Source organism: Aquarana catesbeiana, linkage group LG03, assembly GCF_042186555.1.
Source record: "Aquarana catesbeiana isolate 2022-GZ linkage group LG03, ASM4218655v1, whole genome shotgun sequence".
Classification (NCBI taxonomy): Eukaryota; Metazoa; Chordata; class Amphibia; order Anura; family Ranidae; genus Aquarana; species Aquarana catesbeiana.
In genome coordinates this window covers 639,270,531-639,342,619 of record NC_133326.1, presented here as the reverse complement: position 1 = coordinate 639,342,619, position 72,089 = coordinate 639,270,531, and the positions used below count along the sequence as shown (strand labels likewise).

General features: G+C 44.6%; 1 protein-coding gene and 1 non-coding gene across 2 annotated transcripts; one reads left to right on the top strand and one right to left on the bottom strand.

Moving 5' to 3' along the window:
- Nucleotides 1-27,078: 27,078 nt before the first annotated feature.
- On the bottom strand, nucleotides 27,079-27,150 carry TRNAE-CUC (transfer RNA glutamic acid (anticodon CUC)). Its single transcript has one exon. It is a non-coding gene; the product is annotated as a tRNA-Glu (tRNA).
- Nucleotides 27,151-27,327: 177 nt separating this feature from the next.
- PIN1 (peptidylprolyl cis/trans isomerase, NIMA-interacting 1) lies at nucleotides 27,328-66,553 on the top strand. Its single transcript, XM_073622531.1, has 4 exons — nucleotides 27,328-27,487; nucleotides 36,853-37,053; nucleotides 49,425-49,535; nucleotides 56,469-66,553. The coding sequence occupies exons 1-4, from the start codon at nucleotides 27,370-27,372 to the stop codon at nucleotides 56,576-56,578; spliced, it is 540 nt and encodes a 179-aa protein (XP_073478632.1). The 5' UTR covers nucleotides 27,328-27,369; the 3' UTR covers nucleotides 56,579-66,553.
- The last annotated feature ends 5,536 nt before the right edge of the window (nucleotides 66,554-72,089 follow it).

Genomic DNA, 72,089 nt, shown 5'->3' with positions numbered 1-72,089 from the left:
GGGAAATATACAGAGCTGATAACTTTCTGGTCTCGTTGCCTCTGGACTGTTTTCAGTCCCAGTTCTCTACGTGGACTACAAAACATCACCTCACTATGTTATAGACAAGGGGAAGTATTCTGTAGTCCAAACACACTTTCTGTTCTACGGTGACAACACGTCTTCATCGATTCAGTACAGTGAGTGTTGTCACCCTCGGACAGGAAGTGAGTTACTGGCAGGATCGCCAGGTGAAAACAAAGGAAAGAGAAAAACGAATGCAGCCACCATATGCAAGGACTGGTCAGCTGCAGTATAACACATTTTTGTATTTTAGATTCCCCCACAAATCACTTGACCCATCAGAGTACCCCCACCAGTGGCGGCGCGTCCATAAGGGTGCACGGGCACCGCCCCCTCTCTTCTGCCAACCCCTTCTATCACCAATAGATAGATTCATGCATTGCATGAATCTATCTATGGCCGCTGCTGCCACCCCCTATTCAGGCGCCCGGCCCCTTTATGGGCGCCGGGTGCCTGAATTACAGCGGTGTGGAGGTGTTTTTGAAGCACCCGATTAAAGCCATAGGCTCTAATAGGCATCAAAAAAGGTGACCTGCGAGCGCCATCCTGGGCGCTCGCAGGTCACTCAGCTGTGTGCCTCTACGCCAATCAGGTGCTCGGATCTGTTACCCATCACCTGATTGGCTGAAACAACAGGCGCTGTGATAGGACACCTATCATTGATGGGCACAGTGGCGGCAATTGATGGCACAGTGGCTGTGTTTGATGGTACAGTGGTGGCAATTGATGGGCACAGTGGCTGCGTTTGATGGCACAGTGGCTGCGTTTGATGGTACAGTGGTGGCAATTGATGGGCACAGTGACTGCATTTGATGGCACAGTGGCTGCGTTTGATGGTACAGTGGCTGCGTTTGATGGCACAGTGGCAGCAATTGATGGGCACAGTGGCTGCGTTTGATGGCACAGTGGCAGCAATTGATGGGCACAGTGGCTGCATTTGATTGCACAGTGGCTGCAATTGATGATACAGTGAGGCTGCAATTGAGGGGGTTTTTTTCAGTATTTTTCAGTTTGTTTGCGCCCCCCCAAAAATTTTGAGCACCAGCCACCACTGACCCCCACAAATCACTTGCCCCATCAGAGTGCCCCCATAGATCAGTTACCCCATCAGAATGTCCCCTTAGATTAGTTGCCCCCATAGATTACCTGAACCCATCAGAGTACATACATAGATTAGCTGCCCCATCAGAGTGCCCCATAGATTAGTTGTCCTCATCACAGTACCCCAATAAGTGAGGTTGTCTCCACAACTCAGTTGCCCCATCACAGTACCCCCATTTTTTTCAGAGTTCAGTACTGTGAAAATTTGACTGACTATTACTCCGTCATGTAACACTGTACCCCAACACATTTTATACAATTGTTTTTAGAAAAATAGAGTTTTGTCTTGTATTTAAAGGGTTTTTAAACCCTCGCATTTTTTCACCTCAATGCATTCTATGCATTGAGGTGAAAAACCTCTTGTAGTGTACCAGCCCCCCAGAGTCCCCCTTTTACTTACCTGAGCCCGAACGTTCCTGCGCCGGAGAGGGGCACACCCACTCCAGCCAGTGTCTCGGGTGTTGATTGGATAGATTGATAGCATTGGCTCCCGCTGCTGTCAAACAAATTCAATGACATGGGACCCAGGGGTGGGGCTGAGTCCTGTTGTCTGTGTCAATGGACGCAGTGCCCTGAGGGAGAGCGCTTCTCGAACGGGGCACTCGAGAAGAGGAGGAGCCAGGAAGGAGGGACCCCAGAAGAGGAGGATCCAGGCCCCCCTGTGCAAAACCAACTGCACATCGGAGGTAAGTATGACATGTTTGTTTTTTTGCTTTTTGGTTTTTTAAACTGAACCTTTAGTTATCTTTTAATAACCAGTGGGTTTTCCTTAATTTCTGTTATAAAACACGTCAAATAAAAATACCAGGACACACCCCCCCAAAATGACCCCCAACGTGATCTCAATATTTGCCACAATTTTTTGGAAACAAAGAAACATGCTGGCATTGAGAGGGTTAAAACTCCTTCAACACACTTTCCTCTTCTCTCTCCATAGGGACTGGACGCACTGGGTGTAAAAGGAGTGTTGGTTTATAGGGGCACTCAAAAGCTCAGTGGGGGGGAATTTATAAATGTAATTGCGACTGATTAGAGAATGTTCCATCTCTGATCACTCGTGATGCTCCAATTCCCCCTGTAATGCATCCTTTTACATTTTGTGAAGGTTTGCGATGGAATTGTGAATGGAGCACATAAGCGGGCGGGAGGTGGTTAATGCTGTACGCATCTAAAGCTACTAAGCGCAAGTACTTTAGGCGTGTATTTTATGCAGGATCTTCTGCTACATCTGCTAGCAAGGACCTGCATTCCATGCAGAAAATATGCCTATGCCCAAATAAATTTCGCCTTTTCACTCCATAGGGAGGAAGCAACTATCATCAACCACTGTACAGCCTGCCCCAATGTGTGTTTTCTCCTCTGCATGGCGAGAATGATACGGTGCATCCAGGAAAGTATTCACAGCGCTTCACTTTTTCCACATATTGTTATGTTACAGTCTTATTCCAAAATGGATTAAATTCATTATTTTCCTCAAAATTCTACAAACAATACCCCATAATGACAACGTGAAAGAAGTTTGTTTGAAATCTTTGCAAATTTATTAAAAATAAAAACCGAAAAAATCACATGTACATAAGTATTTACGGCCTTTGCCATGACAAGCTCAGGTGCATCCTGTTTCCACTGATCATCCTTGAGATGTTTCTACAACTTGATTGGAGTTCACCTGTGGTAAATTCAGTTGATTGGACATGATTTGGAGAGGCACTCACCTGTCTATATAAGGTCCCACAGTTAACTGTGCATTTCAGAGCACAAACCAAGCCATGAAGTCCAAGGAATTGTCTGTAGACCTCCAAGACAGGATTGTATCTCAGCACAGATCTGGGGAAGGGTGTGGAAACATTTCTGCAGCATTGAAGGCCCCAATGAGCACAGTGCCCTCCATCATCCGTAAATGGAAGAAGTTTGGAACCTTCAGGACTCTTCCTAGAGCGGGCCGCCCAGCCAAACTGAGCGATTGGGAGAGAAGGGTCTTAGTCAGGGAGGTGACCAAGAACCCGATGGTCACTGACAGAGCTCCAGTGTTTCTCTGTGGAGAGAGGAGAACCTTTCAGAACAACCATCTCTGCAGTACTCCACCAATCAGGCCTGTATGATAGAGTGGCCAGACGGAAGCCACTCCTGAGTAAAAGGCACTTGACAGCCAACCTGGAGTTTGCCAAAAGTCACCCGAAGGACGCTCAGACCTTGAGAAACAAAACTCTTGTATCTGATGAAACAAGGATTGAACTCTTTGGCCTGAATGGCAAGCCTCATGTCTGGAGGAAACCAGGTACTGCTCATCACCTGGCCAATACCACCCCTACAGTTAAGCATGGTGGCGGCAGCATCATGCTGTGGGGACATGACAGCCCGCCTGGAGTTTGCCAAAAGGCACCTGAAGGACTCTCAGACCATGAGAAACAAAATTCTCTGGTCTGATGAAAGAAGGATTGAACTCTTTGGCCTGAATGGCATCACCTAGCCAATACTATCCCTATAGTGAAGCATGGTGGTGGCAGCATCATGCTGTGGGGATGTTTTTCAGCAGCAGGAACTGAAAGACTAGTCAGGATCGAGGGAAGGCTGAATGCAGCAATGTACACAGACATCCCTAATGAAAACCTGCTCCAGAACGCTCTGGATTTCAGACTGGGGGGGAAGGTTCATCTTTCAACAGGTCAATGACCCTAAGTACACAGCCAAGATAACAAAGGAGTGGCTATGGGACAACTCTGTGAATGTCCTTGAGTGGCCCAGGCTTGAACCCGATTGAACATCTCTGGAGAGATATGAAAATGTCTGTGAACCAACACTCCCCATCCAACGTGATGGAGCTTGAGAGGTCCTGCAAAGAAGAATGGGAGAAACTGCCCAAAAATAGGTGTGCCAAGCTTGTAGCATCATACACAAAAAGACCTGAGGTTGTAATTGGTGCCAAAGGTGCTTCAACAAAGTATTGAGCAACGGCTGTGAATACTTATGTACATGGGGTTTTTTTTCATTTTTTATTTTTAATAAATTTGCAAAGATTTTCAAACAAACTTCTTTCACGTCATTATGGGGTATTGTTTGTAGAATTTTAAGGGAAATAATCAATTTAATCCATTTTGGAATAGGGCTGTAACATAACAAAATGTGGAAAAAGTGAAGCACTGTGAATACTGTATTTATCGGCGTATAATATGCACTTTTTTCCCCTAAAATCAGGGGAAAATTGTGGGTGCGTGTTATACGCCGATTTCCCCCCCCCCGCTGTTTGTGATATACTGACACAAACTGATACTGATACCAATTAAAAAAAATATGATAAAAAATTCTGCCCCCCCTCAAAAAAAAAAATACTGACACTGCAGTTTGAAAATGGCGCCGAGATACACAGAGTCGGCTCTTCTCGGCTCCTCTCGTAGTCCCGCCCAGACTGAGCGTGCCTGTGAGTGTCGCCGAGCGCCGCCGATATACGTAGATAGTCGAGTGTACTCGGCTACGTTCGGCTAGCTCCGCTCACAGTCACACCCAGTCCCGCCCTATGATGGGCATAACACAGGGACTGGGTGTGACTGTGAGCGGAGCTAGCCGAATGTTGCCGAGTACACTCGACTATCTACGTATATCGGCGGCGCTCGGCGACACTCACAGGCACGCCCAGTCTGGGCGGGACTACGAGAGGAGCCGAGAAGAGCCGACTCTGTGTATCTCGGCGCCATTTTCAAACTGCAGTGTCAGTATTTTTTTTTTGAGGGGGGGCAGAATTTTTTATCATATTTTTTTAATTGGTATCAGTATCAGTTTGTGTCAGTATGTTTTAGGTAGGATTAAAAAAAAAAAGCAAAATATGCACTATTGTTTTTGGGCTGTACTACGGGTACAAACAGCAACTAACATATGATGTGATGATATGTACGGTTTTACTAACACATGTCAAAGTCACAAAATTGGGCTTAGGCATTTAGATGTGTTTTACCCTTAGGCTTGAAGGGGTTAATGAGTTAGTTTTACTAACATAGGACAAAGCTTTACTAACATATAGCAAAGCTGCAAAATTGTGTTCAGGCATTAGTATTAGTGTCAATTATTGTCAGTGTCAGTGTGTCTTAGGTAGGATAAAAAAGGAAATCATGAACTATTGTTTCTGGGCCCTACTACAGGTACAAATAACATACACATATGTGGTGTTGTTGCAATCGTCAGGAGCAGGAAGATTTACTTTGGGTTGTTCTTTGGTGATAAGTTATGGTATTAGCAAGCAAGAAAAATAGAGCTAAATTTAAAAAAATTATATATTTTTAAACTATTTTGGGCCAGTTTTCCTTTGATAGTAAAAATACATTTTAGGAGATATCCATTACTATTTAACACCAAATGAAAGACAATTTGTCCTGAAAAAAACAAGGTATAATCCACCTGATTTTCTAAGCAGTTGCAGTGATATGTACAGGTTTACTAATGCATTACGAAGTTGCAAAATTGTGTTCAGGCATTAGGATTTGTTTTACCATCCGTCATGAAGGGGTTAAAGACTAAGCAGCATGGACTAAAAGAATGGTGTACATTTTGCTTTTTTTAAATCCTGCCTAAAACTGACACTAAGGCCCCTTTCACACTGGGACAGGGGCGTCGTCGTCAGGAAAACGGCGCTATTTTAGCACTGCTTTACCATCGTTTTAACGGCGGTATTCGGCCGATAGCTGGGGCAGTTTTACCCCCTTGCTAGCGGCCGAGAAAGGGTTAAAAGCAGCGCTTTGCCGGCGGTATAGCCGCGCTGCCCCATTGATTTCAATGGGCAGGAGCGGTATATGCACCGCTCCAAAGATGCTGCTAGCAGGACTTTTTTTACCGTCCTGCCAGCGCATCGCTCCAATGTGAAAGCCCTCGGGGCTTTCACACTGGAGAGACAGCAGCGGCTGTTTCAGGGCGCTTTGCAGGCGCTATCTTTAGCGCTGTAGCACCTGCAAAGCGCCCCAGTGTGAATGGGGTCTAAAGGCCCATACACACGATAGGACTTTTTGACAACAAACATGCAAATTAGCTGTTTTAAGGCAAAATCCTACCGTGTGTACGCTCCATCAGACAAACTTTTTCGGTTTTCATCGGACAAATGTTGGCTGTGCAAACAGGCAAACTTTCCGGCAACAAAAGTCCTATGGTGCAAAATCCTATTGTTTGTACACAAGTCCATAGGACTTTAGTCCAAAGCACAAACAAGCATGCTCAGAACCAATGCAAAAGATCAGACAACATTACAGAAGTTGACCAAAGGGTGGCGGTAAAGAGCTGAAAAACCACGTGGTTTGGTGAAAGTTGGCTGAAAAAGTCCTGCCGTTTGTATGCTTAATTAGTTTACGGCCGACGCCCTTTGTACAAAAATCCACGGGAAAGTTTGTACAAAGTCTGATCGTTTGTATGAGGCTTTACTGACACTGATACTAATTTTTTTTTTTTTTTTTTTTTTTAATTGTACCCAAAATATGCTGACTGTGAGCTTTGACCCCGACCTTGACCCTAACACTAACCCTGTCAAACCTTGATCTTGTTATTTTTTTCTTATTTTTGTATTCTTTATTTTTAATTTAAATTTTTTTCAAATTTTGGTTTGGTTTGTTTTGTTTATATTTTCCTCTCCCACAAGAAGAAAGAAAGGGAGATAAGTATATTTGCGGCCCCATGGAAAAAAGCCCATTTCTGCTAGGCTGCATATATGTGTGTGGTTCGTGGGAAGGGGTTAAAAAACGGAGAGTTTAATAACATTTTAACCCTTTTGAGATTTTTTTTTCCAAGCCTTAAAATTGCATGTGCCAGTGAAATGGCAACAAACTTCAGTACCTCAAATTTTTTTATAGCTGAGACTTTAAAAGCCCCTACAGGTCATCATTTTAGAGATACCCAAAAATAATGGCCCTAGAATTATTGCTTTCTGCAGCATGTACTGCGATATATAACATATATAGAACTTTTTTTGTACACTAAACTTGTTTTATAGGGACAATATAGTTAAAATGTAATTTTCCCTGACCGGGAATCAAACTGGGGCCACGGCAGTGAGAGCACCGAATCCTAACCACTAGACCACCAGGGAAGACACATAAGGGAATTCTATGCAATAATCAGCAGTGTATACAAGTTAATGCTAGCCATAGACCTTTGTTGAAAAATAGTTCGAATACGTTTTTGAAAAAACTAACACATGGTCGTGAGAGCAAACAATTTTGCCATCATGTAATGACCGTAATTTGATCAATAAATCGTTCAACTGACATAAATGAATCAATTTTTTGTTCGTTTTGTCACATAAGCTCAATGCAAAATGTTCGGGCTAGAAACATATTAACCTTTCAATTTATCATCCAAAACTTTTCCTTAGATTTTTTGGCTCAAAAATGTCCGATTTTCATTTTGTGCCCATTAACTAGATGATAAACGAATGAACTGTCCAAATGACAGATTTTCAAACGATTTTTCATCTAGTGTATGGCCACCATAAGAGTGCATGCATTTGCAGTGATGTATCCAATGTGCATTCCTCCAAACCCCACCCCCTTCTCACCTTTCTCTGTCTCCTGTTGTCTGATTGCAATCTCCCTCTCAATTCTTCTGACTTCTCAGCAATGACTTTGGTGGTGTCAATGACTAAAATAATAACCCCCAAAATTCATATTTAGTGACTGCAATATTAGCTCCCAGCATTGGTGTCAGTGCAACAAAAAAAAAAAAGTTATGCAACCACATCGCTACCCATGCGGGGGTTGCTTGGTAATTTGGGTTCTCTGCTCTGTGCCTCAACTCCAAGAACCACCTCAGTCCCTCTGACACATCTGGTTGAATTTAACCACTTCAAAACAGGGTACTTATACACCTTCCTGCCCAAACCAATTTTCAGCTTTCAGCGCTGTCGCACTTTGAATGACAATTGTGCGGTCATACAACACTGTACCCAAACTAAATTTTTATCTTTTTGTTCCCACAAATAGAACTTTCTTTCGGTGGTATTTGATCACCGCTGGCATTTTTATTTTCTGCTAAACAAATAAAAAAAGGACCAAAAATTTTGAACAAAACATGTTTTTTTGTTGTTTCTGTTACAAAACTTTGTAAATTGGTAAGTTTTCTCCTTCACTGATGGGCACTGATAAGGCGGCACTAATGGGAACCGATGAGGTGGCACTGATGGGCCCTAAAGATGGGCACTAATACAGTATATGGCACTGATGAGGCACTGATAGGCGGCACTGATGGGCACTTATAGGTGGCATTGATATGCAGCACTGATGGGCACTGAAAGGTGGCACGGATGGGCACTGATAGGAGGCAGAGATGGGCACTGATAGGAGGCAGAGATGGGCACTGATAGGCGGCACAGATGGGCACTGATAGGTGGCACGGATGGGCATGAATGGGCACTGATAGGTGGCACTGTACACTAATAAATGGTACTGATGGATGCCAATCAGTGCCAAACAATAATGCCTGTCAATCAGTGATGCCCATTGTGGGCACTGATAGGCATCCATTGTGGGCACTGATTGGCATCCCTGGTGGTCTAGGGTGGCATACCTGGTGGTGACTAGTAGTGGCATCCCTGGTGGTCCTGGTGGCGTCCCTGGTGGTCCAGTGTGGGCATCCTTGGGGGGGGCTGCGTTGACAATCGATCAGCACAGACCCCCCCGTCAGAGGAGCAGCCGATCGGCTCTCCTCTACTCGCATCTGACAGACGCGAGTGAGGAAAAGCCGATCACCGGCTCTTCCTGTTTACACTGTGAAAAGCCGTGATTGGAGACGGCTGATCACGTGGTAAAGAGTCTCCGTCAGACACTCTTTACCTAGATCGGAGTTGCGGTGTGTCAGACTGACACACCACAAAAAAGATTGCCGCGATGCGCGCCCCCGGGGGCACGCAGCGCCTTGAGATCCTGCTGGATGTCATTTGACATCCGGTCAGGGGGTTATTGAAACCACTTTGCCGCCGTTATTTTTCTATATGGCGGGTGGCAAGAGGTTAAGTTACTGCAAGCACTTATAAGAATATGAGTATAACTATCTTTAACTCTGCTGGAAACAGACACAAGACTGTTTAGTGGTAAATTAACTCAATGTATTGGTTCGAGTTAGAGTAAAAGATGGTTTGAGCATAAATTAGCATACAGAATCTAGGTTCAGAACGTCAAACATAGTGTGCTAGACGGTATAATCACTATGCCAAGGTAACTTACAATAGAGTTCTGTACCACTAGACTGGGATTAGCACATAAATCAGCAAAGTTAGCAATAAAAAGTGCATATAAGCATTAACTGCAATGTGAATAATAATACTATAACTAGTCTAGAGTGCACTCTAGGAGACTGGCTAGACTATGGTGCAATGTCCCCTGAGAGGTACTTCTTAGCATAAGCAACAGGTAAAGGTCTCTGTGTAGCAGCTGTAAAGGTACAGTCTCTTGTTCTAACTCTTTAGCTGGCTAGCTTTGGGGCCTAGTTGTACCGTTGGTGCACATGAGAATAGTCCCAGTAAATTCTGCAGGCAGCAACAGGGCTACTAGATGGCTGTATGGTCAGTTTTCCTAAAGGGCTCAGACAATAAATTCCCACAGCAGCAGCTCACCATCCAGTCACACACAGTCCACTCTCTGTTATGCACCCAGGTGACTCTGTTGGCACCCCAAACTCAGCACTTTGGATCCTGCTCAGGCCATCATTGTACACTAGTGGTGGCGCCCACTGGACAGCGATGTGTATTCTCTGGTCTCCCTAATGGCAAGAGGAAGCTGTGTCACATACAGCCTGAGGAAATACAGCTCTTTCCCCTTCTACCGGCAATCTCGCTCTGGGAAATGCAGTTCAAAAGCTCTTGATTACAGCAGAGTCTCTGTCCTCAGGAGTACAGTTCCCAACAGTGCAGTGCTGCCTGACTCAGTATATTGAACTTTTTCTGTTCAACAGCTCCCTCCTCCATAGTTGCCAACTGACTGTAGGCGGAGTCTTATTATAATTGGGGGGCAGGGCATCTGTTCATGGGTGTGGCATAAAAATTAAATGTGACGGAAAATGGGTGTGGTTTACGTGAAACTAGTGGGCGTGGCTTAAATGCTCGTGGCTCAAAGGGATGTGGTTAGAGTCTGAGATGAATGAGGGATGGAGGGAGAAAGAAGGGGGGAAAGAGGGAGAGAGAGAGAGAGGAAGAAAGAAAGAAAGAAAGGAGGGAAGGAAAGAAGGAGAGAGAAGGAAGGAAAGAAAGAAAGAGGGAGGGAAGGAGAGAGAAGGAAGGAAAGAGGGATGGAGGGACAGCAGGCCCAGATCCTACACCACAATAGAAATGTGTATTCCAGAGTTTAACAAATCAGCAGATAAAGATACTTCAAACACCTGATGTTAGATCTTCAATCATCCGGGCATCATGGTTGTTATGGTGTCAGGATGATTGAAGCACATTATTTCTATTATTATATTGTAATATAAAATGAAATCATTCAACTCACCATAATGCATAATCAGTGGGACCCCTGAGCGTGTCACCTGCCACCAGATGCCATCAGGTGCCCCCAGCAGAGTCCGTCCTTGCATCAGGTGCCCCCAGCAGAGTCCGTTCTTGCATCAGGTGCCCCCAGCAGAGTCCGTCCTTACATCAGGTGCCCCCAGCAGAGTCTGTCCTTACATCAGGTGCCCCCAGCAGAGTCCATCCTTGCATCAGGTGCTCCCAGCAGAGTTTGTCCTTGCATCAGGTGCCTCCAGCAGAGTCTGTCCTTGCATCAGGTGCCCCCAACAGAGTCCGTCCTTACATCAGGGATTTCCAGCGGAGTCCCTCCTTATATCAGGTGTCCCAGCAGAGTCCCTCCTTACATCAGGCGTCCCCAGCGGAGTCCCTCCTTACATCAGGCATCCCCAGCGGAGTCCCTCCTTACATCAGGCGCCCCCAGCGGAGTCCCTCCTTACATCAAGCATCCCTAGAGGAGTCCCTCCTTACATCAGGTGTCCCCAGCATAGTCCCTCCTTACATCAGGTGTCCCCAGTGGGTCCCTCCTTACATCAGGTGTCCCCAGCAGAGTTACTCCTTACATCAGGTGTCCCCAGCGGAGTCCCTCCTTACATCAGGCATCCCCAGCGCAGTCCCTTCTTACATCAGGCGTCCCCAGTGGAGTCCCTCCTTACATCAGGCATCCCCAGAGGAGTCCCTCCTTACATCAGATGCCCCCCCATTGGAGCCCCCCTTACATCAGGTGTCCCCCCATTAGAGCCCCCTTACATCAGGTGTCCCCCCATTGGAGCCCCCTTACATCAGGTGTCCCCCCATTCAGGCTCCCCTTAATCAGGCGTCCCCCTATTGGAGCCCCCTTACATCAGGTATAGCGGTGTCTCTGCCGCCATTATGGATTCCCCGTTCCCCTAGGGGGAACAAAATAGAGGCAGAGCCGGCCGTGTGGCTAAATAGAAATTAAGCTGTGGCGCCGCCCATCCCGCCCCTTTCCATAACAGGTCAGAGACAGACCAGCAGCGAGGCGGGGCGGGGGGTGGGCGGCGCTGCAGCTTAATTTCTATTGTAGCCAGCTGTGTTCTTCTTCTGGTCTTGTTAAAAATAGTGGCCGGTGGAGACATTGTCTCCGCCGGCCATGGACCTCTAGCGGCGGCGGCGGGGAAAAATCAGGAAAAAACGGATTTCCCGGGACACAATAAAATCGGAAAAAGGGTCTAAATCCCGGGAATGTCCCGGGAAATTCGAGACAGTTGGCAAGTATGCTCCTCATGCTGATATAGCTGCTAACCAGTTTAGCACCGCAGGGCAGCAGCTATAGAGAGCAGCTGTAGCCAGGGTTCAGGCCAGGTTCACATACAGTGCATCCGGAAAGTAGTCACAGGTCTTCACCTTTTCCACATTTTGCTATGTTACAGGCCTTATTCCAAAATGGATTCAATTAATTATTTTCCTCAAAATTCTACAAACAATATCCCATAATGACAATGTGAAAGAAGTTTGTTTGAAATCTTTGCAAATGTATTAAAAATAAAAAAATGAAAAAAATCCCATGTACTGTATTTTCCGGCGTATAAGACCACCTTTTATACTTAAAAATATCCCCCAAAAATCGGGGGTTGTCTTATACGCCAGTATTAAATGCCGCCCGCTGGATATCATCCTGTTGGATGCGTGGTAAATACTGTATGTAGCTTCGGCTACATACAGTATACTGCACTGAGCCAATCACGGCGAGCAATGTATTCTATTAATGAATACAAAGTCTGCTCGGATTGGCAGAGGCTGTAACATCATCAGCCAGCTCCTCTCTGACTCTCCAAGCCAATCTGAGCAGGCTTTGTATTCATTAATAGAATACATCGCTCGACGTGATTGGCTCAGAACAGGGTATGCTGTATGTATACTGTATACAGCATCTTACCGAATGCGCTGATTGGAACCATCTCGTTTGGAAAAAAATCAAGCCTGTTCCTGTCAGCGGTTGTTCCGGCTACCCCTCAGCTCCTCTTCCTTCCACGGCCATCTCGCCATCCACAACCGGAGCTTTGGTTTGAAGCACCTGACCCTCCATCTGGCTCTGCACACATTGGTTCCCCCCCCCCTACAGTGGATTTTGCCGGGCACATGAGGTATTTACCACCGCAGCATTGCTTCACAAAGCTGGTGATCAAGTTGCACAAACTTATTATTGCTGTTTCAACATGTTACCGAAGCTACTAGACAGACTAGTCAGAAGGGGGTCGTCTTATACGGCGAGTATATCCCAAAACCAACCTTTTAGCTGGAAAATTAGGGGGTCGTATTATACGCCCAGTCGCCTTATACGCCGGAAAATATGGTACATAAGTATTCACAGCCTTTGCTCAATACTTTGTTGAAACACCTTTGGCACCAATTACAGCCTCAAGTCTTTTTGAGTATGATGCTACAAGCTTGGCACACCTATTTTTGGGCAATTTTTCCCATTCTTCTTTGTAGGACATCTCAAGCTCCATCAGGTTGGATGGGGAGCGTCCGTGCACAGCCATTTTCAGATCTCTTCAGAGATGTTCAATCGGGTTCAAGTCTGGGCCTGTAGCCACCTCTTTTGTTAGCTTGGCTGTGTGCTTAGGGTCGTTGTCCTGTTGGAAGATGAACCTTCGCCCCAGTCTGAGGTCCAGAGCGCTCTGGAGCAGGTTTTCATCAAAGATGTCTCTGTACATTGCTGCATTCATCTTACCCTCAATCCTGACTAGTCTTCCAGTTCCTGCTGCTGAAAAACATCCCCACAGCATGATGCTGCCACCACCATGCTTCACTGTAGGGATAGTATTGGCCAGGTGATGACGCTTGCCATTCAGGCCAAAGAATTCAATCCTTGTTTCATCAGACCAGAGAATTTTGTTTCTCATGGTCTTAGAGTCCTTCAGGTGCCTTTTGGCAAACTCCAGGTGGGCTGTCATGTGCCTTTTACTGAGGATAAGCTTCCATCGGGCCACTCTACCATACAGGCCTGATTGGTGTAGTGCTGCAGTGATGTTTGTTCTTCTGGAAGGTTCTCGTCTCTCCACAGAGAAACACTGGAGCTCTGTCAGCGTGTCCATCGAATTCTTGGTCACCTCCCTGACTAATGCCCCGTACACACGGTCAGATAATCGAATGATAAAAATCACTTTAAGATTGATCACACGATAGTCTGATCATTAGTACACAGCTTTCAACAGCCGATCACAGCAGTCCGTCCAACAATATCCGAAGGGACAAACAAGAAAACTTTGCTCGGACGATAGCCCAGCGAACGACAATCATTTAATCAGTACAGTATGCGCCCGCTAAAAATCGATAGACAAACACAATGCATGATCGGAAACATGAAAATAACCCGGAAGCAGATGGGAGAACGTAAACAATGGTCGTACTGTGAAAATGCTCCAACATATGAACAGAAAATCGCCTGCAAACTATCACAGTGTTTCTCAGCACTCAATAAACAGATAATATTATTGTAGTTAATTATTTATCATCACGTTCCATGAAAGTCTGATATAATTATGTGTCGCCGGTGGCTGACTGACTGGGGATGGGGTGCGGGGTGCGGGTGACCACTGTTTGCCACCCCCCCCAAAAAAAAAGAAAAACACTGGCTGTCACTGTTCAGCCCCCCTGAATCAATACTTTGCAGAACCACCTTTCAATGCAATTACAGCTGCAAGTCTTTTTGGGGATGTCTCTACCAGCTTTGCACATCTAGGGAGTGAAACTTTTGCCCATTCTTCTTTGCAAAATAGCTCAAGCTCTGTCAGATTGGATGGAGAGCGTCTGTGAACAGCAATTTTCAAGTCTTGCCACAGAATCTCAGTTGGATTTAGGTCTGGACTAGGCCATTCTAACACATGAATATGCTTTGATCTAAACCATTCCATTGTAGCTCTGGCTGTATGTTTATGGTTGTTGTTCTGCTGGAAGGTGAACCCCCCGCCCCAGTCTCAAGTCTTATGCAGACTCTAACAGGTTTTCTTCTAAGATTGCCCTGTATTTAGCTCCATCCATCTTCCCATCAACTCTGACCAGTTTCCCTGGCCCTGCTGAAGAAAAGCATCCCCACAACATGATGCTGCCACCACCATGTTTCACGGTGGGGCTGATGTGTCCAGGGAGATGTGCAGTGATGGTTTTCCTCCACACATAGCGTTTTTATTTTAGGTCAAACAGTTAAATTTTGGTCTCATCTGACCAGAGCACCTTCTTCCACTTGTTTGCTGTGTCCCTCTCATGGCTTCTCGCAAACTGCAAATGGGACTTCTTATGGCTTTCTTTCAACAATGGCTTTCTTCTTGCCACTCTTCCATAAAGGCCAGATTTGTGGAGTGCACGACTAATAGTTGTCCTATGGACAAATTCTCCCACCTGAGCTGTAGATCTCTGCAGCTCCTCCAGGGTTACCATGTGCCTCTTGGATGCTTCTCTGATTAATGCTCTCCTTGCCTTTAAGTTTAGGTGGACGGCCATGTCTTAGGTTTGCAGTGCCATACTCTTTCCATTTTCGGATGATGGATTGAACAGTGCTCCGTGAGATGTTCAAAGCTTTGGATATTTTTTTTATAACCTAACCCTGCTTTAAACTTTTCCACAACTTTATCCCTGACCTGTCTAGTGTGTTCCTTGGCCTTCATGATGCTGTTTGTTCACCAAGGTTCAATAAAAAACCTCTGAGGGCTTCACAGAACAGCTGTATTTATACTGAGATTAAATTAAACACAGATGGACTCTATTTACTAATTAGGAGACTTCCGAAAGCAATTGATTCCACTAGATTTTAGTTAGTGGTATCAGAGTAAAGGGGGCTGAATACAAATGCACGCCACACTTTTCAGATATTTATTTGTAAAAAATTTTGAAAACCAGTTATAATTTTACTATCACTTCACAATTATGTGCCGCTTTGTTTTGGTCTATCACATAAAATCCTAATAAAATACATTTATGTTTTTGGTTGTAACATGACAAAATGTGGAAAATTTCAAGGGGTATGAATATTTTTTCAAGGCACTGTAAATTAAAACTTCACTGTGCTTGGGTTTTTTTCTAACAAAGGACAGTGACTAGCATAAATTGTGAGTAACAACATACCTCCCAACCGTCCCAGTCTCTGTGGGACAATCCTGCGATGACAACATTTTCCCGGCGTCCCGCAGAAATGGGCTTTGTCCCACACTCCCGCATGTTACATTGGCGGCAGCTTTGAATTCAGTGCAGTGACTCTACACTGGACGTGCAGCCATGCTGTGGGACAGAAGCCAAATTGCTCCTTCTTTGATAGTAAACTGCCCTAGGTATACAAAAATTTGCTGCCTGGGAAGCTCCCAATCAAGGCTAGTGCACTGCAGCCAATCAGCTCTTCTTGCAAGGGTTAATGTGTGCAGGAGGGGGGCAGTGTGTACAGGGAGGGGGTAATGTGTGCAGGAGGGGGGCAGTGTGTACAGGGAGGGGGTAAAGTGTGCAGAAGGGGGGCAGTGTGTACAGGGAGGGGTTAATGTGTGCAGTAGGGGGTCTGTGTGTACAGGGAGGGGGTAATATGTGCAGGAGGGGGACAGTGTGTACAGGGAGGGGTTAATGTGTTCAGTAGGGGGGCAGTGTGACAGGGAATGGGGTCGTATGTGCAATAGGGGGGCTGTGTGTACAGGGAGTGGGTAATATGTGCAGGAGGGGGGCAGTGTGTACACAGAGGGGGTAATGTGTGCAGGAGGGGGGCAGTGTGTACAGAGAATGGAGGTCATATGTGCAGGAGGGGGGCTGTGTGTACAGGGAGGGGGTAGAGTGTGCAGGAGGGGAGCTCTGTGTACATGGAGGGGGTAATGTGTGCAGGAGGGGGGCTGTGTGTACAGAGACTGGGGGTCATATGCGCAAGAGGGGGGCTGTGTGTACAGGGAGGGGGTAAAATGTGCAGGAGGGGGGCTCTGTGTACAGGGAGGGGTTAATGTGTGCTGGAGGGGGGGCAGTTTGTACAGGGAGGGGGTAATGTGTGCAGAAGGGGGGCAGTGTGTACAGGGAATAGGGTCATATGTGCAAAAGGGAGGCTGTGTGTACAGGGAGGGGGTAATGTGTGCAGGAGGGGGCCAGTGTGTACAGGGAATAGGGTCATATGTGCAAGAGGGAGGCTGTGTGTACAGGAAGGGGGTAAAGTGTGCAGGAGGGGGGCTGTGTGTACAGGGAGGGGGTAAAGTGTGAGGGGGGGGGGGGGGCTGTGTGTACAGGGAAGGGTTAATGTGGGCGGGGGGGGGTTGTACAGGGAGGAGGTATTGTGTGCAGAAGGAGGGCTGTGTGTACAGGGAGGGGGTAATGTGTGCAGGAGAGGGGCAGTGGGTACAGGAAGGGGTTAATGCGTGCAGGAGGGGGGCTGTGTGTACAGGGAGCGGGTAATGTGTGCAGGAGGGGGGCTGTGTGTATACGGAGGGTGTAATGTGTGCAGAAGAGGGCTGTGTGTACAGGGAGGGGGTAATGTGTGCAGGAGGGAGGCTGTGTGTACAGGGAATAGGGTCATATGCACAAGGGGGGGGGGCACTGTGTGTACAGGGAGGGGGTAATTTGTGCAGGAGGGGGGCAGTGTGTACAGGGAGAGGTTAATGTGTGCAGGAGGGAGGCTGTATGTACAGGGAATGGGGTCATATGAGCAAGAGGGGGGGGGGGGCTGTGTGTACAGGGAGGGGGTAAAGTGTGCAGGAGGGGGGAAGTGTGTACATGGAGGGGGTAATGTGTGCAGGAGGGGGAAGTGTGTACAGGGAGGGGTTAATGTGTGTAGGAGGGGGGCAGTGAGTACAGGAAATGGGGTCATATGCACAAGAGGGGCTGTGTGTAGAAGAACGGGGTAAGGTGCAGAGAAGGGGGCAGTGTGTCCAGGGAGGGGCATAACTTCCAACTGTCTAGGATTTTAGCGGGACTGCCCCAACATTTTAACTAAATCTCAGCGTCCTGTGAATCGCAGAGCCCATTGCCAGGGACACACTAGCACAGGCACCCAGGACACCTGCCCCTCACTGAAAATTTAAATGAAGTTCTTCTTTAAGTGTTAGCTTTCTGTCTAATTTCAGTGTACACAAAATCAACTATAAAGGGAGCGATTTTTTTTTTTTTTTTTTAATGATTGTGCTGGGGTTTGTATGTGTCTGTGAGACTCTTGCTTGTGAGCAACCATGCATATTTTATAGGTACAAAAAAGCCCAGTTGTTCTTTAACCATGCCTCTTAAGCCCCTTCCACTGTTAAGTTTGGCCACACCCATTATTGGAGCAGCACACTGCGTGCCACCACAGGTCACCGCCCCCCTGAAGTGTCCCACATTCTCAAGTTCTAAAGTTGGGAGGTATGGATAACAATCATCAGAGCTTATAAAGTCAATGCAAATTAAAGTCCACAATTCCTAGGGAGCACCCAAGGTGTGCAACAGAGATATATCCGCAGGTTAAATGATGATCCTCCACCAACACCACATCAAACCGGGCCTCTTACCCTCAGGAGTGGACCACTAAATTATAGGTGGTAAAGTAGCGCTCAAGCACTCATCAGCCTTGCTCCTGTTCACCATAGACTGCACAAAACAGTTGAAATCCTGTTGTTCCCTCTGAGAGCGTCTCCCCACATGTTAACACTACAAATTCTGGATGGACCCTCTGCACACGGCTACACCCTTTCCAGCAAAATATGCAATGAAAAACAGGGATATTTAGTTCACATACTTTATCTCAGAGAGTTCTTTGCCATGAGGTGCCATGTTGAACTTCCAGTGACCAGTATGAGAGAGTGAGAGTGATAACACCAAATTTAACACACCTGCTCCCCATTCACACCTGAGACCTTATAACACTAACGAGGCACATGACACCGGGGAGGGAAAATAGCTAATTGGGCTCAATTTGGACATTTTCACTTAGGGTGTACTCACTTTTGTTGCCAGCGGTTTAGACATTGAACGCTTCTGGACCAGCCGTCGCCGTTATACTACAGCAGGATGGCTCCTCCACGCGAGCCGTCGTAGCTGCACGTTGGCTGTTTAAGACACTTTAGCAGACGCGCGTGCCCACAGAGCACCTGTAATCGCTCATGACAGAGCGAGAACTGGGATCTGTGTATGTAAACACACAAATCCCGGTTCTCTCAGGGGAGAGGAGACAGCTCGTGTGCTCATACTAAGTAGGAACACTGATCGGTCTCCTCCCCTAGTCAATCCCATCCCCCCACAGTGAGAACACACCTAGGAAACACAGTTAACCCCTTGATCGCCCCTAGTGTTAACCCCTTCCCTACCAATGACATTTATACAGTAATCAGTGACTATTTTTAGCTCTGATCGCGGTATAAATGTCAATGGTCCCCAAAAAAGTGTCAAAAGTGTCCGATCTGTCTGCCGCAATGTCGCAGTCATGATAAAAATCGCAGATCAAAAATAAATAATAAAAATGCCATAAATGCCGTATTTTGTAGATGCTATAACTTTTGCGCAAACCAATCAATATACGCTTATTGCATTTTTTTTTACCAAAAGTATGTAGAAGATTACATATCGGCCTAAACTGAGGAAAAAAATTGTGTTTTTTTTTACATTTTTGGAGATATTTATTATAGCAAAAAGCACAAAATACTGTGTTTTTTTTCAAAATTGTTGCTCTTTTAAATGAATAAATAAAAAAAAATAAAAAAAACGCAGAGGTGATCAAATACCACCAAAAAAAGCTCAATTTGTGGGGATAAAAGGACATCAATTTTGTTTGGGTACAACGTCGCACGACCGCAAAATTGTCAAGTATCGCAAAAAATGGCCTGGTCGGGAAGGGGGCAAATCTTTCCAGGACTGAAGTGGTTAATGGCTGTGTGTTGAGTTATTCTGAAGGGACAGAAAATTTACACTGTTAGGCCCCTTTCACACGGGACGGATCCGTGTTGATCCGCCCCGTGTTTATCCGCTGCTCAGCGGGGATCGCTCCGCTTTCCCCAGCTGAGCAGGCAGATGACAGGGCGGGACCCGCACACTGTGCAGAGACCGCCCTGTCAGATCTCCGCTCTCCCCTATGGGGGATCGGAGGAACACGGACCGTCTGTCCGTGTTCCTCCGATCCGCTCTGCAGACGGATAGAAAAATAGGATTTTCTTCCGTCCGCAGAATCGGACGAGAGCGGAGGCGGACGACATCGGGTGTTAGCGGATGTACATCCGCTGACACCCGCTATCCCATAGGGATGCATGTATGTCCGTATTTCATCCGAAAACGGATGGATGAAATACGGACATACGGTCCGCATGTGTGAAAGGGGCCTTATACAAGCTGTACACTCGCTACTTTACATTGTAGCAAAGTGTCATTTCGTCAGTGTTGTCACATGAAAAGATAGAATAAAATATTTACAAAAATGTGAGGGGTGTACTCACTTTTGTGAGATACTGTATATTGCAATACATGTTTTAAGCCGGTCAACTGCGTCAAGGTAATCCCTCTTCTGACCAGTTCTACACTGCTCTGCCACTGCTACAGTGGACCCCATTGTATTTGCAGTGTTAATATGTGGCTTTCGCCCACAACATTCTACTGAAACTGCCCTATTAAAACTCACCAATGACCTACTAACTGCTAAAACCAATGGCCACTACTCCATACTCAAACTTTTAGACCTCTCTGCTGCCTTTGACACAGTTGACCACCTGCTCCTCCTCAGCAAATTACACTCCCTTGGCCTCCGTGATTATGCATTATCCTGGTTCTCCTCCCACCTATCTCAGTGCACTTTCAGTGTCACTTACAACTCCATCTCCTCCGCTCCCCTTCCTCTTTCTTTTGGGGTACCCCAAGGCTCCGTCCTTGGGCCTCTCCTATTCTCACTCTATACCTCTTCCCTGGGCCAGTTGATAACCTCCCATGGCTTCCAATACCACCTCTATGCCGATGACACCCAGATCTATCTCTCCACTCCTCAACTTACCCCCTCGATCTCCTCACGGATCTCAAACTTACTGAATGACATATCGGTATGGATGTCATACCACTTCCTCAAACTTAATCTTTCTAAGACTGAGCTTGTTATATTTCCTCCTTCACCGCCCCCCCCCCCGTGACTTCACCATTATTTTATCAACAACACAACCATTGGTCCCTCCACACATGCCAGGGTCCTGGGTAATCCTTGACTCTGACCTCTCCTTCAGCCTCCATATCCAATCACTGGCTAAATCCTGCCTTCTTAACCTCCGCAACATCTCCAGAATTCGACCTTTCCTGACTAATGACACCACAAAGCAACTTATTCACTCCTTGATTATTTCCTGCCTTCTACTGCAACTCTCTTAATGGCCTATCCTTAAGCAGGCTATCCCCCCTTCAGTCTATTATGAATGCTGCTGCTAGACTAATACACCTCACTAATCGATCCGTGACTGCCGCCCCTCTCTTCCAATCTCTTCACTGGCTTCCCCTACCCCACTGTGTAATATTCAAAATGCTAACCACAACATACAAGGCCATTCACAACATCGCCCCCATCTACATCACCAACCTCATCTGCAGATATCACCCAAATCGCCCCCTCCGCTCCTCCCAGGACCTCCTGCTCTTTAGCTCCCTTATTACCTCCTCCCATGCTCGCCTTAAGGACTTCTCCTATCCTCTAGAACTCCCTGCCCCAGTATGTCCGATCAGCCCCTACCCTGTCCACCTTTAGGAGATTTATTCAGGGAAGCCTATCTCATACCCACATAACAACTGTCCCCGAGCCACCCCCATCAAATCATTCTGCGCATCTATTACCTTTTGTACCACCACCCCCTCCCTTTAGAATGTAAGCTCTACGAGCAGGGCCCTCCTGTACCTTTTGTATTGAACTGTACTGTAATTGTGTTGTCTCCCCTATACATTGTAAAGCACTGCGCAAACTGTTGGCGCTATATAAATCGCGTATAATAATAATAATATGTGGTCACACCCCTTTAGCACCTGATGGTTGAACTTCATGTACAAGCTATTGGGATCTGAGCACAGGTCTATCTTTTCTCTGTTGGAACGCAGGTCAATGACCAGATCTGAACCTAGTGTCAGGGCTGGGCTCAGCCCTTCCTTCTCAAAGCTGGCCGCTCAGCTGTCGGCTACTTGCCAGCTCCTATCTCTCCATCTCTCCACGGTTACTCAGCTGTTGATGATATCCTACTCGTCAGTCCTGCCTATTTAAGCTGTTCAGCCCAGTGGATCTCTGCCTTCGCCTTGGTCAACATCACAGTAACTATCTCCTGCGATCCTGTTCAAGACTTGCTTTGCTGACATCCCTTCTGGCTCCAGATCCTGCTTGCTGTTCCACTACATTGATCTCTGACTTCTGGCTTGGCTGACTATCAGTTCCTGTTACTGAACTTTGGCTATGTTTTGACAACGTTTGTTCTTTTATTATTAAACAAGTGTGATTTAACTGTACTTCTGTCTTGGCTTGATTTCATGGTTTCTGACACCTAGTTGCTCTCCTCCACATTGTGTCTCTGTGCCCCAGGTTGGCATGGTGTCCACTGTAGCATTTGCAGTGGCAAGTAAGGATGAGCTCTGGCGTGTTCGCACAGCCCACGCGCAGAGCCCGCCAGGAAGTCGGCACTGTGCTGCGCTAATCACAAGCAGTGAGACATTGTCCCGATGCGCGGCTGCAGAGATCAGGAAATGTCTCACTCACTGCCTGTGATTAGCGCAGCACAGTGCCGACTTCCTGGCGGGCTCTGCGCGTGGGCTGTGCAAACACGCCGGAGCTCATCCTTAGTGGCAAGTGTAGGACTGGCCAGAAGAGTTGGCCGGCTTAAAACCTGTATTGCAATGTATGCAAATTAAATATCCCTGTTTTTCATTGCATAGTTTGTTGGAAAGGGTGTAGCTGTGTGCAGGAGGTCCATCCAGAATTTGTAGTGTTAATATGTGGTCACACCCTGCAGTAAAAATTGCAATACTATACACTTTATAACTATTGCGTATATCTATCAACTTGTCTAGTCCCTATAATTGCTAGTGTAATCTATCAGAGTATGCTAGGGCTAATGAATTGATGTTAATTATGAAGACAGACACCTTTGCTTAGTGAAAACAATATCTTCCGTTTATTTCCCAAGAAAATAGGACTATACTACACAGCAGAATTAGGAAAAACTAACATAAAGGTATTAAAAGAAATTACACTGTTACAAAGCTTATAATCAGAACACAATACAAAAATATACTTATCACATCCTCGGCTGGTCTCAAGATGTTGAAAGAGAGAGCTCTATGCCGCATGGCTTAGGCCCAAACCAGCATTCAGAGCAAAGTCCCAAGATGGCAGAGAGACAGCCTTATGGCAAGGCTTTGCAGCGAAAAAGAGAAGGAGGTCTCTGTAACAATCCTTTTTACAAAACCCACTCATCACTCATTCAAACTCCCCCCATTGCCAGTCCCATTTGCTTTGGACCAAACAGTGTTCACATGACAATCCTCCTTATATTACTGACTGTCTTGCCGTAATTGGCCTCTGGGGGCAGTATTTGTCCATGAATCGCCACTATCCGACCTGGGTCAAATTTCGGTCTTCGATCTTCTGTATCTCAATTCATCAATTATCTCTGCCAGTCAGGTTCTCTTTGAAGTTTGCAAGTAGAGCAGTTAATCAGGAATTCTCATAGACAGCTCGGAGTCAGTATTGTCCGACTCTCTTTGAATCTTGTAATCACACATATCACAGCAGGTGGGCTTGAGCCAAGCCATTGTTATTTTGATACGCTACAAAGCTTTGATGTGTTTTCCAACTGAGGCCACCTGGCTGTATCAACCAGGAAGTGAAATACCAGAAGTATGATACTAAACCATGTTGCTATCCAACACACCTCTTTAGCACCTGATAGTTTAAATAATGTACAAGCTATTGGGATCTGAGCACAGGTCTGTCTTTCTCTCTCCATGGGTTAGATCCCCAAATAGTTGTGCCAGAATGAGAACAAAGACCGCCTCGTAGTGTAATATGTAAAAGTACCTTGATTATGTCTGGTATGACAAAACGCATTGAGTGGAGCCTGGATACGTGCTGCCGCTGCACACGTGGACTTTGTTCTCATTCTGGCACATCTATATGGGGACCTAACCTGTAGGGAGACGCTCTCAGAGGTGATAACAGGATTTCAACTGATTTGTGCAGTCTATGGTGAACAGGAGCAAGGCTGATGAGTGCTTGAGCGCTACTATACCACCTATAATTTAGTGGTCCACTCCTGAGGGTAAGAGGCCCGGTTTGCTGTGGTGTTGGTGGAGGATCGTCATCACCTGCAGATCTATCTCTGTTGCACACCTTGGGTGCTCCCTAGGAATTGTGGACTTTATTTTGCATTGACTTTATAATTAGGGACACATATTAGAAAAGTATGTAGCCACAGGACACACCCCCTGCCATGCCCCCTTAACCTCCTCCCCCCCGCCATATAGGACATGGCGTGACCCCGATCTTAGTAAAGAGCCAATGACGCGGCTCTTTACCCATGTGATCAGCTGTGTCCAATCACATGTAAAAACGGAAGTGCCATTTATCATCTCTCCTCACCTCACACTGACAGAGTGTGTGATGACAAGAGACGAGCAGTGGCACGGAGACCTGTACAGGTAATCAGGGCAATGATAATCAGTGCCCTGGTTACAGTGCAGCCCCAGCAGTGCCCAGTAGTGATGCCAGTCAGTGAACATCAGTGACACCAATCTATGCTCATCAGTGATGCAAATTTGTGCCCATCAGTGCCGCCTATCTGTGCCGCCTATCATTACCCATAAGTGCTGCCTATCAGTGACTATTAGTGCAGCATATGAGTGCCTCCTCATCAGTGCCCATTAGTGCGGCACATTAGTACCTCCTCATAAGTGCCCATCAGTGCAGCATATTAGTGCCTCCTCATCAGTGCCCATTAGTGCAGCATATTAGTGTCTCCTCATCAGTGCAGCATATTAGTGCCTCCTCATCAGTGACCATCAGTGCAGCATGTTAGTGCCTCCTAATCAGTGCCCATCAGTACAGCATATTAGTGCCTCCCCATCAGTGCCCATCAGTGCAGCATATTAGTACCTCCTCACCAGTGCAGCATATTAGTGCCTGCTCATCAGTGGAGCATATTAGTGCCTCCTAATCAGTGCCCATCAGTACAGCATATTAGTGCCTTCTCATCAGTGCAGCATATTAGTGCCTCCTCATCAGTGCCCATCAGTGCAGCATATTAGTGCCTCATCATCAGTGCCCATCAGTACAGCATATTAGTGCCTTTTCATCAGTGCCCATCAGTGCAGCATATTAGTGCCTCCTCATCAGTGCAGTATATTAGTGACTCCTCATCAGTGCCCATCAGTGCAGCATATTAGTGCCTTATCATCAGTGCCCATGAGTGCAGCATATCAGTGCCTCATCATCAGTGCCCATCAGTGCAGCATATTAGTGCATCCTCATTAGTGCAGCATATAAGTGCCTCATCATCAGTGCAGCATATTAGTGCCTCCTGATCAGTGCATGATGTCAGTGCCTCATCATCAGTGCCCATCAGTGCAGCATATTAGTGCCTCCTCATCAGTGCCCATCAGTGCAGCATATTAGTGCCTCATCATCAGTGCAGCTTACCAGTGCCTCATCATCAATGCAGGATATTAGTGCCTCCTGATCAGTGCATCATGTCAGTGCCTCATCATCAGTGCAGCATATTAGTGCCTCCTCACCAGTGCAGCATATTAGTGCCTGCTCATCAGTGGAGCATATTAGTGCCTCCTAATCAGTGCCCATCAGTACAGCATATTAGTGCCTTCTCATCAGTGCAGCATATTAGTGCCTCCTCATCAGTGCCCATCAGTGCAGCATATTAGTGCCTCATCATCAGTGCCCATCAGTACAGCATATTAGTGCCTCCTCATCAGTGCCCATCAGTGCAGCATATTAGTGCCTCCTCATCAGTGCCCATCAGTGCAGCATATTAGTGCCTCATCATCAGTGCCCATCAGTGCAGCATATTAGTGCATCCTCATCAGTGCAGCTTACCAGTGCCTCATCATCAATGCAGGATATTAGTGCCTCCTGATCAGTGCATCATGTCAGTGCCTCATCATCAGTGCAGCATATTAGTGCCTCCTCACCAGTGCAGCATATTAGTGCCTGCTCATCAGTGGAGCATATTAGTGCCTCCTAATCAGTGCCCATCAGTACAGCATATTAGTGCCTTCTCATCAGTGCAGCATATTAGTGCCTCCTCATCAGTGCCCATCAGTGCAGCATATTAGTGCCTCATCATCAGTGCCCATCAGTACAGCATATTAGTGCCTTTTCATCGGTGCCCATCAGTGCAGCATATTAGTGCCTCCTCATCAGTGCAGCATATTAGTGACTCCTCATCAGTGCCCATCAGTGCAGCATATTAGTGTCTCCTGATCAGTGCAGCATATTAGTGCCTCATCATCAGTGCCCATCAGTGCAGCATATCAGTGCCTCCTGATCAGTGCAGCATATTAGTGCCTCATCATCAGTGCCCATCAGTGAAGGAGAAAAATACTTATTTACAGAAACAAAGAAAAACTTTTTTTTCTTCAAAATTTTTGGTATTTTTTCAGCAAAAAATAAAAACCCAGAGGTGATTAAATACCACCAAAAGAAAGCTCTATTTGTGGGGAAAAATGTAATTTGGGTACAGTGTTGCACGACCGCGCAATTGTCATTCAAAGTGTGACAGAAAATTGGCCTAGGCAGGAAGGGGGTGAAAGTGCCCGGTATTGAAAATGAATTAAATATCGCTTGAAGTGGTTAAAGGGAAATTGTACACAAAAAATGATAAATGAAACCCACAAGGGCTTTCTTTACCACTTGTATTCCTTTATATTGGCTTTTGATATTTACAAATACAGAAATGTGTAAATCAGATGGAAGGTTTAGCGCTGGGAAACACTTTTTGAAAAATAAAAAGTACATTTTATATACAACTATATAGATCAGACCAAAATGAGGGACAATTGAGGGGGACAGAGGGAGAGAGGGACAATTGAGGGGGACAGAGGGACAGAGGGACAATTGAGGGGGACAGAGGGAGAGAGGGACAATTGAGGGGGACAATTGAGGGGGACAGAGGGACAGAGGGACATTGCTCCAAATCAGGGACAGTGTAGATCTATGGATAAGTCTGGCGGGATCAGCAGTCATTGATATTTCTTTTTTAAAGGGTGTTTTATTTTTCCATTTTCAAATAACAAAAAAAGAAAACAATAAAGAAAACAACGCAGATCTTCAGTGTACACAAGAATGAAGTCAGAGAATATTAAGTTAGTCTGCAAGACTATATAGCAGTCATTGAAATTTGGCGGTAAAAGCTTCCTCAGAGGAAACTAGACAGTTGCAATCGGCTACTATAAGTGTAAGAGTGTCACGTCTGACTTTTATTTACAAACCAGTGCTAACACAGTTATTAAAAAATACAAGAGCACCCCAAATAAAATTCTGCTTCCCTGACCGGGAATCGAACCCGGGCCGCGGCGGTGAGAGCGCCGAATCCTAACCACTAGACCACTAGGGAACTCGCTGCACAGATTTTTATCCAGCAATCAGCAGTATAAATCAGCTGTAAGCCGCACGCACTCAACCACGCCCCAGGCTCGTGTTCTGCCGTCTGATTGGACGCCTCCCTCTCCCGCGCGGGATTCTTCTGTCTTCTCCGCCTTGACGTCGGGGGGCGGGTCCCTCGTACGTGCGATTGCGTCCTCCGCCGTGTCGTCGCAACGTTCGTCCAGTAGCGATGGGCGAGCCAACGGCGGCGTCACAAGGGGAGGAGCTGAGCCTGACGCAGGACTTGAAGATGGCGGATCAGGAGAAGCTGGCGCCCGGGTGGGAGAAGCGGATGAGCCGCAGCTCCGGTAAACAAGGAGCGAGGGTGGGGGAGGGCTGAGGGAGACACGCCTGCGCCGTTGTGTTCAGGGCTGTGGACATTATGGGGCTTACTGGGATGTGGAGTGTGGCTGAGTGCTGGAGGGGGGGAGGGGGATGGATGAATCTGTAAAGCGATAGTTACCACCTGGGGCAAGAGAAGTGAGGGGAACGATCGGTACGGTAGATAACGATTGGTATTTGTAGTGTGTGTGGGTGGTGGAAGGACTCGGTATACGGGCCTGTGTGGTCAGGACATCATGACTATATGGGGGAATTCCTAATGGAGAATAAAGAGGCCCTGTGTGTGTGTGTGTGTGTCACATCCCACAACTATGGTATTCTCCCCCCGCTGGCACCGTGGTACATTCCACCAGCCCCTCTGGCACTACAGGACAGGGGGACAGTTGGGATCAACCACAGTGCTGGGGGGGGGGGGGGGGGCATTCCAAGAAGGGTTGGATAGGAGTGTCCTCCTGAGATTATGAATGCTTACCTGGCTGCCCTATTCAGCACCTTCCTGGGTATATTATTATTATTATTATACAGGATTTATTTGGTGCCAGCAGTCTGCACAGCGCTTTACAACATGAGGGCAGACAGTTACAATACGATTCAATACAGGAGGGATCAGGGGGCCCTTCCAATCTAAGAGGGAGGGTCAAGTGATACTGGGGGGGATGGGCTGCCGGAGAAAGTAAAAAACGCAGTGTATTGGTTAACCACTTCCGGACCTCCCGCCGTCGTTAAACGCCGCTACTTTGACGTTGAGGACTGTTTGTTATGGCAGCAGATAGATCCCATAACCCCGGTAGTTTTTTAAAAACTGCGGGCGGTCCGCTTTCAGATAAAAAGCGGTTTCTGCGACTCCGTCGCTTACCGGAGCCATTAGTCCGATGTTGTCCCCTCTGATGCTGGATGCCGAGTGACAGGAAAGATGGGGGCCCCCCCCCCCACACTCGACTAAATAACATTGGATGATGAAAGCGATGTCAAACGTCGTTTCTGCCTTGGTAGTCTTAAGCGGTTCCCGACCGCCGCCTGTATACGTCGATAGAATGACACAGCTGCGCAAATGGGCGTACCTGTAATGTCCCCTTAAATTTGCCGCCGTGCCATCGCGCGTGCGCTGCCAGCTCCGTGAGTAGGATCGCGGGTCCCTCGGACTCGATTACCGCGGGGATACCCGTGATCGCCTCACGGGGAGGAAGAACGGGGAGATGCTATTTGTGAACAAGCATCTCCCCGTTCTGCCTAGAGACACTGATCAATACCCTGTAATCGGGAGCGGTGATCAGTGTCGTGTCACACACAGCCCCTCCCCCCCACAGTTAGAATCACTCCCTAGGACACACTTAACCCCTACAGCGTCCCCCTAGTCTTAACCCCTTCACTGCCAGTTATATTTACACAGTAATCAATGCATTTTTAATCGCACTGATCGCTGTATATATGTGAATGGTGTGAAAATTGTCCGATGTGTCTGCCATAATGTCGTAGTCAAGATAAAAATCGCTGATCGCCGCCATTACTAGTAAAAAAAAAAAAAAAAAAAAATATTAATAAAAATGCCATAAAACTATCCCCTATTTTGTAGACGCTATAACTTTTGCGCAAACCAATCAATAAACACTTATTGCGTTTTTTTTTTTTTTTTTTCCAAAAATATGTAGAAGAATACGTATCGGCCTAAACGGAGGGGAAAAAATGTTTTTCTTATATATTTTTTGGGGATATTTATTATAGCAAAAAGTTAAAAAAAAAGTTTTTTTTTTTTTTTCAAAATTGTTGCTGTTTTTTTGTTCATAGCGCAAAAAAATAAAAACCGCAGAGGTGATCAAATACCACCAAAAGAAAGCTCCATTTGTGGGGAAAAAGGACGTCGATTTTGTTTGGGAGCCACATCGCACCACTGCGTAATTGTCAGTTTAAGCGACGCAGTGCCGGCTCGCAAAAAGTTGTCTGGTCTCTGGCCAGCCAAATGGTCTGGGGCTGAAGTGGTTAAAGGGGAATTTTTGTTTTAAAAAAAAAACAACTTTTTAAAAAAAACAAACTTTATGTTGCACTTAAAGCGGTGTTCCACCCAAAAATGGAGCTTCCGCTTTTCCGGTCCCCCCCCTCCAGTGTAACATTTGGCACCTTGGAGGGGAGAGCATATACCTGTCTAATACAGGTATTTTGCTGCCACTTCGGGGCATAGATACCGGGTATCTATGCCACTTCTGGCGCCTTCTCCATTTTCCTCGCTGTCTTCTGGGAGACACACAGGTCCCAGAAGACAGCAGGGACCAGTGGGATAGCGCGAGTCGCGCATGCGCAATAGGGAACCAGGAAGTGAAGCTGCAAGGCTTCACTTCCTGATGCCCTTACAGAAGATGCAGTATTTGTAGCTTGCTGACTTAAAAAAAAAAATTGGCAGACCTCCGCTTTAAGTGTAAATATGAGATCAGGTCTTTTTGACCCCAGATCTCACATTTTAAGAGGTCCTGTCATGCTTTTTTCTATTTCAAGGGATGTTTACATTCCTTGTAATGGGAATAAAAGTGATCCAAACATTTTTTTTTTTAAAGGGACAGTGTAAAAATAAAAAGTTTAAATAAATAAGAATTTTATTTTAAAGCGCCCAATCCCACCGAGCTTGTGCGCAGAAGCAAACGCATACGTGAGTCGCGTCCGCATATGTAAACAATGTTCAAACCACACATGTGAGGTATCGCCGCGATCGTTAGAGAGCAATAATTCTAGCCCTAGACCTCCTAACTCAAAACTGGTAACCTGTAGAAATTTTTAAACTTCGCCTTTGGAGATTTGTAAGAGTCAAAGTTTGTCGCCATTCCAATTTTGAAGCGTGACATGTTGGGTATCAATTTACTCAGCATAACATTATCTTTATGTGAGGGAAAAGGGGGGAAAACACTGCGCTTAAACCCACAAAATATGTGGAAAAAAAGGAGGATGATAAGCTGCTAACACTCAAAAACCAAATCCAAGTAGAGAGATCAAACATAGCGTAGTGTAGCGCTAAAGGACAACTAAATCACCTCAAAACAAATAAAGTGAGAGTAAACAAAACCTGTGAACAAAAATAACTGAAATAATAACTTTGGACTAGAACAGGGGTCTCAAACTGGCGGCCCTCTAGCTGTTGCGAAACTACAAGTCCCATCATGCCTCTGCCTGTGGGAGTCAGGCTTGTAACTGTCAGCCTTGCAATGCATCATGGGACTTGTAGTTTTGCAACAGCTGGAGGGCCGCTAGTTTGAGACCTCTGGACTAGAATGATCCAATGACCAAATGTCCACATGTATAGTGTCCAGTGAAATTCTCTTCAATCTGCAACTGAAGCAGGAGATACGTGGTCACAATGGACCAAAACTGTACCGGAAAACATTCAGATGAGAGGGTGGGTACTCTTACTGAAACAGATGGACGCATCTACCATACGGCAGTGCGTCCGATAGACATAGTACTGGATCCCCAGTGATGTAATGATACCAGGCTGGCTGGTAATGTAGTGACCACAAACTCCGATCCACCCAGGTTGGATGATGGTTCCAAAGTAAGGTTTCCAAACTGATCCAGCACCGAACCGGTCCATAATAGCGATGATCCGAGAGTAGTCAACAGCACTCAAGCATGGGAGAAAAAAGGGAAGCTCCACATGGCGCAGGTCAACTAATGTTGGTTTATTGGAGATAAAAAATGCCAAACAGTAATGGATAAAAGTGATCACAAAAATATAAAAACAGCAATGTGGGAAGCAGGGAGTGCTGGACTGACGCGTTTCGACTGAATAGTCTTCAACATATGCCCCAGTTGAAGACTAGTCAAAACGCGTCGGACCAGCGATCAGCGACTTATCGTGGGACTGCGATATTGAACAAATCTGACGCTTTTTGGAGACCAGTGACACCAATATAGTGATCAGTGCTAAAAAAAATACTGTCACTGTACTAATGACATGGCTGGGAAGGGGTTAACATCGGGCGATCAAAGGCTTAACTGTGTGCCTAGCTAGTGCTTGTGTACTGTGGGGGAGGTGCTTGTACTAGTGCAGGGGTCTCAAACTGGCGGCCCTCCAGCTGTTGCATAACTACAAGTCTCATGAGGCATTGAAAGGCTGACAGTTGCAAGCATGACTCCCACAAGCAGAGGCATGATGGGACTTGTAGTTTCGCAACAGCTGGAGGGCCGCCAGTTTGAGACCCCTGTACTAAGGGAAGCCATAGATCTGTGTGTCTGCTTTGCAGGAACACAGGATCAATGCCTTCCCTACTGACAGAATTGCAATCTGCCTTGTTTACATAGGCTGCTGTCCAGCTTGTGTACTAAATAAATGGCGGGGGGCCTGCGGACATCGAGTCTGCGGTACCCGCTGCTGGGCTCCTGCTGTGTGTGATCGGAGCGGGCCGGCAGCGTGCGTGTATGCCCCAGACCTGGAAATGTAGATTGAGAATAGGAGGGGTCCAAGAACAGAACCTTTGGGGACCCCCAGTGCTAAGAGAAGTAGGAGAGAAGGAATTAGAGTTTTAAGTGATGCTGGAGTTTTTTTTATTTTTGTAATATGTTATTGTATGTATTTTGTATTTTTATGTGTGTTTCACAATGTTATTGTGATGGAGGAAAAATGTTAATAAAAAAGATTGGAAAAAAAAGAAGGTGCGGTGAGAGGTAAAATACAACCGGAGAGCACAGTCGCAGAGACCAAAGAATAGAGTATATATGGAGGCTTTATAGACCAGGTCACTCATTGGCAGTTGAGTTTTTATGCCGTCATCACGGTAGAAGCATCTGCAGTGTGTGTTGTATGCAATGTCATATGCTGGGTAAGTAATGCATCAAAATAAAAATAGGTTTAGTTAAAGTGGTTATAAAGCCTCAACGCTGGGTGTTCTTGGCTTTGCTTTGCTAACACTGCCCTGTCCTGATCCTGTCTGACATACTAAGGCAGGCTGCATGATGGGCACTGGTAGGCTGCCGGGCACTGGTGAGGCACAGGCAGGCTGCAAATGAAGGGTACTGGTAGGCTGCATTTAAAGGAACCTGGTGAGGCTGCTTTGATCTCCTGTACCACGTCTGCGGTCTCTGGCCATGTCCTGTACCACGTCTGCAGTCTCTGGCCATGTCCTGTACCACGTCTGCAGTCTCTGACCATCTGTATAAAAATATTTTTAAAGTCAGTTTTGGTTTTCGGCCTAGTGTATTTTTCATTTTCGGTATCAGTTTCAGCACCAAAAACCCCATTCGGTGCACCCCTATTAGACTTTGCAATATTTGCACACTCTTCTTTGCAGAACTGCTAAGTTCAGTTAAATTTGATGGTGTCCCTTTGTGGATTGCAGTCTTCAAGTCATTCCACAGATTTTCAATGGGGTTTAGGTCTGGGCTCTGATTAGGCCAAGCAAGGACATTAACCTTTTTTTCCTTCAACCACTGTGTGGTCATTTTTGCTGTGTGCTTTGGGTCATTGTCATTTTGGAAGGTAAACCTTCTTCCCATTGACAACTTTCTGGCAGAGGGCAGCAGGTTTTCCTCAAGAGTTTGACGCTATTTTGCCCCATCCATTTTCACTTCTATCCTGACAAGTGCTCCAGTCCCTGCTGCAGAGAAACACCCCCATAACATATTACCACCTCCATGCTTTACTGTAGGAATGGTGTTTATATGGATGGTGAGCTGTATTGGATTTCCACCTGACATATTTGGTGTTGGTGGCAAATCAGTTTAATCTGACCATTACAATTTTTCCACGTGGCCTCAGAATCTTCAATGTGCATTTTGGCAAAGCTCAGTCATGACTGCATGTGGCCTTTTTTGAGGAGTGGCTTTTTTCTTGCAACCCTCTCATACAAGCCACATTTGTGGGGGACTTGTGATATTGATGTCACATGCACACAATAACCACTCTCTGTCATAAATTCCTGCAACTGCTTCATAGCTGCTGTAGGCCTCTCTGAAAAGTTTCCTCCTGGCTCTTTTCATTCAGTTTGGAGCAACATCCTGATCCAGGGAGGGTCTGTCTTGTACTAAACACGTTCCACTTCTTTATAGTATACTTCACTGTGCTTTTAGGCATTGATAAAGCCTTCAAAATGTTTTTGTATCCATCTCCTGGTCGCCTGTCCACAACTTTATCTTGGAGATCTTTTGACAGTCCCTTGCCACCCTAAGTTGATCGTTTGCTTCAGTTGTATTACCAGGGACTGAAATGCTCTAGGAAAGCTCTTTTCATGCTGAGGTAATCAAAATGACAACTGATGACAGTTGAAAGTCAAATGGCTTTGTGTGCCATTGAAAAAGTTATTGTCTAAACCAAAAGTTGAAGGAGAAAAAGGTGAATGTCCTTGCATGGCCTAGTCAGAGCTCAGACTTAAACCCCATTGAAAATCTGTGGAATGACTTGAAGACTGCAGTCCACAAACGATCACCATGCAATTTAACTGAACTTGAGCAGTTCTGTAAAGAATAGAGGGCAAATATTGCAAAGTCTAGATGTGCAAAGTTAGTAGAGACATATCCCTACAGACTAACGGCTGTAATTAACGGGTAACTCCACTTTCGTGGGGGGAAAAAAACTAGCAAATAAAGAAAAAATATAGCCTGTACAATTGCGATACAAGTCCTATTGTAATTGAATGTTGTTAAAAATTACCTTTCCTTTTCAATCAGTAGCCGCTGTAATTTTCTATAAATGCATTGCAATATGGCTACACGGAGTTGTTCTGCACACAGAGTGTACTGATCACTCCCCAGAAACATTATTTCCTTCTTTTGTAAATGGGTCACCAATTTTCCCAGAAGTCTGCCTAAGATACAAGTCAGATTTCAGGCATCCTCTACAACAAAATGAAATTTTTTTTGGTGAGAGAGTTCCAATAGGAACGTGTCTAATGGGATGCAGGCCCAGCAGATTTCCTCATTAGTGCTCTGCAGGTGCCGCAGCTGACTGATAATTATGAAACCGCTCCCATTAGACTCACTCAGCACAGAGGAACAAACAATGATTTCTTCTGAATAACAAAATGTAGGAATCTGCAACAAAGGTTGTTATAATCCTTGTAATGTACATAGATCACGCAGAGGGGACAATTTCTTTTTCTCAACAAAAGTGGAGTTACGCTTTAAAGCAAAATGTGGTTCAACAAAATACTGACGCACAGGGGCCATCTATTTTCCCAACTTGGTGATTCTGTTTTTGAATTTTTTGTTCTTTTTTTTTTTTTTCCTCTGACAATATAGTGTTATATCTTTCACTTGGATGTTTTAAGTTGTACTGAGTAAAACAGCTGGATAAAGCAAAATATGTGTCTGTCTTCAATTTAGGCTGCAAAGCAAAAAAAAAGTGATTATTTTAAGGGGGGGGGGGGGTTTCTTTTCGATACCCACTGTATATGCGAATAAGCTCCAAACATTTTGAAAAACAAATTTTTCTTTGTTATAAAATTTTGCCTATATTCTTTCTTCAGAAGTTTAGGCTAAAATGTTTTCTGCTACATTTCTTTGGTGACAACAACCCAAATCGGTGTATATTTAGTCTGTGTGAAGAGTATAAACTATTGTATATAGTCAGCCATGATGGCTGTATAAGCAATCATTTCTGTCAGTTCTCAGCTGCATTCCTGCAGCCATTGAGGACTACTGTGATAGCGGTCATTGGCTACAGCTATCACATAGTACAGGGAGGAGTTGCATGGCCCTGTACCATGTTATCACTGATCAATCATACAGATCACAGTAGTTCTCAATGCCTTAATAAATGGCAGCCATGTTTACTACTGGACATATGAACACAGCGATCCCATGGTACCGGGGTACTCTGATCTGGTGGTCACAGGATTTCGCTGTAGCATACCCCGGGGGGCGCGCACGAGGCACAGTTCTGGGAGGACGTACGGGCATGTCCTCCCAGAAGGATGCTTGTCCCATCCAGCTGTATATGTACAGTGGCTGGGTAGGAAGCGGTTAAGAAAGTTTCCTTAATATGTATCTACAGTGTGAAGAGATAAATTGGCCTTATTTGACTAAATCTCTTCACACCTACCGTGTTTCCCCGAAAATAAGACTGGGTTTTAAATTTAATTTTTGCTACAAAAAAATGCATTCGGGCTTATTTTCATGGGATGTCTTATTTGTCTCCTTCTCTCTCTCCCTCCATGTCAGCTCAGGAGTCAGCATCTCTGTAATCCCCAAAATAAACCATAGTTAAAATCCTTGTAAAATCATTTAATGTGCTCTGTAAAAGGATTATATAATGTCCAGTGTGTGTGTCTTTATGTAACATGGTAGAAAATACCTTATTTAAAGTGGTGTTCCGGCCGAAATTATACTTTTTAAATAAAAATACCCCTATAATACACAAGCTTAATGTATTCTAGTAAAGTTAGTCTGTAAACTAAGGTATATTTTGTTAGTTTATAGCAGTAGTTTATTTCATAAACTTACAGCAGGCCGTGGCCATCTTAAGTGTGGGCAACTGAAGCCAGACTGTATTTCTTCCTGGATCTCATCCTTGCAGATCTCGCACATGCTCAGTGCAGCACAAGCAGTGTAATAGGTTTCAGGTCAGGTTTCCATAGCAACGGCAGTTTCAGAGAAAGTTGCTGCCCCTTCCCAGAAGGCATTGCAAACAGGAAATGATGCGATGGGCCGTGGCCAGGGAGGAGGAAGTGAAAAATGAATACAGCAGATATACAGAAAGTGCTGAGAAAAAAAATTTAAAAATATCCAATTCGTTTACAGTGCACAGTTTAGTGAGGGATGCTGAAGAGTTCTAAAAGTGGGTGGAACTCCACTTTAAAGCGCCGCTGGTCGCTCACATGACCAGCCGGAGCTCTTCTTCCCCGCTCCGAGCACTGCTGAGGGAGATGCCGAGATCCTCGCTGACATTGGCTCCGCTCCGAGCACTGCAGAGGGAGGGGCCGCTGACATCGGAGAGGAGGAGAGCTCCGGCGGGTCACATGAGCGCCCAGCGGCACTGTATATAAGGTATTTTCTACAATAATGTTATATAAAGACACGCTAGACATCATGTAATCCTTTTACAGCGTGGATTACATGATCTTACAAGGAATTTAACTAGGGCTTATTTTGGGGTAGGGCTTATATTGCAGCCATCCTAGAAAGTCGAGAGAGGTTTTATTTTCGGGGAAACGCAGTATGTGTTTTATCTGCATTGTACAAGAGTCGGGGAGATAGGTTTCCTGGCCTGTAGATTGATTCAACTTACTTGTTGCACTTGATACTTTGCATAACAGACCCCAAGGCAGTAATCTTTTTATTTTATAGTAGTGACTGAGGAGAGTTCTGTGGAAAATATGTTGTATGTACTATTTTCATAAACTCTCTTCCCTTACAGGACGTGTTTACTATTTCAACCACATGACTAATGCCAGCCAGTGGGAGCGACCCTCTGCAGGAGGGAAGAATGGGCAAGGTGAACCAAGCAAAGTGCGATGTTCTCACTTATTGGTAAAGCATAACCAGTCCAGGCGTCCTTCATCATGGCGGCAAGAGAGAATCACACGCACCAAAGATGAGGCCTTAGAACTTATTAATGGTAGGTAAGCACTTAAAGGATATTCATTACAGCTCTTTATCTTACACCTTTACATAGAAAAGAAATAAGCTCTGCGGGCTCTCCTTACTTAGGCTGGCCATACATGGTTCAAATCTTGGCAGGTTTCTGTTGAACCGCCCGAGATGCGAAACGTTAATGGGCAAGTTGAATGTACCGAGTTGATCGATCAACTTTGGTACAACCAGCCTGCTGGATCGTCTATTGTCTTGCATTAATTGTTAGCGGTTACTATAGCTGCTAGCGATAATCAGTCTTCTCTAGGCGTGACGCAGCCCCCCCCCCCCCCCCCCCCCCCGCGCGCTGGGAGAAGACAATGGCTGTGTTGATGGGGGAATCATGCAATTTTCTTTCCTGCAGCCCGTGGTTGCAGGAAAGAAATTTTGCATGTGTACGATTGTATGATAGCTATGCGGCTGCTATCAGTTAGAGCTACTTTGCTGTCTGTGCAACATTGCCCATCCTCTGAATCAGATTGCTTTTTAATAGGCATCCAAGGCCCGTTCATAACGGTAGGGAGCAGCACATATTAAATACATGGGTAGGCTGTGCTGTATCAAAGAAAGTCCAAGAGCTCCATGGAGCTGCCTTAGATCCTGCAGCTTTTGTGATAGTGGAAGCTTGTCAGTCCCCCCACTCATTATTTAAGGAGTCCTCTTTTTTTTTTTTTTTTTTTTTTTTTTTTCCACGTCAGTAAACAGTGTTTGGAGGGCTAAATCAGTTTGTTGTTCATTAACTGTCGCCTTCTCGTATTCACATCATAGTGGATTATACTTTTTCTCATTGCTTTTTATATCGCCCTAATGACCAACGGATTCCATTACGCCTCTTTACCAACAAGTCCTCTGTCCCTTCCATCTCGTAAGCCCCACTAACTAGGACTCGATAACCAAAGGGACCCGTAAGAAGGAAGAAAAAGGACAAAAACACCAACAAAAAAATACAAGAAGAGAGGTTTGTAAAAATGAACTTGTGGGCTCCCCGTGCCCATCTTCTACTGACCCAGCCTGTATTGTGTACCAAATTACCTATGCCCTAATACCCCGATCCCCCCCCCCACCTACTCCCTATATGTTTATCCTATACCCTACTAAGCTATATATTTAACTAAAAATGTGCATATCCAGAAACACTTTATTATAGGATCCTTTGCCTGCAAGGATACCAGTTGCCTATATACCTATATTAAGCCCATCCCTCAGTCTATTCCGTGTCTATGCAGATCCCACTATTAATGACTCTTCACTTTCTCTATCCACATCTTCCACATGCTTTCAAATTCCTGAAGATTGCCCCTTTTTATGTACTCCATTCTTTCCCTACCCAAGGTTTCATTCATTGTAGAGATCCAGTCTTTCACGGTGGGGGGCTCCTTTACCTGCCATCTAAATGCTATCAACTTTCTAGCCTGAAACAGGGCCCGCGTGACAGCTAAGGTAGTACTCAGCCTTTCTCCCATCACTCTTCTATGCCCCAGAATACAAACCAAGGCCTCGTTTGCCACTGTCGTACCGAAAATATTTCCCAAGTTCCCAGTCACCTCCTCCCAGTATCTAAACAGCTTGGGACACCTCCACACCATGTGAATGAGATCTCCCGTCCTTCGACACCTGGGGCAGTTGTCATTGGGCCTTCTCCCAAATTTAAAAAGTCTTTTAGGAGTATAATAGGCTCTGTTTAACAGCATTAAGTGTGAGAGTCTCTGTGAAGGGGTCACAGAAACCTGCGCTCCCAACTCCAAAATTCTCGCCCATTGTTCCTGGGTCATTCCTCCCACCTCCTCTTCCCATTTAGCCTTTACCCGAAGGAGTATTTCCCTGCTATTAACCGATTTGCTTAATTGGTCATAAATTCTTGAAATTACCCCTCTAGTGGGGGTTATTTGAATTATGCACTGAAATAGAGGCATCTCTTCCCATCTCGGGGTCTGGGCTTTAAATTGTGCTTTAAGGGCATGTTCCAACCGGACATATAGGAAGAAAGACCCCCGGGGAAGCTTAAACTCCCCAACCAGTTCTGAAAATTTCTTTAACCCAAAGTCGTTATATAATTGACTTAGCTTACTGAGGCCAAGCTTCTCCCACTCTCTAAATATGCCTATCTTAAGAACTTCCTGCAAATTATGGTTGTTCCAAATAGGAGAGTAGGCTGTTAAGGCTCCATACCCCATCTTTTTCTTAACTGTTTTCCAAAGTTTGGTTATCAATTTAATTGTTGGAAATTTATCATGGAACGCGTCCGCCTCTAGGGCTTCAATAATTGTATTATGTGTGGAGCTCAACAATAGTAACTTGCCGTTAGGGGTGCCTCCTTTCGGTATCCCACAGCCCAATAATTGCTGCAACTGAGTTGAGTAAAAATAACTCTCGGGATGTGGGAGGGCAAAGCCCCCCTCCTGGGTAGGGAGCTGGAGCACTCCAAGACGGATCCTGGCTTGTTTCCCCTTCCAAATCAATTCCCTAAAGAGACTGTCAATTTTTTTAAACCACTTCTTACTTATCCAGACAGGGGAATTATGCAAGACGTATAGCAGTTGTGGCATCCATATCATTTTTATTAAGCTACATCTTCCTGCAACTGATAGAGGCAGGCGTCTCCAAATTCCTATTTTTTGTTTAAATTTTGTTAATAGAGGGACAAGGTTTTTACTGATATATAGAACAGGGTCCTTCGTCAGGACAATCCCTAGGTACTTCAGAGCTTCCACTGTTGCCACCTGAGGCATACCAGGTGCTATTGTCTCATTTAAGGGGTCTATCGGTAGAAACTCTGATTTCTCCCAGTTTATCTCTAAGCCAGAAAAACTGCCGAAGTCCTCCACTATCCTCATTGCTCCCGGTAGCGATTTCCTCGAGTCTCCCAAAAATAACAGAATGTCATCCGCATACAATGCGATTCTTTCCTCGCCTGTTTTTCTCTGGAAGCCGGTTATCGCTCGACTTCCCCTTATGGAAATGGCCAGGGGTTCCATCGCTAGTGCAAACAACAGAGGGGAGAGTGGGCACCCCTGCCTCGTCCCCCTCTCCAGCTCAAACCAGTCTGACAATTCGTTGTTAATTTTTAATCTTGCCTTGGGTCGAGTATATAGCATTCTAATCCACCCTATAAAGGCAGGGCCAAATCCAAAGATCTCCAGCACGCGCCACATATAGCCCCACTCCACGCTATCAAAAGCCTTGGATACATCAAGGGTCATCAACGCTCTCGAACCCTCGTTCACCATTGGGGTCTGTACATTCAAAAACGCCCTTCTAATATTCAGGCTCGTGGATCTATTGGCTATGAAGCCCGCCTGGTCCTCGTGGATCAGCTTATGGATAACTCCATTCAATCTTGCTGCCAGCACTTTGGCCAGAATTTTTACGTCCGTGCATAAAAGAGAAATTGGTCTATAGGCGGCCATATCCAAGGGATCTTTCCCTTCTTTCTGTAATACAATAATAGTTGCTTCTAGCATTGAGGCAGGTAATTGGCCCCCCTCAAGCGCCCCCCCCAAAACTTTCAGCAGTTCGGGGATCAACACTTCACCATAGTGTTTGTAGGTCTCAATTGGAAGACCATCTGGTCCGGGCGACTTATGGGTTGCCATGCCTGCTACTGCTTGGTATAATTCTGCTATAGATATTGGGGCATCTAATATATCTCTTTCTTCTTGTGATATGGTGGGGATGTCTAACCCCCTTAGGAAGTCCTCCATCTTGGCCTCCTTACCCCTCTTCTGGGAGGAATACAGTTTTTTATAGTAATCCCTGAAGACTTGTACTATTTTTAAGGTGCTTGATACTACCTCACCGCTCTGGGATCTAATCGCGAGGACCGTGGATGGAGCTGCATTGGATTTTGCTAGCATAGCCAGTGTCCTTCCCATTCTCTCGCCCTCCACCATAGATTCCTGTCTTTGGAGTAACCGCCTGGTTTCTGCTTTCTGTAAAACCACTGATTTATATGCTTGTTGTTTCTCTTGCCAGATACTTTCCGTCTCCGGGTTTGGGTTGCAAGTATAGTTGTTTTCTGCTTCAAGAGCGTCTCTCAACAGGCTCTCCTCCTCCCTTCTAGCCTCTTTGTTGAATGTAGCTATCTGCTGTATCAGGACCCCCCTAAGAAAAGCCTTAAGGGCGTCCCATAGCGTAGAAGGGGACACCGTTCCCTGATTGATCTCAACAAACTCCCTTAAGGAGGAAAGTATCCCAACCGTCTTTTTAATAATTTCAAACCAGTACGGGCTTATACTCCAGTACTTCCGGGGCCTAGGCTCCCCAAGATTTAAAATGACTACCATAGGTGAGTGGTCTGAGATGCCTCTTGGCCAGTATGTTATTTTTTCTACCATCTGGAGAGCCCTATCATTTCCTAGGGCTAGGTCTATCCTTGAAAGCACGGAGTAAGATGCAGAACAGCAAGTATATTGCAGCACGCCTGGGTTCCGTGCCCTCCACAAATCCATTAATCCCACTTCTTCCAGAAAAAAGCTTAACCGACTCTTTACTGAGTCCTCTGAGCTTTTTCGTAGTGGGAATCTATCCAGCCTTTTATCTAGAACCTCGTTGAAGTCCCCCATTGCTACAATCGGCACATCTTTTTTATCTAGCAAAAATTCATACAGTTTAAGCAAGACATCCAGATTAAAGGGCGGAGGGATATATATATTTGCCACCACATACCTGGCGTTTTCAATAAAACATAATAAAAAGATGTATCTACCCAACTCGTCTATCCTGACCTGGCTGCAGGAAAACTTCACCCCAGACTTTACCAAAACACTCACTCCCCTACTGTAGGAGGAGTGAACCGCATGAAATTGGGTTTGAAATTTTTTCATCTGTAGGTGATGGATAGTTTCCTTGGTTAGGTGGGTTTCCTGCAGACAGACCAGATCAGCCCCGCACCTCTCCATCATAGAGAACACTGCTAATCTTTTAAGTGGTGTACCTAGGCCCCTGACATTCCAGGATCCTATTTTCAGAGTCTTAGCTAACATCTAAAGACTGAGGAATATTCTTTACCCCAACATATACAAACGTATATAACAGAAAGATATAAGAGAAATTTAATATATATAACCCTAACCCAAAACTAATTTTTCTCCTCCTAGTGACTGTTATAACAATTCCGTGTGTGTGCATACTTGGCCACTAGACCACGTATTCATTTTGGCTATATTAGCCTTACTTTGGGCATAAATTTGCCATAGACAGTGCTTGCATGTGCGTGTAGAACAACCAAAAACCTATTTACTATAAAAAGTGCCTGTATGTGCAAAAATAATCTTAAGGAAGGTCTGGATACCTCCGTTATAATTTCTAGTGGTATAAGTGTTCGTAAGGAATGGTTTACCCATCCTATTTCCCCTCCCTCCCATCTTCCCACCCCTTCCCTTCCCTCCCCACCTAATCTCCCCTACCCTCCCACCCCATCCCCCTCCCCCCCCCCCCCCACCCGTACCCACCTATCTAGGTGTACCCCCTGGGGGTTTACCATGACCGTTGCCTCTTACACTAACACCAACCTTTTACACCAATCTTACACTCACAGCCCCACACCACCCTACCCACAAATAGCTGTGTGCACCCATCCCCTCCCGTCCCCTTATAACAAAAAGCATTAACAGATGGCAGAAAGGGGTGGAAAAAAAAAAAAAAGCAAGAACAAGAAAAAGAACAAAAACAAAAATACAGCCCCTGTACCTCCCAATGCCTTATCGTGCCATCCTATTGATATCCCGGCCTATTATATCTTCCCCCATTCTCTACGTAAAATTCGTGATTTTTTCCCTATTATCTTCCAGCCACTTCTCAACTTCAGAAGGGGAGTTAAAAAACAGAGTCTCCCCCAGAGCCGCAACCCGCAACCTTGCCGGATATAAAAGAGCATAGGGCAACTTAAATTTTTGTAGATTGCGTTTTGCCTGGGTAAACTCTGCCCTACGCCTCTGCAAATCCGGAGAGAAGTCGGAATAAAACGATATTTTTGCTCCTTTAAAAAAAACCTCCCCTGCTTCCCTGATCTTCCGTAGTAAGATTACTTTATCCTGGTAGTTAAGAAATCTCAGGAGGAGGGGTCTCGGGTGGCCCCCCTCCGATGGTGCCCTGAAAGGGATCCTATGAGCTCTTATGATGGAAAACGAAGCCGAGAATGATTCTTTCCCGATTAGCTCCCCCAGCCATTTTTCTAGGAATGCAATTGGGTTGGCGCCCTCACTCCTTTCGGGTAAACCTATCAGCCTCACATTATCTCTTCTACTCCTGTTCTCCATCTCATCTAACTTAGAGGCTTGTTTAGATAGCTGTTCCTTCAGCCATTTTATTTCTCTGGTTATTGGGAGCACATTATCTTCTAGCCCACTGACTCTTTCTTCCAGGGGCGTTGTTCTCTCCGCCGTTTTCTGCAGATCTTGTCTAACCAATAACAGATCTGCTTTAACACCTTTCATTTGTTCACAAAGATCTTTAAGCGAGCCGCTACATACCCCTACAGCCATGAATACATCCGTTATAGTTGGTTCTCTGTTCAAGGGTAAATTCGGGTCATTTATTAGCTCCGAGTTTACGTTTGTGTTTTGATCACTTAGCCCTGGGCCTTTATTACATAAAGATTTGGAAGGCTGGGTAGCCGGCACAGCCCCTAAGGGCTGTAATTGAGGCTGGCCCTGGCTTTTCCTATCCGATGCCCCCCCTTGTTGACCCTTCTGCTGCGACCCCTTTTTTGGAGGGGTCAGAGCAGAGGCATGGGCATATTGCTCCAGTTTTGCTGCTGCTGATACTGCTGCCGCATGCTGCGGGTTTTTCTCTTTAGAGGAACGTAGATTCTGCATCATTTACGCTTATAGATATAAATATACTCTAACAGCAACAAATTAGAGACTGACAGTTACCAACGTCCTCCACAAATCCAAAAAGGAACTAAGGAGAGAGGGGGAGGAAAGGGAAGCCGCTGCTCCCATCAGCGCTCAACTACCCGCTGTACAGAGCATATACCATAAAGTGTATAAAGCGGGGTAAGTCTCTCCACTCTACACTCTTATACACCCCCGTAAAAAAAAAAAAAAAGAGAGCTCACACAGAAGGAAGCTACAATACCTTAAATGGCAGGTGTGGGGCAACTCCCTACACACATAAACTCCACAGCTACAACTTAAATTGGTGCAGCCCCCCACCTACACCGTAGTTTTATACAGTTGGTTAAATGCCGCTAAGGCAGTCGCCATTAAAAATACGGTTAGTGGGGTATATATACCGAGTATCCCAACCCCTACCTAAACCTCTCTCTTTGCATCTGTTGAAAATCCCAGGGGTCCCAGGGCTTTAGCTAGTCAGCAGCACACAAACAAAAAAAAAAAAAAAAAAAAAAAAAAAAAAAAAAGGTTGGAGAATATACTTTGCTTCCTATATTAGCACACTCTGTCTGCTCCCAGACTTAATATTACCCAAGCAGCAGGCAGGTCAGCGCACTGACTCACATAAATAACTCTGTTACTACACAGATGTCATATTACCAGGATTTACTTCTAGTCTGAGGATTGTCTAACAAAAAAACAGCATCTGGATACTATATTAGTGACTCCATACTGTACCAGCTCTGGCCGACTTCTATTCCATGACTAGTGTAGAGATGGGAAAGTGAAAGTAAAAAGCTGCTTGTCTCACAGCAGCGTGCAGGGGATGACATCTCACCCAGAGGATTCCTCAGCACACCTTTAGCAGAGAGAGAGGAGGGGCAGCGAGGCACCGAGTGACAAGGGAGCCAGAGCCATCCAGTATGCCGTTCATACGGCCAGGGGAGAGAGAGATGAGAACGGAGGGGGGACGGAGCACACAGCGTCCATGCTCTCACTCACTCCATGCTGCCTCTCAACACACACCCGCCCATCCGGACACGCCCCCAAGGAGTCCTCTTAAAGCGCAGTTCCGCCAAAAAAAAAAAAAATTAAAAGTCAGCAGCTACAAATACTGCAGTTTTGATATTAGGGCACTTACCTGTCCAGGGCGCCCGCAATGTTTTCACCCGAAGCCGATCTGTCCCTCGGCTTCCGGGTGGAGGCGCCGCCATCTTCAGTAAGGGAATCAGGAAGTGAAGCCTTGCAGCTTCACAGCCTGGTTCCGTACTGCGCATGCGCGAGTCGTGCTGTGCATTCTGACTGGTCCCTGGTGTCTTCTGGGACCTGTGTGTCTCCCAGAAGACAGCGGGGAGGAGGGGCTGGACATGGCGTAGATCGCCACGGAATCTGCGGCGATCTATTGCCGGAAGTGGGAGCAAATACCTGTATTAGACATCTGCTCCCCCCTGAAAAGTGCCAAATGTGACACCGGGGGGGGGGGGGTTAGGGGGAGGAACTGGAAAGTTTCATTTTTGGGTGCAACTCCGCTTTAAGAAAGATCTTGCTTATAGCTGCCATAGGTGTTTCTCAAAAGCACAATTATCTGGTAATGTAAAATTCAGGGACTTGTCAATACTGTCAGGCAGCCAGCTTATGCAGCAGAGAGGACCTGTCCATTTCTGAAGTGCATTTGATTTAGAGTCAGCTGTAAATGACTTCTTTTAATGAATGCTGGTCAGAAACAAATGTTTGCTGGCATACCACTCCCCACTGCGCTGTGACCTGGTGTAACCCAGCCCTTATCGCCGATGGTCAGGTGAAGTGTATCTGCTCAGCCATTCTGCATCCCGCCAGCTCAGCTCACTAAATTACTGAGAATGACATGTGAATTCTGGTTGCTGTATGCCTGAGAAATGTGACTCTCTTCTACTGAGGTGACAAATGCATTATTCTTGGTCTTCCAGATCTTTCAGTTTTAGGTAGAACCTATTATAGCACAGGATCTTTTTAATAATTTGGAGACCCAGAAGGGTATTAACACATCAGTTTATCAGTACTAGGATATTTAATGCCAATTTTCAGCAAGAAATATCCCTAATAAACTACATATCTTGCAATGATTCTGTCAGTCATGTTTTAGAAATTCAGGTCTTTCTCTGTTGTGTTACAAAAAAAAAAAAAATGCTCACATTACCATATGCTATCTCAAGTTTCTTTCTGAATGTGTGGGTTGGCCTTCATTTGAACCCCTTACTGCAGTCTCTGTGTTGTAATGAGAACATTTGCAGCATCTGCATCCCTTAGGTCTGTTTCACACCAGCTGGGGTGCATCGTGCTCCATATAATGCGCCCCTATGTCCTTACATTGGGGCTGTATCAATCAGTGTAGCTCAACAGACCTGGTGTGAATGAGCCCTTGGCACTCGTTCACACCGAATGTGGCTTTGAAATTGTGTGACTTCATTTGAAATCACAGGATTTCAAAACCACAGGTCAGTGCGACTTTGGTTGTGACTTGGCTGACATCTGTGTGGCCTAATGCACAGATATCAATGCAAGTCGCACCTGAAATCGCAAAAAATAGTGCAGGAACTTTTTTCAAATCAGTGTGGCACCTCAAAGTCGGCGTCACACCAATTTGAACAGTACCATTGCCGATAATAGGGTGCGACTTGTCATGCGATTTGGACTTCTCATGTGAACAAGGGGCTTAAGCCTGTTACGCACTTAAGCCTCATGCACACTGGACATTTTTACACCTGCTGTTTTTGGCTTTGGGTGTTTTTTCTGCAGCCAGTAAACTCCACAGCATGTTATCCTATGTGTCCATGTACACATAGGCTGTTATCAGCGTTTTTTTTAGCTGGGGCGTTTTCTGGCTGCCAAAAAACCCCACAACTAGTGTGTTCAAGGAGTTTTTTAGCTGTAAAAACGCTCTAGCTCTGATAAAAGCTTAAAAATGCTGAAAAACGTGGCTATTCTTCATTTATCAGCGTTTTTGAGCCATAAGCTTTTGTGAGATTATAGTTTTGCTTAAAAAAAAAAAAAAAAAAAACTGAAAAATGCTACAAAACTCATTCTACAGCTTTCTACAGCTAATGCTACTGGTGTTTTTATAAGGTCCAGTGTGCAGGAGGCCCTAAAGGGGTTGTAAAGGCAGAAGATTTTTATTTATCTTTAATGCATTAAGATAAAAAGCCTTCTGTGTGCCGCAACCCCCCTCAGCCCCACCAATCCTTACCTGAGGTCCCTCTCTGTCCAGCGATGTCCACGAGTGTCTCAGCCATCCGAGATTCTCCTTCCTGATTGGCTGAAACACAGCAGCGGCGCCATTGGCTCCCACTGCTGTCAGTCAGCTAGCCAATTGGGAGTGAGGGGGCAGGGCTGGGTCGGGGGTCCCTGTCTGAATAGATACAGGGAGCTGTGGGGGCACTGAACAGAAGGGAGGGGCGAGGAGCACAGAAGAGGGACCCAAGAAGAGGAGGATCCAGGCTGCTCTGTGCAAATCCACTGCAACAGAGCCGGTAAGTATAACATGATTATTTTTAGAGGAAAAAAAATCGAGACTTTACAATCCCTTTTTAAAGTGTTGTGTGTTTTTTTTTTTTTTTTTTTTTTTTTATTTATTTTTTCTTTTTCCCATTCAACCCAGTTGGCTGAATGAAATAAACGGAGGCACACAGGAGGAGCTCGCTGTACTAACTATTCGATTCCCGCGAAGCTATTGTGTTCTGACAGGGAGACTGCCCCACCACCAGACCACACCAGTCTGCACTGATTGGATGCTGATTGGCTGCTATTTTTCCAGCATGCCCATTTGACAGAAGTCGGACAGGCGGCTGTACACACGGGTCGAATGTCGGCTGGTTTCTGTTGAACATGCCAATATTAGGCCCATGTGTGTCAGGCTTTTGTATGTACCAGTCTATGGAAATGCAAAACCCACTTTGAAGCCGGTCAGAAGGTCAGCTGCGGGTCCAATACACCTGTCAGTTAATACTGAATGGGTTCAGAAGCTTGTCAAACTGATCAAATAGGTGCCGTCAACACAAGCCCTCATATCCCACCAAGAATGAAACACTAATTACAGTGTTACTGTGATTTGATTTGCAGTTCAGTGCTGTTTCTGGGAAAAGCAGTGAGCCAATTGCAAGCAGAAAATGATATTTCTGGAGGAGTTCTCTGCACATGCAGTATACAGAATGTCTCCAGGTTGCCAAATTAAACTGAAATCTAATTTGAATGTTTTTGACTGCTTTAGAAAAATCACAGCGGCTGAAGATTGAAATTTAAAGGGAATTGATATAACTTCAACTGTGTAGCAATGATATGTGTGTGTGAAAGTGGAGCCCACCTTTTTTGAGTATTTCTGAATGTGAATATTTTATCCTATTTTCAATGTTTTCTGTACGCCTTGGAGCCGACTGGAGTCCTATAACTCCATTATATTCAACAAAAAGAAATAACAATGGAATCTAAATCTACTTGCTCAAGATAAGCGTTGGCACAGTATGATCATTTTTACTTTGGGCTGCTGCATAAATGAAATAACAATTTTATTACTGTATATATAAAAAAAAAAATTCTTTCATTTAGGCTCACATTGTAAATGGTGATAACCTTTTTTTTTCATCGTGATTGCTTCTTTGCTGATGATGATGTAAACCAGGGGTGCTCAACATTTTGACTTGAAGGGGTTGTAAAGTCTCATGGTTTTTCACCTTAATGCATTCTATGCATTAAGATGAAAAATCTCCTGTGCTGCAGCCCCCGCTGAGCTCGGGGGGGGGGGGGGGGGGGGGGAATCGGGTGCCAACATTGGCTTCTCATAGGGATAAGCAACTTTAAGTACCGTAGTTTGGCCCCATTCTCTTTACTTGGCGTAACATCTTTCATATTATACAAAAAAATTGGGGATTATATTATGGGTTTTTTTTTTTTTCATGCGACTTGAGGGACATAGACTTCAATGTTTACCCTCAGAGGTTGCATGAAAGTCGCACCAAAGTGGCACCCCAGATGCCGCAACTTTGGAGTTGTTCAAGTGTGTAATTGGAGCCTAAAGTGTATTTTCTCAAAAAAAAATTGAGTTTGAAAAAGTGCTGCACAAAAACCGTGTAACATAAACATTTGCAAAGACAGTCATTTTATTCTCTAGTGTCCCTGCTAAAAAAAATATAAAGTTTGTGGGTTCTAAGTAATTTTCTAGCAAAAAATACCGCTTTAAACTTGTAAACAACAACTGTCAGAAAAAGGCCTGGTGTTCAGGTGGTTAAAGTGTGTTGCAGCCCATTCATTTTGGATGGGGTGTCTTTTGCCTAAACACTCACACAAAGTACATTTTTTTGAGGTGTGGTGTGAATGGGTCTTAAATAATTAGTTTTTTTATTTGCTGTGGTGTTACCATCAGTCCATCCTATTAATGGAGGAACTTGCTTGGTAAAACCTGCTCTGATGAACTGATTTCTATATAAAATGAATTAGAATTCTACTCGGGCATTTCCTGGTGTTGAGCTATGTTTGCTTTGTGTTCTTGTAGGTTATATACAGAAAATCAAATCTGGTGATGAGGATTTTGAAGCTCTAGCCTCTCAGTTCAGTGATTGCAGTTCTGCCAAAGCTGGAGGGGATTTGGGAGCATTTGCTAGAGGTAAGTATTTATTTTGTTTCTGCTTTACCTGTTACCTTTATAAACTTCTTGTCCTATCATCCCTTTTATTTTTGCCTCGTTCCTGGTGAATTACAGACCTTTGTGATGACATACCTGCAGAACTAATCTACCAAAAGCACCCTTTCCTACACACTCTTTGGAGTCAAGGCAGCAGTATTTGTTTTCTTGGAAAAAGAAATCAATGTAAGAATGTGAAGAGGAGGGGATAGGTGTAGTTGTTTAGTTCCGTAGGCAGAGCTGGCTACACTGTTTGGGATTTCAGTGTAGCAAAGACATTGTGTTGTCAGGCCAAACAGCACGCTAGGAAGAACTGGATCTCTGGCAGATTAAAGTAACATTAAAGGCTCAGTTTAAAAAAAAAAAAAAAACTTGTTACTTACCTGCTACCCCCCTTCCCACCCCGCTGGGTGTCCCCATGGGAAGCGGCTTGCCATGGGGTCACTTGCACATCCTTGCTCCCGAGCCGCCTGTGCATGTCTAAGACACACAGAGTGTGACTCAGCGCCAACCCCTGCTCTCTCCTCATTGGCTGTGATTGACAGCAGTGAGAGCCATTGGCTCCCGCTGCTGTCTCAGCCAATGAGGGAAGAGCCGCTGCTCCCATGCACAGCTCTGCATCAAGATCAGGCACAGGTAATTATTGGTGGGCGGGCAGCACACAGAAGGTTTTATTTTTATCATCATGCATAGAATGCATGAAGGTAAAAAACCTTCAGCCTTCACAACCACTTTTTTTTTTTTTTTTTTTTTTTATTATTTTATTTTTCCCTCAGACATAGTTTAATGGGTCATAGGATAACAAAGTAAAAAAAAGTGCTCATTATGAAAATTTTGACATGCTATCGTTTTGTGGGCAGAACATTGACGGTACTGCTTGCAAGCAATGATAGCCATTTTTGGTGGCTGGGTAATTGATATAAAAAGCAAGGCTCCAATAGCTACTTGCATCACAAAAATCACAGAGCTATGGGATGGGTAAAAAGCTAATAAACAATAAAGCTGCTGCTCAAGGAGAGCTAGCTGTGAACAATCCTCTACACCAGGGGTCAGCAACCAGTAGATCGCGGCCAGGTGACTGGTAGATCGCAGTCTGGGCTTGCTGACCCGCCATTCCAGAGCATCAAACTGAGTGCAATGCAGAGGGTCTACTTGCAAAGTTGGAGCTGTAGTAGGGAGCAAGAGCCGCATAAGCTGATGCCTCTTTTGTGGCTCCTGTCCAATGCAGAGTGATACCAACTGCACTCCACCTCTTATCCCACCTGGCGGTCTCCAGAGTGGTTCCAGCAGCAAACAAATATAAACAAAATTCCGCGCCAAAATGTGTTAATAAATTAAATAAAGTGTAATAATAGCAGCTACACCCTAACTGGGTGAAAAAAGAAAATGGTGGGGAGCGCTGAGAATATATATATATATATATATATAAAGTATATAAACCACGTGTTGAACACAAATAATGAAATTCTTATATATAATTCACAATACACCAGCCTACCTAAGTGGACCAAAAATAAATAAATTTGGGTAATATAACTATAACCATTAAAGATGATAATATAAAGTGATTGTTAAACAACCATAGCACAATAAGTAATTACAATATAAATAAATCAGGTGATCAACCAAAATGTAGCAAGTGATTTATAAATAAAAAACATAAAAGTCCAATCAATAAATAACCAAATGGTAGAAATAAAATCCTTGTCTGAATCTTGGCATCAAAGCGTGGACAGCAGAATCCCTTCACCATCACTGTAAATCACCCAAAAAAAGTGCTCATAGAACGGGTGTCAGCTTACCAGATGGAGTTGACCAATTTAATGAAAAAAAGGTCAAATCGGCTTTAGCAAGATAATGCTTGCTGCAATGGAGAAAGGTGGACCGGACTCCTGTCCTCACATCACAGGGTCTCACATAAGGGATATAAAACAGATGGAGAGGAACCGAACATAGTGTAACACCGTTTATTGTAAAAATAGATAAAAAACAAACATAGCCAAAGGGCTACTCACATAACAAGTGCCATCGCCCGGCACTGAGGCTGGAAAGCGTGTCTATGACAATGGGTAACCTGCTCTGCACGAAGTTCCCAGCAGATTGCGGCAGCAGTGTGTGTTCCACCCACAACAGACAGACATCCACGGGAAGCCGGATGTGATGTAATTGCGTGACCAAGTACCGCCTCTACTTGGTCACGCAATTACATTATTTGTGTATAACACGTGGTTTATATACTTATTTTTTTTATATATTCTCAGCGCTCCCCACCATTTTCTTTTTTCACTGGTTCCAGCAGCAGGAAAGAAGAGATCTTCAGGTCAGTGTGAAGGAATATACTGGGCATAATAGTATAGGCCTGCTTTTACACTGATTTTCTGCTGTTTATCCACACCGTGGGTGCAGTGTACCCATGGGTTTGCTGCATTTAGCCAAAGACTTCTATTATAGCCTGCGGGTTTGGTGAAGCACCTGATTTAAACCCATGATTGCTGTGCAATGCACGTGATTGCGACCCGATAGTATGGCAATTAGAGGTTTAAATCGGGCGTGAGGAAGCAACACTGTGCTCGGTGATCTTTGACTTCTACCTGACTCTACTTGTCTTGTTCAGGTAGATCTCCACCTCTTTAAGGTTGCCTTCTCCTGCTCTACACTTCTCACTAAAGACAGGTGCTAGTACAGATCATTGAATTGTACAGGTAGATAAACGCAGGAAACTTGGAAGCCTGCACTCTAAAAACATTTATGTTTAATTGTTGCAATGAAACCTTCAGTAGTAAAAGCAAGATACTTTGTGGGCTGAAAGAAGTCAATACATGTCACACCATCTCAATTCTTTCTCCTGACTCATGTCTTGCTTTTAATATTGAAGATGTCATTAAAACAATAAAGCGGATGATATTTTGTGCAGCCATCCAAGTTTCAAGGATAGAAAGCGGTTATTCATACCAAATTTCTGCTTTAAATTACATTTCTATTTGTGCTCAAAAGCTGTGATGGGCAACACAGCAGGTAGCACTAAAGTTTAAAGTGCAGTTGTGTTCATTTTCAGCTTGCTAAGTTGCAAGATGACAGGTGAGAAGAGGACAGCTAAAGGTGCTGTCATGTACTTCCAGATAGCTTGTAGAACATCAGAGGTCATCTTTTTAACAGATACCAACTTTAATTCTAGAATGAGACATGGCCCCAGCCAGGGGCAGCCCGTCCATTAAGAGCGCATGGGCGCCGCCTCCCTTTTTTATCGCTGGCACCACCCCCTATTCATATGTCCAGCCCCTTTCAGCACGCCAGGCGCATGAATTACAGCGGCGGGGTTTTTTTTTGTTTTTTTTTTGAAGCACGTGATTAAAGCCAGATGCTCTAATAGTCTTCAAAATTGGATGGGCTCCGGACGCAGAGAATTGCACTCGGAACCCAGGTGTGTTAGAATAGCGAATATTCATTTGTTATTCTAACACTGACTCTCCTCTCTGCCATTCAGGAAGCGCGGGCGTGAGACGCGCTTCCCGATTGGCCGAAAGGAGAATCGTTCTGATTGACTACCGAGGAGGAGGGAGGAGACGGAAGCCACCGAGCAGGGTAAGGAGATGCCCGCTCGTCATGCCTGCGGAGGAGAGCTGGGGAAACCACCTTTGGTTGAGGTAAGTGCACCGACCCGGGTGGGGGGTTGCGGCTGCACGGTTTGACGCCCCACAAAACAATTACCACCAGCCGCCACTGGCCCCACCCCATCCTGCTTTCTACACATGACTGTTCTGTCAAAACGATGTGCCACGTCCCTGACCAATAGTGTGGCTGAATTGTTACTTTACCTCCTATTGGTTTCTTAACAGTTTTATGCAACCTATTAAGTTTTTAATAAAAGTGGAATTTTCCTTTTTAAAGTGGTTGTAAACCGCAGACATGAAATAATGAGTAAAGCATATCCCTCTATAGTGTGTACTTGTGTCAATCCAGAGCACTGTGGGGGTTATTTACTACAACTGGTGCAAAATCTGGTGCAGCTCTGCATAGATATCAATCAGCTTTCAGGTTTTATTGCCAAAGCTTAATTGAACAAGCTGAAGTTAGAAGCTGATTGGCAACAATGCACAGCTGCACCAGATTCTGAGCACCAGTTTTAGGGCTCTTTCACATGGACGATCCGTATGTCCGTTTTTCATCCTTCCGTTTTCGGATGAAAAACGGACATACATGTATCCCTATGGAGCGTTGGATGTCAGTGGTGACATGTTCGCTGACATCCGACCCGCTCCGATCCGAAAAAGTGTAACGGAGGAAAACCCTACTTTTCCATCCATTTTCGGATCGGGTGACGACAGACTCTACGGTCCGTCATCATCCGATCCCCCATAGGGGAGAGCGGCTCTCTGACAGGTCCGTCGCTGCACGCTGTGCAGCGACGGACCTGTCATCTTCCTGCTCAGCGGGGATCGGCGGAGCGATCCCCGCTGAGCAAGCGGGTGTTCGCGGGGTGGATCATCACTGATCCGCCCCGTGTGAAAGAGCCCTTAGTAAATCTCCCCCCAAGTGTCATTTCAGTCTGCTGCCTTGTTCCTGTGCTATCTGAGTCATTTCTGATTAAGTTTTCCTGACACCAAGAGGTAAAAAGGTGATAGGGGAGGGAGAGCTCCAGCACACAGCCTGTGATTGACATCCTCAGCTCTGTTCCTGTGTGCTGGGGGGGGGGGGGGGGGTAGTGGTGGTGTCCTTTCCTATCCCTTCCCTCCAGTCTGCTGAGCTCAGTGAGAAGAGTGAGTGTAACTTCAGCCCCCCCGGACCCCTGCTTTCTGGAAGCTCTGACAAGCAGTATAAATTCTGCACTATGAATGGATGTGGACTGCAGGTAAACAGTTAACTTATGTAGTAGTAGTTATTTCATCCCTGTGTATTGCCTGAGGCCATTCACTTCACTGGGTATATGTAAGGGATTAAAGCCCTGGTTAAAAGTTTTGAGAATGACACGAATATTAATTTTCACAAAGTCTGCTGCTTCAGTTTTTTTAGATCCTTTTTGTCAGATGTTACTATGGTATACTGAAGTATAATTATAAGCATTTTATACATGTCAGTCTTTTATTGCCATCAGTCACATCCTGACTGATGACAGCCCATTCTTGCATAATCAATGCTTGGCATTTATCAGAATTTGTAGGGATTTTTGTTCATCCGCCGCTTGAGGATTGACCACAAGTTCTCAAAGAAAATAAGATCTGGGGAGTTTCCTGGCCATGGACCCAAAATTTTGATGTTTTGTTCCCCAAGCCACTTATCACTTTTGCCTTATGGCAAAGTGCTCCATCATGCTGGAAAAGGCTTTGTTCACCAAGTTGTTCTTGGATGGTTGGGAGAAGTTGTACCATTCTTTATTCATAGCTGTGTTCTTAGGCAAAATTTGTGAGTGAACCCACTGCCTTGACTTAGAAACAACCCCACACATGAATGGTCTCCAGATGCTTTAATGTTGGCATGACACAGGACTGATGGTAGCGCTCACTCTTTCTTCTGCAGACAAGGTTTTTTTTTTTCATATGCCCAAAACAATCGGAATGGGGATTCATTAAAGAAAATGACTTTGCCCCAGTCCTCAGCAGTCCAATCCCTGTACCTTTTTGCAGAATATCAGTTTGTCCCTGATGTTTTTCCTGGAGAGAAGTGGCTTCTTTCCTGCCCTTTTAGACACCAGGCCATCCTCCAAAATTCTTCTCCTCACTCTGCGTGCAGATGTACTCACACCTGCCTACTGCCATTCCTGAGCAAGCTCTGCCCCGTGGTGCCCCAATCCTGCAGCTGAATCAACTGGAGGAGACGGTCCTGGTGCTTACTGGACTTTCTTGGGCGCCCTGAAGTCTTCTTCACAACAATTGAACCTCTCTTGATGATCAGATAAATGGTTGGTTTAGGTGCAATCTTAGTAGCAGCAATATCCTTTCCTGCGAATCCCTTTTTGTGCAAAGCAATGATGACTGCACATGTTCCCTTGCAGGTAACCATGGTTAACAGCGAAAGATTAATGATTTTGAGCACCTCCCTTTTTTTTAAAGCGTCCAGTCTGTTATTCTAACTCAATCAGCATTACAGAGTAGTTTCCAGCCTGGTCCTTGTCAACACTGACACCTGTGTTAATGAGAGAATCACTGACATGTCAGCTGGACCTTTTGTGTCAGGGCTGAAATGCAGTGGAAATGTTTTTGGTTTTTTTTTGGGATTAAGTTCATTTTCATGGCAGAGTGACTTTGCAATTAATCGCAATTCATCTGATCGCTCTTCATAACATTCTGGAGTATATGCAAATTGCCATCATAAAAACTGAGGTAGCAGACTTTGTGAAAATTAATATTTTGTGTCATTCTCAAAACTTTGTCCATGGCTGCAGGGCCGGTGCTTGACTATTTTGCACCCTAGGCAAGATCACTACCAGCCCTGTCGCCTGCGTCCAATATCCACTTACAGCCTGCTGCTGATTGTCAGAGTGGACTCACCGGGGGAAGCAGAACTTCTCCTCCATCCTAAGACATGTTGCCTGCCTCCTCTGCCCCTCAGCTGTCCTCTGACCCCCGGGAGCCGGCTCAGTGTTGGCCTCCTCACTGAGCTGCTGCTGACTTCCAGCAGCAACTGTGACGGGTGTCCTCCACAGATTGTCCAGCGGAGATTCAGTCAGCACCCCAGCCCTGTGTAGGGTGTCGGTCTTCAACCCCTTGTGTTCCCCGGCCAGGCTAGTAGGGAAGTCAGGGGCCGTGGCTGTGCCCCCCAGGCGGCTGCCTAGTTCCCCTGGTGGTAGGCTTTCACAGTGCTACAAACTTTGCTTTCAACTTGTGTGACTTTTCAAGGCATACATGCTGAAAGGATTGTTTTTTGTTTCTTTAATATTGTTTTCTCTAAAATGCCTGTAACTGTTTTTGTGTCCTACAGGGGCCATGCAGAAACCATTTGAAGATGCTACCTTTGCTATGCGACCAGGAGAAATGAGCGGTCCGGTGTTCACGGATTCTGGCATCCACATTATCCTCCGCACCGAGTGAATCCTCTATCACGGGGGTGTTCCTTGCCCTTTTTGGAGAAAAAGAACAATGTGTGGGAAGGAGCATTAGGGCAGCTGGGAGGGATAGATTAGGCTTTAAAATACCTGGGGTTTCTTGTTCAGCGTTGCAGGTATGAGAGAGTCTATATACTGGTGTAATGTGTAGCAGGTTACATCAGCCATGTATTAATGTTGAACATTTACAGCAAGGCATCCGCTTGAAGGGATGGGGTTATCCTGTAATAAAAAGGGGTACATGTACATTCCCCATATGTGAAAGCTGACTAAGGGCTTGTACTCTCAAACGTTCCTCATTGCGACCTCCCCCTCCATTTGAGGGCTTCTGCATTTAGTAAGCCTGAATGCTATGTGGGAAAGCATCCATCGTAAGACTTTTTCTCTCTGAGGTGAGCATGCTTTCCAGCAGTTATTGGCTTATCAGCTGGATTCTTCCAGATTAAGTTTTTTGTATTTTTGTGACTCTGGGGGGGGGTTGAGTTGAGTTTATCAAGTTGTTTAGGTGGTCAATAATTGCAATGTTCTTGCATGCATGTGAAACATTTGGCAATGAAAAAATCTTTATCACTATATATAACAAGCACTCAAGTTAGACCTGTCAGGAACTAGTTATAAACTGGTTCTACTTTAGCAGGGACCACAGGAGATGCCCAGTACCCCCAGTAAAACTCATAACTTTCAGATGGGGCCATGAGCATTGAGGAACCTTATTGAGTAGAGACCCTAAAATAGTAGGAATATGTTACCATTTATCCTGTTGTTTATACCTCTTCCAATAGAAATGGCTTAGCTTCCTATCCTGAATGCCAGTTGTGGCTTCTGCTTCTACCATAATGTATTAAGTGTCAGTTCCAGGATCTACTTGATTTCGGCTATTAGTAGCTAGTTGCGAGGTTTAGGCATCAAGCATCTTTTAACTGTGCATGTTAATGGGTTCCGTAGTAGAGCATTCATTCCATCGGCCCCTGTGCACTCCTAGGAATGATCCTATTTAGTCCTCAGCGTACAGCTTTGAATTTCCCCACTGAGCGCTTTTTCAGATTCCATTAAGGAGTAGCAGGCACCTCTTCTAATATTTATGAGATACCGCATTGGAATGAATCGATCAATTGCTTACACACTCGTTACTTCAGCCTGCAAAATAAGATTTTCCATTTTACACATTGATGACAGATGGGCCTCTGTCTTTTATAGGCTTCATTTTAAAATAAAATGCACAGATTGTCAACATGCGTTCTTCCATAGTGTGGGCTAAAGTGATCTGTATAAAAACATTACCAGTTGGCTTAAGTCGTAGTTGGATGGTGGTTGGATTTTATCAGCCCTAATTAACGGACTTGTGCTAAATATTAATCATATTACTCATAGCCACCAGTAACATTCCGAGTGGGGAAAAATCTGCATTAGAAATATCAAGCACACAATGTGAATTTAATTGCTTTGGGCAGCAGATCTATTTATGCATGCTGTGGTGTTCATAAACCAGGCTCGGTATGACAACCTTTTACGAAGTGTTTCCATTTCTATCCAGAAATGGCTATTGCATCAGATCCTCAATTTAATGGCAGAGAGGTCCCACTGCATACAACTGCACGCCACTCATAGCAGGAAACCAAAAAAACACAAAACAGTTCGGCACTACAGTCCTGTAAAACAGTGACAAAACCAAATTTTTGAAAAATGATGTAGTCCCATACTCCTGCTGCTCATTAGTAACCACTTGATATAGTGAAACTTAAAAGGACAAAAACTAACACTAGAGCCTAAAAAGTCTTATGGAAATTAATCCTGAGTTGTGTCCATGTTCCCTTTAGGAACTAATGTGACATAAGAACTGGTTAAGGAAGATAAATATGTTTTTAGTCCATCTAAAATTCCAGAAGAAGAGCCTGGTCCAGGCTTGTATTCATAATACTTATCCACTTTATTGGATATAAACAAACTGTAGCAAGCATTTTGGAAGTGGAAACATGCTCCCATAAAAGCTGGGACCCTCGTCAGCAGCTTGGTGTTAGAATCAATAATGCCCTTGTGGGTGGCCAGACCATAGGGGCAAAAAGGATGGACTTCTCCGGGAATGGAAATACTGGTATTCTGTGGACACCTGAAGCTTGGGGGAACACGCTGAAGTCCGCATCACTGGAAGTATGGCGCTCTCCATGTCACAGTACACGGAAGCCAGTGAGGGATCACCAGAGATGTAAAGAGTTCTCCGCCTCCTAGACAACGAGTTTCAAGGCATGGCCTCTTTTTCGAGTCCCAGAGAAGTCCATCATTTTTTGCCCTTTCGGTATTGCCACCCACAAGGGCATTTTTGACGTATACTACCAAGCTGCCGATACACACTGCAAGGGTCCCAGCTTTTGTGTGAGCACATTATTTCCAATATTCTTGCTTCAGTGTGTTTATTCAGATACTCCTCGTTTAACGACTTACCTGTTTAACAACCGCTCAGAATTAACGACCAGCTCTCCCAACCGATGCACTGTACATCATTTTATTGTACTGTGTTTAGACCTTTTTTTTTTCAGAATACAGTAGCATAAAGAATGCCTAAAATATTGATTACTTGTGGCTCTTCGTTTAACGACCAATTCTCTTAACAACCTGGTCGCTGGAACGGAACCTGGTCGTTGAGTGATGAGAGCCTGCATTCAATAAAGTGGATAATTATTATACAAAATTGGTCCAGGCTCTTCTGGACTTTTAGATGGACTAAAACATATTTATCTTTCTTAACCATTTGGCCATGTGTGGATGTCACATTAGTTTCTAAAGGGGACATGGACACTTTTTATGGAGAATTATGTGTGGGCAGAGAGACCATACCAACAAACAAAGAGCACCATCCCCCAAATATTGTTGTCACAGAAAAAAGCTTCAACCTTCCAATAAAGGAGATTCGAGTCGGGGGGACACCATTCAGGATCCAGTTATTCCCATAAGACTCTTTGCGTTCTAGTTTTTTGTCATAACAGCAGGACCCTCCTCTGAATCCATTGCTATGAAGGGCAAAGGCTGTCCATCTCAAACAGAAACCATTGGGGCAGTGTGTGTTGGTGATTGAAATTGAGCTGAATATACTCTCTGCAATGTTTTTTTTTTTTTTTTTTTTTGCTATAATATTGGTTGTAGATATGTCTGTTTGCAGAGAATCACATAATTCAAAATATTACACAATTCTCCACAGACTGGTCAAATCTATTGCTGTATATTTAGGTGAATCCAAAAAATTGCAGATTTACTTGATTTTGCCAGTTGGTTTGTGCATTTTGTGATAGGTTTAATTTCCATGCAATCTAATAAAAACTTTTGGCCGAAACGAATAAAGTAAGCACATACATGTATAGTATGTATGTATGTATATATAGTATATTGTCCACTTTCAGGCTCCTACATGCCTTGTCAGATTGTTGTTTCTCAACCTTTTTTCGGTCAAAGCACACTTTTCTGCACAATCTTGAGGCAACCCATGCTAAAATGTAAAAAACTAAACTAATATGCAGCGGCATCGACACACGTAGGACACCCAACATTGGAGGTGATTTGTTTTTACAAAGCAAATACATTTTCACGCTGGTACTGACTAGTATGCCAGTGTTTTCTCTTTTCCCTCGGTTTCTCTGCCACATTTCGCTAATGTGATCTTTGTTATTGCTGATGGAGAGTGGTAAACAAGGACATCCCCAGGCACTCCGATGTCAACCGACAACATCATCGGTTGTTAGGATGCCAGCATCTAGACCGCAATGCCCAAGTGATGGGCTGATAGACCTGAAGGAAGGTGGGGCTAAGCAGGGAAATTTGTTAAGAGCTCCTTGGAATTCTGGGGGGCCCAGGGTTATATATAAAAAAAATTGATGAAACACACAGATACTTGGAAGTGACCATTATACAATGTAAGTGTGTATTTTTTATTTTTTTTTATGGCTGTATGTTTGCTTTAAGCAGATTTATTTCATATTAGTTGTATGTATACCCAGCAGAAGTGGAATATTTTCAAGTTATTGTAAAGTTCACACAAAATGAAGAAGTGAAAACCTTTTGATTTGATGTCTGTTACTGCTTTTGTAGTATACCTCCCCCTTTGAATTGGTATCCCAGCTGTAAATGGTGAACATCATGATCGCTCCATTAAAACAACCCTACCACGGCCTCCTAACTTGTATTCCAGAATGTGAGAGGTGTTATTACAGTGTGTTTGTCAGACCTTGGTCTTCTACAGTGCCCAGGGAGGTGGCCTAAATTAGACGTTTTCTAGATTGGTAAGGGAGAGGAGAAAGGCATGCATTCATCGCCAAAGATTGGAACATAACTAGCACCTCTCTTCTGAGTCAGCCCATCTGGAATCTACAAAAGTATAAAACTCCGTACAAGATCCAGAGAAATACTTATGAATGTTTGATCGTTTTCAGAACAATAAGGTCCTTGACATAGTTTCCCTTCAAATGTATTAGCATATTGGGGAACTTCTAAAAAGACTGTTATTTGTCTTGACTTATTCTTATATTATGGCATCTATCTTCTACATCTGCATCAAAAAATGTAAATTGAAATACAACTAAAGGCAAAATGGTTTAAATTTAGATGGAGTGGAGAGAGATTAGAACCCGTCAGATTTTTATTGTTGTCCCTGTTAGGGAGATTCCCCCTCTCTATTTGCTTTTTTAACATTATCACTGATGAAAAGTGAAAGAATATTCCAAACTTTGGTTTGTCACCAAAACATGAAAAGGAAAGGAAATGCTCCTATGGGGACACTAGGTTGTGAGACTCTGGTGTGGTGTCAACTTTGGAGAGATTTCCTCTCATTTTCTGTTTCAGATATGGGACAGGAAGTGAAGGAAAATCTCCCCAGTGGGACATAAATGTCAAAAATCAACCTTACAGGGGTTAAATCTCTCCCTTCCTCTATCCAAAATGGGGGGGGGGGGGGGACTTTTGCCATTTTAAGTCTACTTTAAACCATACAGGCAAGTGTTTAACAATACAAAAAAATCCTGATGTTTGCATCATAAATGGGATTTTTAGGGAAAAATGTCTTCCAAATTTTTATATGCCCTTGCTTTGTTACTACTATCCTCACATCCTGTAACTATCTTACATAATTGTATGTTTAAAGCAGAGTTTCATCCATTTTTTTTTTTTTTTCTAGACTGGGTTCACTCTGCTGTGCGGAGCGTCTCACAGCAGGGGTCTGGTGCGTCCCCATTCACCATTTTCAGGTCCGATTTTGGTCCAATTTTTGTCTAGATTCTGACCTGAAACGGACCAGAAGACGCACAAGACTCATGTGCAATTTGCTCCACAGCCGTCCCGGAGCTGTATGAACTGGCTCCATTGAGAGCCGATCACAGTCTCCTGACATGTGAATTTGATGTGGAGAAACCCGCATCCAATTCGCAATGGTGTGAACCCAGCCTTAAACTACCTCTGATTTTTATAATGCCCATCCAAAGTGCAGCAGTAAATAGATATTGTCCAATTATTTATTTATTTTTTTTTTTAATGCAATTTGCTGGCACTTCTGGTCTGGGCCGCCTAGGCGATTACATTATCAGACGATTCCCATGAACTCCTTGGATTTCGGTGTCGTCTATCCCAGCAGTCTTCGTTTAGCCTAATAGTGAAGTCCTATGGTATTTGACCTGAAATCGCATAATTGGGAGGAGTTAGGCCTTTGCTATGGCAACCTGTAATCAACAAAGTGCACCACACAGTGTCATTACTGCACAGGTGGAGATTGGTAGGTGTATGTTGTTAACCAGCTGCACCGAATCCCTGGAATAAACAGGAATGGGCTTCAGATGCCCACATCCTCGATGGCCCCTGCCTGCTTCTGAGATCGAGAGTACTGATTTATAAGTCAAATCTATGAGGACAGTTATCACAAGATCCAAATTAGATAATACGAGTACTAAGACTAAGTGGTGGTTTTATAAAAAAAATTGATTATTGAGACTGGAGGTCCGCTTTAATAGTTCTTTCAGACGCGTGCCATTCAGTCCGTTCAGCAGGAAATCTGTTCACAGAACTGTGCAAAACGTATGTCACTTTTGTGACATCAGTGGGCGTTCGTTGTTTTTCTGTGGGAGCTTTACAGACCAATGTTGGGTTTATGGGTGGCCAGATGTAAATGGACTTGCATCTGTTTACATCAGGCGACCTCCAATCCTTCACGTTTAGGTCCTGAAAATCAAAAAGAATGGACTCGGAGGTAAGTGGATCTAAATGGCCGTACATCTGTTTACATCTGCCTGGCCATAGAACTACATGGTGTTGCCGATCAGGTCCACATGACATCTGATCAGAAAGCCATGAGAAAGGACTCTCATGCAGCACAGATCTGTTGTGATAAAACTACTGTTTTAATCACTGAATGCATGAGAAAATAAGGAATGCAGTGTTTTGTTTTTTGAGGAATGCACTCTGGTCATAAGCTGAGAGATGATTCTCCTTGCTCTGGTGACATGGACAGAAAAAAATGGGTGATGTATTTTAATAGGGACAGAGACAGCAACATCATTTCTCTTTAATAGTGTAGGGAGGAGCATCCATTGCACTTTCTGGTGTTCTAGCTCAGATAGCGAGTTGATCCCTGATGGCCAATAATGACCATTCTGATCCTTTCCCACTAACTCTTGAAAAGTGTTCTAGAGTTGGGCTTTAGTTACAACAAAGTATACAACTTTTGTTGTCGGATTTCCTTTAGATTTGCCAAAACCATATAGTGCAAGGGCCTGCCTGGTTTGCATACAAATTAACACTCTCAAGGTTTGACCGCATGTGGTTTTGGTAAATCTGAAGGGGGAAAAAAATCTACAGAAAATTGTGTAGTATGTTGGTAAACAAATACTTAGAGGGTCATAAAAGGTGGATCAGGTACAGTCAGTATGGAAGGTAAGACCAACACCTCTTGGTGCTGCCGCAGTAAATGTAATGCTTTTGCTGTTCAGTATGTTTCTGGGGGCCGCTTAGAGTGCACTGAATTTGACAAGCACTAGGTTTGGTGCAACTATAATCACTGCTAGTGCTAAGAGTGGTGTACATGTAAAGAATATAGCATAGCTTGGTCTTTATAATAAAATACCTTTTATTTTTCCAGAAATAAACTGAGCACTTAGAGCTAATTATATCAAGTGCCACCATCATTGCCTGATTCAGCTTTGCATTGTCCTGTCTCCTTTTTGGTTTGGACAGTGAATCGGTGGTGTGGTGATTTGGATTCATGGCCCACTTTACAGGAAGGTGACGCAAGAAGTTGCAATAAAAAAACTGTTAGCAGATTGGCTATGCAGAGTAGCAGAGGTGCGTTTGAGGCTGCATTCACACTTGAGCGTTTTCAGCTCAAACACCTGAAAAACGCCCAACAAGCAAAATCCCATTAATTACAATGGCACATGTTCACATCTGAGTGTTTTGTCGCCTGAAAAACGCCTTAAGCTCAAAAAAGAACATGAGCTTCCTTGGAGCAGATTACAGGCGTCTTTCTGCCTTTTTAAATTAGTGACCTGAACAAAATTGCGGTAAAAAGGCGCGACTTTGAAACGCTCAGGTGCGAATGCTGCCTTAATCACAAGTGGATAAACAGATTTACAAATTCTCTGGCTGGTAGAATGGTTAACAACTGTGTATAAAGCCATATTCTGGAATTCAATTTTATGTCACGTCATCTATAAAGTTCTTCTATGAAGATTCCCGTCTGTTTCCTCCTTTTCTCTGATTGTGCCTTTTTCATTACAATAAATTAATTATCATCCAAATAACTTCATGAGAGAGACTTTCCATACAGTAGAAATGCCAAAGTCAGCAGGGTGAAAAGACTGATGGAGGAATTTTACTGTATTTGCAACTTCTTTTGGGCTGTAAAATTAAAGGCAAAGTTCACTTTAAAAATGCCTTTTTTTTTTTTTTTTGCAGGTAAAAAAAAGATATGCACATTTATTTTATGTTAGGAGCCTGCAAAGTATTGTAGTCCATGTAGCTGCATCACTCAATCCTGTGTGAATTAGTGATGCGGCTGTGTGGGCGGAGCTCATTTTTAATTGTGACAGGATCCACCCCCCCATTGGTGAATCTGGGGGTGAGCGGGGATGCTGCATTAGTAACATGTTACACCCTAAATACGGATGTAACTAAAGGTGAACTTTCCCTTTAAAGAAAGCTCACCAGAAATCCCCAGGAGATGGTGTATGTAGCATTTTTGTCCTTTTTCGATAGGTGTTGCAGATGCTGGGCTAGCATCATCAATAGTGCTCCCTCCTCCACTGTTTGACCACACTTTTCAATATAAGACAAATACTTAGTTGCTTGTGATTGACAGTGCTCACCTCCTGCTCCAGGCACTTGCCGGAGGCCAGTCTCATCAATCAGCCTGGTGGGTGGGCGTGTGGGCACAATTCTCTATAAAACATAAACTATATTGAGCTTAGGCATGGGGAAGGTTGCCTGCCCGCATGACTCTTAAACTTAAACCGTAGTGAGCTTAGGTGCACTTACAGCAGAAGGGAAGGTAGCAATCCAGCTTCACAATAGGAATGCCCACAAATTGGGCTTCATGTAGGGGGAGGAGTTTGAAGGCAATTACAACTGACAAAGTTTTCTTTTTTTCTGAACAACCGTTTAGCATTTCTTTTTGAAAACCAAGGAGAGTTTAGTTAAGATTGCATTCTTATTGAGACATATTCTTTAAGGTGATCTTAAGCCAAAACTGTTATTCACGTTTTGGATAGTGTAGGGAAGGCTTCAAATCCCCGTTTTTGTTTTTATTATTGCCTGCATTCCGGTGTGAAGGAATCTTGAAACGAGATACGTACAGAAAAAAATACTCTTCCCTCCTGCTAATGAAAACTAGTAGTAGTCCCATTCAGCTAGACTTGTTCTGTAATGTTGAATATTCATTGCGTGTTGTGTGTTTTTTTTTTTTTTTTTTTTAGCCGCTTCTTTAGTTCTGATGAGTGTCAGGCAGATACTTCAGACACTCATTAGAAATTAAGTGCGTTAAATAAGCTGCAAAATGTCTTCAACAATTACAGAACAAGTGCAGCTGAACGTGGCCCAATTATGACTAGATATACCATGACCTGGATAAATGAGAACCTTCAAACATATGTGCTCTAATTAAGTTCTCTTTACTCTTTCTCCCAATGACATAGCAGGAAAAGAGGGTGAATCTTCCTAACCGGGATATAGACCTCAATATAAACCAGGTGGAGCTTTTTCCCATTATATCTAAATCTAAAGCTTTGACTGGAGCTCTGCTTGGAAGGAAATCCTTTCTAAGTGAAATAATGGTGGCCATAATTGCTGATCTTGACTTCAGCTGAAGGGGGAAACCTACAATAGAAGGGCAACTGTCCCAAAGGTTAATTCATTAAAAAAAAGAAGAGCCTTGTGCTGTTGCCAGTAGCAACCGATCCAATTTTGATTTAAATCTGATTTCAGGAAAGTGAAATTGGTTGTAATGGGTTATTGCACGTTTCCTTTTGTCATTTTAATTTCTTTAACGAGGAAGCTCAAATATATTACCTACCACGCAAAACTAAGTTGTCAGGTTTTTTTAGTTCTCCTTTTATAATGTAATTGAGAGTGAGAAAGCTTAGCTAGAGTTTACTATTCACTAAATCTCTCAATAAATGGAATTCTGAGCCAAGGATGATTATTTTAGGCCTTTTACCTGCTGCTTGCATGTCTCTGCCTCCATCTCTTTGGTGGGCTCTTCCATTGGCTGTGCTTCCATGGGTACACTCAGTAGATGTACATGCCAGGCTAAATGCAAATGTTTGTAAAGTTCTTCCACATATATCCTATACAACATATTTATTAAATCCACTATGGTGATTTGGGTTGTTTGTTCATCTGTGGTTTAAAACATTTTTTATTTTATTTTTATTTTTTTTAAACTGGTTTTGTTGCGATGACCTGAATCAAAATAAAAGCGTGATGTGTGTACAAGTAACTTGTATCTACTCTATTTTTTTTTTTATCTTCTAGCCACTTAGAGAATTATCACCCACACATACGTCATACCTGTCACCAAAAAAAAAACAAAAAGTGCTGTGTCTAGGATTGTCAGTGTTCGTTTTTCATTGAAATTAATGAAAATGTATCAAAACTTGCAACAACATGCTTAAAAACATGTCAATGTGTGGTATATCATATGTTCATGCAAATACATTGATTTTAATGGAAAAACAGAAGTGGTAAAATGGCCTTGGAGCAAAAGGTTACTTTTTATTTAAAGAAATCCCCTACAGCCCTTAATACATGAAAGGCATTATCTGCCTGCACCTTGTATTTTTCACCTGCATAAGATGTGCATTGACCCTTTTATATTGTAAAGCGCTGCGTAAACTGTTGGCGCTATATAAATCCTGAATAATAATCATGTAGTTTTACTGTCATTAGCTGCCCTGTACACACAGTCTATGTATACTCACTGGCCACTTTATTAGATACACCTGTTCAAGTTCATGGTAACGCAAATTGCTAATCGGCCAATCATATGGCAGCAACCCAATGCATTTAGGCATCTAGACATGGGGAAGACGACTTGCTGAAGTTCAAACTGAGCATCAGAATGGGGGAAAAAAGGGGATTTACGTGACTTTGAACATGGCATGGTTGTTGGCGCCAGACGGGCTACTCTGAGTATTTAAGAAACTGCTGATCTACTGGGATTTTCACGCCCAACCATCTCTAGGGTTTACAGAGAATGGTCCAAAAAAGAGAAAATATCCAGTGAGTGGCATTTTTGTGTGGACAAAAATGTCTTGTTGATGTCGGAGGAAAATGGGTTGACTGGTTGGAGATGATAGGCAACAGTAACTCAAATAAGCACTCATTACAACCAAGGTACAGTGCCTTGCAAAAGTATTAACCCCCTTGGCATTTTTCGTGTTTTGTTGCCTCACAACCTGGAATTAACATGGATTGTTTGAGGATTTGCATCATTTAATTTACAGAACATGCCCGCAACTTTGAAGATTTTTTTTTTTTTTTATTGTGAAGCAAACAACAAATAAGACAAAATAAGTCAATGTGCATAACTATTCACCCCCCTAAAGTCAATACTTTGTAGAGCCACCTTTTGCGGCTATCACAGCTCCAAGTTGCTTTGGATACGTCTATGAGCTTGCCATATCTTACCCCTGGGATTTTTGCCCATTCCTCCAAAACTGCTCCAGCTCCTTCTAGTTGGATGGTTTGTGCTTGTGAACAGCAATCTTTAAGTCTGACCACAGATTTTCTATTGGATTGAGGTCTGGGCTTTGACTAGGCCATTCCAACACATTTACATGTTTCCCTCAAGGCTATGTTTCCACTAGTGCTTCCCAAAGTCTCGCGATTTACACTGTGACTTTGCGATGCGATTTGTTGCGACTTTAAACGACTTTGATGTTCTGCGATTTAGCCAGAGTGATGTCATTCCTTATCCTGCTTAGCTACTTCCCCTTCCTGTCTTCCACACTCACGTACATCAATATAGGAAGTGATGTATTTGGGAGGAGCAGAGATCATGTGCTTCCGTAGACTTCCGTGGAAGTCGCAACAAAGTCGCGGTGTCAGACATGTACATGTGACTGCATTGCGACTTAATACCTTTCTATGGAGAACAAGTCACACCGAAGACGGAACAAAGTAGTGCAAGAACCTTTTTTGGAGACGCTGCAACTTGAGTCGCACTAATTAGAGCGGGGACCATTGAAATACATGGGTTTTGACTTGTCATGCGACTTGACGTGTCAAGTCACAAAACAAGTCGCAGTACTGGAAACAGAGCCTTAAACTACTCAAGTGTTGCTTTAGCAGTGTGTTTGGGATCATTGTCCTGCTGGAAGGTGAACCTCCGTCCTAGCCTCAAATCACACAAAGAGTGGTACAGGTCTTGCTCAAGAATATCCCTGTATTTAGCACCATCCATCTTTCCCTCAACTCTGACCAGTTTCCCAGTCCTGACTGCTGAGATGGTGTTGTTTGGGTGATGAGGGGTCATTATTGTTTTATAAAGCGGTGAGGTGGGGGGGGGGTTCCGCACCCCAGATTACGGCTGTTTTGCAGAAATGCGTTGGGTGGACCCCTCACATTTACTGCTACTTGAATTTTGTGCCTTTTATGATTTTCTAATATGTGAGTCTATTTTTATTAGTTTTAAATAAACCAGTGTTTACGTTATCACGCTATGTGAGTTTTTTTATCCATTTCTCACATGGCATATGAATATCCGTTTGTGACCTCTATTGGAATTTTTATGCTGTGTGGATAATTGTGGAGGTTGAATTGCCATCTTCATTTGCAAACCATTGAAGACATCTGAGAAGACGTACCATCCTGACCAGTCGGTCACTAAGCCTTTTTTGACTTGGATGACGTATGTCCTCTCAAGTCAACAACCTCTGGTAAGCCTCTCGATGCCTTTGGTGACGGCTCTTGAACCACCAACAGCTCTCCTGCTCACCTTTGCTGCTTCCACACTTCTACTTACCTGTTTGATCCAGTTGATCCTTTTATTGTAACGTTTGGGTGGACTTCGGTCCTCTGCCTTTGGTAAGCCCCCTCAGACCCTTGGTGGTGGCTTTCTTCACATTTTTTTCACCATTCTTGCAATCAACATTGGTGGACATTCTTTATAAGAATTCTGAGCGGTGTCAATTCCATTTGGACTTTTTGGACTTTATTTATACTTTTTTTTCTTATATTTTTTCAATTTATTATCTCATATGTGCACACAGTGTACTATATTTGGTTTACATTTTATCACTTTGTTTCAATATGTACACAGTAATTGTACTCTATAGGGTACATCATAGCTCTTGATATTGATATTTTTCTGTTTGTTATACACTTCACACTGTGTTCAAATATTACTCATTTAATCTTTTTTGGGGTTTATAGCGCTACACTTTTTGTATATTGTCTAGCACCTTGTCAAACACACATTTAAAGACAACAAATGTGGGTACAGAGTGTGAAGAGACGTTAAAGGGGTTAAACCCTTGTGTCTAGCACCTTGTCAAACACACATTTAAAGACAACAAACGTGGGTACAGAGTGTGAAGAGACGTTGAAGGGGTTAAACCCTTGTGTGTGAAAAAACTTCTGATACTGACCAGCCCCCCCCCCGTTTTACTCACCTGAGCCCATTCATTCCCACGGCGGAGAAGCGCTCTACCTCTCTGCCCATTGTCTTGGCTCTTGATTGGATAGATTGATAGCAGCGCGGCTTTTGGCTCCCGCTGCTGTCAATCAAACCCAATGACACGGGGCCGAGTCTTGCATTCTGTGTGGATGGACACAGAAGCAGGACTCGGGAGCGTGCCGGCACGGGTGTCCACCTTAGGAGAGCACTTTTCCAATGTGGGCACTCGATGCGGGGAGGAGCTACCAGCGCCGCCGTGGGACCCCAGAAGAGGAGGACCAGGGCCACTCTGTGTAAAACGAACTGCACAGTGGAGGTAAGAATAACATGTTTGTTATTTAAAAAAAAAAATGAATGGCTAAGAGTCTTGTGGTAAATACTCTAAAGATTCTGTTGAGGCATGGATGTTTTCAGAAGGAAATGAGCATTGTAGATTATAATCAGTAAGACTTAAAGTACAGGTTAGTAAGAATGCAACAAGGAGGAGGCAACATCCTTAAAAAGTTGTGGTAAGCACCAATTATCCTCTCAGATTTTAGGTTTGTTATGTTCAGTCTCATCAGCCTTAAGTGAATTCATCTCGCCTTAGGTATATTTAGCGCCAATGAATATCGCACATATCGGCAATTACTTTTATCATACATTTGCTAATTAGCAAGATAGGGAAGTTAGGAACACCTTAAAGGAACAATTAAAAGACAAGTATGGTAAAACATTTTTTAAGATTTATATTGACCTAGTTCTCTGTCGATTCTAATGCGGTGTACACACGAGCGGACTTTTCCACTGGACTGGTCCGATGGACCGAATCCGGCGGACAATCCGACCGTGTGTGGGCTTCATCGGACTTCCGACGGACATTTTCGGTCCAAAATCCGCCGGACTTTAGATTTGAAACATGCTTTAAATCTTTCCGACAGAACTCCGCCGGACCCAGTTCCTATCGGGAAGCCCACATGTCTGTATGCTGGTCCGACTGACCAAAAATGACGCAAGGGCAGCTACAGCACCTGCCTGCGAGAATGTTTCCAGCGCGATCCTATCACGATGGTTCTCAGTGTCAAGGTATAACCTCGCGCTCGCTGCAATAGGAAAAACATATTTTGCTATTGCAGCGAGTGCGAGAAAGAGGCGACAATGTCGTCTAGTGTGGATTTTAAGAGGAACCCCCTACGCCGAAAAAACGGCGTAGGGGTCCCCCCAAAGTCCATACCAGACCCTTATCCGAGCACGCAGCCCAGCCAGTCAGGAAATGGGGTGGGGACGAGCGAGCGCCCCCCCTCCCGAACCGTACCAGGCCGCATGGCCCCAACATGGGGGGGGTGGGTGCTTTGGGGAAGGGGGCGCCCGGTGGCCCCCCACCCCAAAGCAACTTGTCCCCATGTTTATGATGACAAGGGCCTCTTCCCGACAACCCTGGCCGTTGGTTGTCGGGGTCTGCGGGCGGGGGACTTATCGGAATCCGGGGGCCCCCAGATCCCGGTCCCCCGCCCTATGTGAATGAGTATGGGGTACATCGTACCCCTACCCATTCACCTGGGGAAAAAGTGTCAATAAAAAACACACTACACAGGTTTTTAAAGTAGTTTATTAGGCAGCTCCGGGTGTCTTCTTCCGAATTCGGGGGGTCTCTTCCGACTTCTCTGCTCTCTCCAGCCTCTTCTCTCGGTGTCCAGTTCTTCTCCCGATTTCCGGCCAATTCTCCCGGTGTCCGGTTCTTCTCCCGCTCTCCGATTCTTCTGCCGGACTCCTCCGCTATCTTCTGCTCTTTTGCTAGCGGTGGCCCGGTCTTCTTTGTTGTCTTCTTCCCTCTTCTCTTCTTCCGATGTTGACACGACACTCTCTCCCACTGTAATGCTGTGTGAGCGCTGCGCAATGACTTATATAGGCATGGGGCGTGGTCACCGTCACAGCCCCGGGTCATTGCACACCTCGCACACAGCATTACAGCGGGAGAGAGCGTCGTGTCAACATCGGAAGAAGAGAAGAGGGAAGAAGACGACGAAGAAGACCGGGCCACCGCTAGCAAAAGAGTGTCAAAAAAACAGAAGATAGCGGAGGAGCCCAGCAGAAGAACCGGAGAGCGGGAGAAGAACCGGACACCGGGAGAAGTGGCCAGAGAGAGCGGAGAAGTCGGGGGAGACCCCCCGAAGTTGGAAGAAGACCCCCGGAGCTGCCTAATAAACTAATTTAGAAACCTGTGTAGTGTATTTTTTATTGACACTTTTTTCCCCAGGTGAATGGGTAGGGGTACGATGTACCCCATACTCATTCACATAAGGTGGGAGGGCGGGATCTGGGGGCCCACTTATTAAAGAGGGGTTCCCGATTCCAATAAGCCCTCCGCCCGCAGACC

Bases quoted from the DNA above. Each gene is read 5' to 3' on its own strand.
- PIN1 (XM_073622531.1), top strand. From the start codon at position 27,370: ATGGGCGAGCCAACGGCGGCGTCACAAGGGGAGGAGCTGAGCCTGACG. The intron at 27,488-36,852 runs GTAAACAAGGAG...CTTCCCTTACAG, and splicing joins GCGGATGAGCCGCAGCTCCG to GACGTGTTTACTATTTCAAC. The intron at 49,536-56,468 runs GTAAGTATTTAT...TGTGTCCTACAG, and splicing joins TTTGGGAGCATTTGCTAGAG to GGGCCATGCAGAAACCATTT.